At 34.3% G+C, this 72,089-nt stretch overlaps 1 long non-coding RNA gene across 1 annotated transcript; it reads left to right on the forward strand.

Annotated features, from left to right (window-relative positions):
- The first annotated feature begins 20,217 nt into the window (after positions 1-20,217).
- LOC128578996 (uncharacterized) lies at positions 20,218-56,536 on the forward strand. Its single transcript, XR_008378020.1, has 3 exons — positions 20,218-21,457; positions 40,898-41,111; positions 54,933-56,536. It is a non-coding gene; the product is annotated as an uncharacterized LOC128578996 (long non-coding RNA).
- The last annotated feature ends 15,553 nt before the right edge of the window (positions 56,537-72,089 follow it).

A 72,089-nucleotide genomic window follows, 5' to 3' on the forward strand; every position in this document is an offset into this window, starting at 1 on the left:
TTTTAAATATTACATAGGATTTCCTTGAGAACTTCACTGTTATTAAAAAATAAATCCTGGTAGCAGGCATTGTTACAAAATCACTTTGATGAGATGAGATCTTGTGGAAATAGAAGAGATGGGAAGTAAAGGTGCAAAATTTCCTCTTGTTTATGTCTTGCTACATCAAGTAATGAAAATTACGTTCCCTTGAAAGAAAGGATTAATATAGCATCTGAAAACTGATATTATCACGAGACATTGCAAAGCCTTAAAACTGTTTTATTTACCTATTTTTCTTTGTATAAAGTGATATCAATGAGATTAAAATGATTACACACACCAGGATTGGGTAAGGTAGAAGATAGGTTAATGGAGGTTAGACAGCAAAACTCAGATTTAATTTTATGTAAGTAAACAAAGGTTTTCTTCTTCTAAAGCCCTTTTACTTTAGAATAATGAACACAGCCGCAGAGATGGGTTATGAATGAAAATGTAATCAGCCTGCATTTGAGCTCAGGATATAATTATCTTACTTGTATAAACATGTTATGATGGTCCAATGTAAACCAGGCTCTGACTGGACAGGTAGTTTATCCAAAAGGAAATTTGGGATGATAATGTCATAACAATTATAACAATTTTTATGAGAACTGACATCTTGTAAAGAAAAATTTTCTAGAATATTATTTGAACTTATGATTGAATTCAAACATGGTATTTTGTTAAATTATTGATAATGAAAATGTATGTTCAATCTAAATGGGCTGCCTATAGCCATCTGGAATGGTACACTAGTAGAGTGCGGCAGCATCAATAAAACAGTAATCTTCCCGGCGGCACCTGTGGCTCAGTGAGTAGGGCGCCAGCCCCATATGTCGAGGGTGGAGGGTTCAAACCCAGCCCCAGCCAAACTGCAACCAAAAAATAGCCGGGCGTTGTGGCAGGCGCCTGTAGTCCCAGCTGCTCGGGAGGCTGAGGCAAGAGAATCGCGTAAGCCCAAGAGTTAGAGGTTGCTGTGAGCCGTGTGACACCACGGCACTCTACCCCAGGGCGGTACAGTGAGACTGTCTCTACAAAAAAAAAAAAAGTAATCTTCCTCCTTATACCTGTCATGAGTAGTACTTGTTTCAAGTCAGAGATAGAAAGTATCTATTTTATGCAAAATTTTAAGCATACTTGAAAGAAATAAATTTCTAGAAATGGTAATGTTAAAATGATTATTAATTGCTAATTAAGAACGTCTTCACCCTTTCATAAGTTATTGAGCAACCACTTTAAATCAATCCATGAGCTAATAGAAAGATACATAAGGTTAGGTAAAAGATTTAAGATTCAATCTCAAGGAATATATATTGTATAGTTTAGACAACTAAATCACAAATGAAAAATGCTTCCCTGAGTTAAAAACATCTGTAACACTAACGTGACTATTTTCACATCAAATCCTTTATTTTGATCATCTTCATTGTCAAGTAACATTTCTGCCCAGGACATATAATAAAATTTTAACATAAATTATTAAAATTTATAATTGAAACAATATACATATTCATGTGGCACTCTGTGATACTTCAGTGTATGTATATATTTGTATAATGATTAGATCAGGATAATTACCATATCCATAACTTTAAACATTTACCCTTTGTTGCTTGTAACATTCAAAATCATCTCTCCTTGCGATCTGGAAATATATACTACTTTGTTATTAGTTATAATAACCCTACTATGTAATAGAAGTCAAGAATTTATATTTTTTCCTGTTTAACTGTAACTTTGTACACATTTACCAACCTCTCCTGGAACCTCCTTCGTCTTATTCTGCCCAGCCTCTGGTAATCACTGTTTTACTATCTACTTCCATGAATCGACTTCTTTGATTCCATATGTGGGCAAGATTATGTGGTGTCTGTCTTTCCAGGCACAGCTTATTTAATTATTATATTCTCCTTAGCATTTCATTCAGTTTTATGGCCAAATGTATTGTGTATGTGTTTGTATAAAAGCATTTTCTTTATCCATTTATCTGTAAATGGGAATTTAGACTGATTCTTCACGTTGGCTATTGTGAGTAGTGCTTCAATAAACATGGAAGTGCAGACCTCTCTTCAATGTACTGATCATTGCCTTACTTGAGTTACTAGTCATATGATACTTTTTAATTTTTTGAGAAAATATCCTGCTATTTTCTATAATGGTTGTACTAATTTAAAATCCATCAACAATATGTAAGAGTTTCCCTTCCTTTTTCTACATCCCAATCAGCAATTGTTACTTTTTGTGGTTTTGAAAATGGCCAGACGAGGTTGAATTGATATTTCATTGGGGTTTTGATTTGTATTTACCTGATGATTAGTCTAGTTGAGCATGTTTTAATAACTATTTGCTCTTTGTACGTCTCCTTTCAAAATCTATCTACCTTGTGTCTATTGCCCATTTTCTAAAAAGTTTTTTGTTCTTTTTGACTATTGTTCTTTTTGACCATTCTGCATATTAATCCTTTATTTGATGCTTATTTTGCTAATACTTTCTCTCATTTTTCAGGTGGTATTTTTATTATACCAATTGTTTTCTGTGATGTACAGAAAGGTTTTGATTTTGATGTAATCTCATTTGTCTATTTTTGCCATTATTGCATTATTACTTTTGTCTTCTTCTTTTTATTTTTTTACTTCTCATTAAAAAATTCTTGCCTAACCCAGTGACCTGATGTGTTTCCCCTATGTTATCTTCAGTAGTTTTGCAGTTTCAGGTCTTATATTTACGTCTTTATTTCATTAAGAATCATTTTTAGTATGTGGTGAAGAGACACCATATTTTTAGTATGTGGTGAAGAGGCATGGGTCCACGTGTTTTTAAATTTTTTTCCTATAATATCTAGTTTTCCCTGCCCCATTTATTGAAGAGAATGTTCTTTCCCCAATACGCTTTTTTGCGTATCGAAAATCAGATGGGTATAAATGCATGGATTTATTTCTAAATTCTCTATTCTGTTTAATTTATGCATGTTATTTATTTTTATGCCAGTACCAAAGTATTAGGGTGATTATACATTTATACTATACTTTGAAGTCATAGAGTGTGATATCTCCAGCTTCTTTGTTTTCCTCAAGATAGATTTGGCTATCTGGGATTTTTTATCTTTACATATTTTTTTTTCTATTTCTGTGAAGAATGCTATTGGTATTTTGATAGGGATTGCATTAGATCTTACGTTGTTCAGAATACTAACATAGATATCCTAGAAATATTAATTATTCTAATCCACGAACACAACTTTCCATATATTTGTGTTCTCTTCAATTTCTTTGATCAATGCTTTCTAGTTGCATTGCAGAGATCTTTCACCCCCCAGATATTTATTCCTAGGTGTTTATTAACTATTATAAATGGAATTTCTTTCTTGACTTCTTTGTTTTAAATAGTTTGCAATTGTTATATACAAAGGTACTGATTTTTCTATGTTGACTTTTGTTTCCTACAGTTTTATTATATTTATTTATTAGTTCTCAGTTTATTTTTGATGGAGTCTTCAGACTTTTCTGTATATATGATCATGTTGTCTACAATCAAGAACAATTTGTATTCTCATTTCCATATGCATGTCCTTCTTTTCTTTTGTCTGATTGCTATAGCTAGAATGTCTAGAACTCTGTCAAATAAAAGTGGTTAAAGTCCACATACTTGTCCTATTCCAGATCTTAGAGGAGGTTAAAGCAAGAAGATGATTTTAACCCTCTAAGCAAACATAAAGCCAAGGAAAAGGAAAAGACAGGGTAAAGAGAAACTGAACAATGAATAAAAATATGTGACTTCAGGCCGGGCGTGGTGGCTCACACCTGTGGTCCCAGCGCTGTGGGAGGCCGAGGCGGGTGGACTGCCTGAGCTCAGAGGTTCGAGACCTGTATGAACAGCAGTGAGCCAGAGTAAGACCCCGTCTCTACTAACATCAAGAACATCACCAGAGGAAGACAAAAAAGAGTACTTCAAACGAAGAATGAACAAGGAAGTTGAAATAAAATATATATATATATATATATGTGCCTTCATAGAAGAAGCATATATTTTTCACACATCAGTAGGTTGAGCATAGTTCACAATAACTATTTGCACATTTTAAAATAGGTAGAAAATAATTAAAATTTCTCTAGTTGATAGAAAAGGCAAATATTGACGGTGATGAATATCTCAAGTACACTGATTTGATTTGTAAAAATTATGTGAATTCTTAAATTATAAATTCTGATGCCAAACTAGTACTATGTACTATTACATAACAATAAAAAAATTGGAAAACCAAAAGAGATGCACTAAAAATAATAGGAATTAAAGCATAGTACCAAAGAAAATTACGTAATCGCAAGGAAGATAATAAAGAGGAAATAAATGAAGAAAGAAGTTACAAAACAAATAGAAAACAAGCAACAGAATGGCAGCAGCAAGTCCTTGCCAATCAATCATAATATTGAATGGAAATGGACTAAATTCTCCAATTAAAAAATACATGCATAAACATTTATGTATGGCATACATAATAGATAATTATGTATTGTTGCTGCATAAATATAAAAAAAGACACATATGCTGCCTACAAGAAAGTCAGTTCATGTATAAAGACATGCATAGAATGAGTGTAAAGGAATGGGAAAAAATATTTTACAGAAATGGGCACTGAAAAAAGAACAGAAGTAGCTAGACTTACAAAGATAAAGCAGGCTTTTACTCAAAAGTGATTTTTAAAATTACAAATAAAATCAGTTTATAATAATAAGTGGTCAATAATCAACTATAAATACAGAGGCTGCACCAAAAATGTGTACACATTTTAAGGAAAGAAAAAACTGTCACATTTGACTTCTGCAAATATAAGAGGTGCTTTGTATGACTTGTATTAATCTTTTGTTATCAGTATATATTATTAGAATTTTAATACAGTTTCTTCCTTTCTTAAAATATGTATGCATGTATGCATTTTTTAGCACCTTCTGTATATATATGAACCCAACATTGGAGCAGTAATACGTAAAGAAAGTATTAACAGACTTATGGGGAAAGATCAGTTGCCAGACAATAATAGTAGTAGACTTCAACACCACAATTTCTTTTTTCTTTTTTTTTTTTTTATTGTTGGGGATTCATTGAGGGTACAATAAGCCAGTTACACTGATTGCAATTGTTAGGTAAAGTCCCTCTTGCAATCATGTCTTGCCCCCATAAAGTGTGACACACACTAAGGCCCCACCCTCCTCCCTCCATCCCTCTTTCTGCTTCCCCCCCATAACCTTAATTGTCATTAATTGTCCTCATATCAAGATTGAGTACATAGGATTAATGCTTCTCCATTTTTGTGATGCTTTACTAAGAATAATGTCTTCCACTTCCATCCAGGTTAATACGAAGGATGTAAAGTCTCCATTTCTTTTAATGGCTGAATAGTATTCCATGGTATACATATACCACAGCTTGTTAATCCATTCCTGGGTTGGTGGACATTTAGGCTGTTTCCACATTTTGGCGATTGTAAATTGAGCTGCAATAAACAGTCTAGTACAAGTGTCCTTATGATAAAAGGATTTTTTTCCTTCTCGGTAGATGCCCAGTAATGGGATTGCAGGATTGAATGGGAGATCTAGGTTGAGTGCTTTGAGGTTTTTCCATACTTCCTTCCAGAAAGGTTGTACTAGTTTGCAGTCCCACCAGCAGTGTAAAAGTGTTCCCTTCTCTCCACATCCACGCCAGCATCTGCAGTTTTGAGATTTTGTGATGTGGGCCATTCTCACTGGGGTTAGATGATATCTCAGGGATGTTTTGATTTGCATTTCTCTAATATATAGAGATGATGAACATTTTTTCATGTGTTTGTTAGCCATTCGTCTGTCATCTTTAGAGAAAGTTCTATTCATGTCTCTTGCCCATTGATATAAGGGATTGTTGGCTTTTTTCATGTGGATTAATTTGGGTTCTCTATAGATCCTGGTTATCAAGCTTTTGTCTGATTGAAAATATGCAAATATCCTTTCCCATTGTGTAGGTTGTCTCTTTGCTTTGGTTATTGTGTCCTTAGCTGTACAGAAGCTTTTCAGTTTAATGAAGTCCCATTTGTTTATTTTTGTTGTTGTTGCAATTGCCATGGCAGCCTTCTTCATGAAGTCTTCCCCCAGGCCAATATCTTCCAGTGTTTTTCCTATGCTTTCTTTGAGTATTTTTATTGTTTCATGCCTTAAATTTAAGTCCTTTATCCATCTTGAATCAATTTTTGTGAGTGGGGAAAGGTGTGGGTCCAGTTTCAGTCTTTACATGTAGACATCCAGTTCTCCCAACACCATTTATTGAATAGGGAGTCTTTCCACCAAGGTAAGTTCTTGTTTGGTTTATCAAAGATTAGGTGGTTGTAAGATGTTAGTTTCATTTCTTGGTGTTCAATTCGATTCCAAATGTCTATGTCTCTGTTTTTGTGCCAGTACCATGCTGTCTTGACCACTATGGCTTTGTAGTACAGACTAAAATCTGGTATGCTGATGCCCCCAGCTTTATTTTTGTTACAAAGAACTGCCTTAGCTATACGGGGTATTTTCCGGTTCCATACAAAACGCAGAATAATTTTTTCCAAATCTTGAAAGTACGATGTAGGTACTTTGATAGGAATGGCATTGAATAGGTAGATTGCTTTGGGAAGTATAGACATTTTAACAATGTTGATTCTTCCCATCCATGAGCGTGGTATGTTCTTCCATTTGTTAATATCCTCTGCTATTTCCTTTCTGAGGAGTTCATAGTTTTCTTTATAGAGGTCCTTCATCTCCTTCGTTAGGTATATTCCTAGGTATTTCATTTTCTTTGAAACTATGGTAAAGGGAGTTGTGTCCTTAATTAGCTTCTCATCTTGACTCTTATTTGTATACAAAGGCTACTGACTTGTGGACATTGATTTTATATCCTGAAACATTACTGTATTTTTTGATGACTTCTAGGAGTCTTGTGGTTGAGTCTTTGGGGTTCTCTAAGTATAAGATCATGTCATCAGCAAAGAGGGAGAGTTTGACCTCCTCTGCTCCCATTTGGATTCCCTTTATTTCCTTGTCTTGCCTAATTGTTTTGGCTAGAACTTGCAGCACTATGTTGAATAGTAAAGGTGACAGAGGACAACCTTGTCTGGTTCCAGTTCTAAGAGGAAAAGCTTTCAGTTTTACTCCATTCAGTAAAATATTAGCTGTGGGTTTGTCATAGATAGCTTCAATGAGTTTTAGAAATGTGCCACCTATGCGTATACTCTTCAGTGTTCTAATTAGAAAAGGATGCTGGATTTTATCAAATGCTTTTTCTGCATCTATTGAGAGGATCATATGATCTTTATTTTTGCCTCTGTTAATATGGTGGATAACGTTTATGGACTTGCATATGTTAAACCAGCCTTGCATCCCTGGGATGAAGCCTACTTGATCATGATGAATGACTTTTTTGATGATAAGCTGTAATCTATTGGCTAGGATTTTGTTGAGAATTTTTCCATCTATATTCATGAGTGAGATTGGTCTGAAATTCTCCTTTTTGTTTGGGTCTTTTCCTGGTTTTGGTATCAGGGTGATGTTTTCTTCATAGAATGTGTTGGGGAAGATTCCTTCTTCCTCAGTTTTTTGGAATAATTTCTGCAGTACGGGAATAAGCTTTTCCTTGAAGGTTTGATTGAATTCTGGAGTGAAACCATCTGGACCAGGGCATTTTTTAGTTGGAAGCTTTTTTATTGTTTCTTTGATCTCAGTGCTTGAAATTGGTCTGTTCAGGAGGTCTATTTCTTCCTGGCTAAGTCTAGGGAGAGGGTGTGATTCCAAATATTGATCCATTTCCTTCACATTGTCAAATTTCTGGGCATAGAGTTTCTGGTAGTAGTCAGAGATGATCTCTTGTATCTCTGTGGATCAGTTGTTATTTCCCCTTTATCGTTTCTGATTGAGGTTACTAGAGATTTTACTTTTCTATTTCTAGTTAGTCTGGCCAATGGTTTATCTATTTTATTTATTTTTTCAAAAAACCAACTCCTTGTTTCATTAATTTTCTGAATGATTCTTTTGTTTTCAATTTCATTGATCTCTGATTTAATTTTGGATATTTCTTTTCTTCTACTGAGTTTAGGTTTAGATTGTTCTTCTTTTTCCAATTCCATAAGATCTCTTGTGAGATTGTTGATGTGCTCTCTTTCTGTTTTTCGAATGTAGGCATCTAAAGCGATGAATTTTCCTCTCAAAACTGCTTTTGCAGTATCCCACAGGTTTTGGTAGCTTGTGTCTTCATTGTTGTTATGCTCAAGGAAGTTAATGATTTCCTGTTTTATTTCTTCCTTCACCCATCTGTTATTCAACAGAAGATTGTTTAATTTCCATGCCTTTGGGTGGGGTTGAGCATTTTTGTTAGAGTTGAGTTCCACCTTTAGTGCCTTATGGTCTGAGAAGATACAAGGTAAAATTTCAATTCTTTTGATTCTGTTGATATTTGTTTTGTGTCCCAGGATATGATCAATTTCGGAGAATGTTCCATGGGGTGATGAGAAGAATGTATATTCTTTATCTTTGGGGTGGAGTATTCTATATGCGTCTATCAAGCATAGTTGTTCTAGGGTCTCATTTAAATCTCTTACATCTTTGTTTAATTTCTGTTTAGAGGATCTGTCCACCTCTGTAAGAGGTGTGTTAAAGTCCCCTGTTATGATGGTATTATCAGATATCATATTGCTCAGACTGAGTAAGGTCTGCTTCAAGAATCTGGGAGCATTTAAATTGGATGCATAAATATTTAGAATTGAAATGTCTTCTTGTTGTAGTTTTCCCTTGACCAATATAAAGTGACCATCTTTGTCTCTTTTGACTTTAGTTGCTTTAAATCCACATGTATCTGAAAATAATATTGCAGCTCCTCTTTTCTTCTGAATTCCATTTGCCTGAAAAATTGTCTTCCAACCCTTGACTCGGAGCTTTAATTTGTCTTTTGAAGCCAGGTGTGTTTCTTGCAGACAGCAAATGGATGGCTTGTGTTTTTTAATCCAGTCAGCCAATCTATGTCTCTTCAGTGGGGAATTCAAGCCATTAACATTTATGGAGATAATTGATAAGTGTGGTAGTATTCTATTCGTCTTATTTGGTGAGAGTCCATTGCTTAGTTTTATCTTTTGCATCAGTGTGGAGGTTAGGTTCTGTCCTTCAATTTCTGAGTTCTTACTTTGCTTCTGATCCATTGTGGTGGTCAGTGTGCAGAACAGGTTGAAGTATTTCCTGTAGAGCTGGTCTTGTTGTGGCGAATTTCCTTAATGTTTGTATATCCGTAAATGATTTGATTTCTCCGTCAATTTTTAAGCTTAGCTTAGCAGGGTACAGAATTCTGTGCTGAAAATTGTTCTGTTTAAGTAGATTAAAGGTAGATGACCATTGTCTTCTTGCTTGGAAAGTTTCATTAGAGAAGTCTGCGGTCACTCTGATGGATTTGCCCCTGTAGGTCAACTGGCGCTTACTCCTGGCAGCTTGCAGAATCTTTTCTTTTGTCTTGACTTTGGACAGGTTCATCACAATGTGTCTTGGAGAAGCTCGGTTAGAGTTGAGGCGACCCGGGGTCCGATATCCCTCTGAAAGCAGTGTGTCAGAATCTTTGGTGATGTTTGGGAAATTTTCTTTTATAATATTCTCTAGTATGGCTTCCATTCCTCTGGGGCATTCTTCTTCCCCTTCTGTGATTCCTATAACTCGTATGTTGGAACGCTTCATAAAGTCCCATAATTCTGACAGTGAACGTTCTGCTTTCTCTCTCTTCTTTTCTGCCTCTTTTACTGTCTGAGTTATCTCAAGAACTTTGTCTTCTACCTCTGAAATTCTTTCTTCTGCATGGTCTAACCTGTTGCTGATACTTTCCATTGCATCTTTATGTTCCCTAATTGACTGTTTTAGTTCCTTCAGGTCTGCTATATCCTTTTTATATTCTTCTTATCGTTCATCTCTTATTTGATTCTGTTTTTGGATTTCCTTTTGGTTATTTTCCACTTTATTAGCAATTTCCTTCATTGTTTCCATCATTTCTTTCACTGTTTTCAACATGTGTATTCTAAATTCCCTTTCTGTCATTCCTAACATTTCTATACTGGTGGAATCATCTGCAGTAGCTACCTCATGGTCCCTTGGTGGGGTTGTTCTAGACTGGTTCTTCATGTTGCCTGGAGTTTTCTGCTGATTCTTCCTCATGAGTCATTTCTTTTATCTGTTTCCTTGCCCTAATTTTCCTTTCACTTCCTCTTGCTCTTTAAGTTCTTGTGCCTGTGGACTAAGCTTTACAGGACCAGAAGGGTGAGAAGGTTGGAGAGCAAAAAAAGGGGATGAAAGAAAGGAGGACCAAGTGATAAGAAAAAAAGAAAGATAGAGAAAGGAGAGGGGGTGGGTGTAAGGAATATTGACAAAAAGAAGAGAGGCACAGAAAGAGGGAGACAGGGCAATATAGGTGTACAGTAGGGTACTTTGACACAACCTTAAAAAACCCCACCTTCTGGGGGTGCCCAGTTGCGTGGTTCCCTTGAGGTCAGCAGCTCTTTGCTAACCCGATCAGACACAGTACCCCACCTCCACCAAGTAGAGAGGAAAGACAAAAATGCTATGAATCAAACCAAAACAAGCAAACAGAAAACTTTACGGGGATAAAATTGGGTGAAAAACCAAATGATATCGGTAGAAACACTAGCAAAAATGAAGTTGAAGTTATTAAAAAAGGCAGCAATGGGAAATTATAATTAAACTAGGAAAATTGAGAAAGAAAAAGGGATCTGTGTGGAAAAGATTGAAATTAAAAAAACAAAAGAACATCAGCAACGTCAAAATAAACAAACAAAAAAAACAACCAAACAAAAAAAAAAAATACACAACCAAAAATAAAGCAGTTGTATATGTTATTGAATATTGTCTGGGCAACATGTGGTCTTCTGGGGTATGAGATGTTAGTCACAGTTCTGATACGACTGGAGGCTGCTGATTTCTCAAACCCCAGCAGGTAGACACCCTAAATCTCTCTTCAGCCTACTTAAAAGGCACTTTGAACTTGTAAACTTGCTGAGCAGAAGCTTTCCCAGCTTTCTCGCTGGAATCGCTGTTGAAGTGGCTATCCACTTACCCAGTGTGCCAAAACATGTCTCACTCTGCCCCTGAGGGTTAGGGCTGCAAGGCGGCTCAGACCCCACCCTTAGCTTTACAGGACCAGAAGGGTGAGAAGGTTGGAGAGCAAAAAAAGGGGATGAAAGAAAGGAGGACCGAGTGATAAGAAAAAAAGAAAGATAGAGAAAGGAGAGGGGGTGGGTGTAAGGAATATTGACAAAAAGAAGAGAGGCACAGAAAGAGGGAGAGGCACAGAAAGAGGCTACTTGGTTGCTGGGTTACCAGCTCCCACCCTTTTCTAGCTCTGCAACCCTGAGGGCGGAGCTTGCCGGGGCAGATCACTGACAATGGATCCGGGTGACCTACCGCCAAACACTATTAGCTCCGTCTGGCTCAGCGGCTAGACAACGGCCTAGACAACGGCCAAAGTTCTCCGCACTTCCACTCAGGCCCTCTCCAAGGCAGTTCAACTCAGTGCCAAGTCCAAGGACATCAAAACAGTTCACAGGTAAGGCCTTTCTTGTTTGCAGCCTCGTTGCTACTGAACTTAAAGTTGTGGGCGGGTTTAGACGGATTGAACACACGCGACCACTTGCCGGTTTTCCACTGTTTTAGTCCTCCTCTTGGGGTCCAGAAGTCTCTCGCTGACTCCCTGTATCCTCCTAGGAGTGATGATAGGCAGTTCCCACCAGCCAGAGATGCCTGGAATCCTATCTCCCCAGACTCACGGTGCCCAGATGCAAGGAAGCTGTTACTCGGCTGCCATCTTGCTCCGCCTCTCGCCTCAACACCACAATTTCAACAGTACTGACATCATCCATGTAGAAAATCAGCCAGGAAACATAGGAGTTAAAGCCATTCTAAACCAAATGGATCTGACATATACTTACAAAACAATCCATCTAACAACTGAAACATACACATTCTTCTCAACAACCCATGAACTGTTCAGCCTAAACTATATGTTAGGCTACAACATATCTTAATAAATATTAAAAACTTAAATTATACCAAGTATTTTTTTTCTGACCAAAAGGAAATGAAACTGAAACCAACAGAAGGAGCTTTGGAAATGGAAAAAGTACATGGAAAGTAAACCAGATCTCATGACCAACCAAATGATCTAATGAAGAAATTCGAAATATAAAATTTCTTGATGTAATTGAAAATGAAAACACAACATACAAAATCTAGGGGATACATCCAAAGTTATTTAGAGACCCATTTCTATCTATAAATGTCTACATAAAAAAAGTAAAGGTGTCTCAAATAAACAATCTAGTCTCAAGGAACAATCTAGCTCGAGAAACTAGAAAAAAAGAAGAGTTTAAATCTTCATTTAGTAGAAAACAAGAAATAATAAATATTAGAGTAGAAATAAAATAGTGATTAAAGAACAATAAAAAAGATAAATGAAAGAGCTTGGTTTTTTAAGCACCATTTTATTAAAACATCAAAACAACTTGTAAAAATAGTATTTAAATAATATTTTTGACAAAGGAGCTAAATGTCTGGGAAATGTCTGCATTATGAATCAGTAAGTGATACATTACAAAACAGAGATTTGACTCAGTTTTTGTTCAAGTGTTCCTTCTTCTATAGAATACTACACACTTGTTAAAATATTAATGAAGTCTTATTGAGTTTCTATACTATCATCAAAATAAAAAATAATCTCACTTAAATATCAATTACTTATTTGCCCAAGATTAGGTATAGTTTAATGACTGAGGATCAAATCAATGATTTTGGATTAAGAAGGACATAGAGTAAGGCATTGTTTATTTATTTCTTTGTAATGTGATAAAGTCTCACTTAAACAGCCCTTTTATGAGAGTATATTTAAGGACTTTTTTTCATATTATGGAAATACTGACATAAAAATATCTTAGTTTGGGTGGATAGATGACTGAAATTCAAGTTCATATAGTTATACTATGGTCAAAAATAGATAGTTATTTTTATATTATTTAATATTTATCTCTAAATATGAGTTCTAATGACAAAAATTGAGATGGAATAATTCTGTTGTTACAGAATACAATATATTGTTGACGAACTCAAACAGTACCTTATATGTATTTGTACCCTTTGAATGGAAGCTATTTGTTTTACAGCATGTCAGAATGTTACAGATTCTTTTTCTCCTCTTCTTTATCAAGTCTATTTGATTTTTGTTAATTTTTAGGTTAATAAGAGGGTACATTAATATTATTTAATTTACTTTAAGTATAATCTTACTTAAAAGTGCTTGTTTTCTGTTCATAAAATTAGCTAAATCTAGTAGTTCACAAAATTATAAAGTTATGCAAGGATTATGAGGAAATAAATACATTTATTAGGGAACAATACAAATGTTTCAACTCTTTTTCTTATGATATTTCAAGAAGGGATTTTTATTTTATTAATATATAAGTATTTAACAGTAATGCAAAGAGACTGGACTTGTTAAAAAGCTTAAAGTTAGATTCCAAATCCTATGCTTTCATTTGTGTAAATGTAAAAAGTGCTCAAGTATTCAAAAGTGCTTTGAATCAAATTATGATAAGATTAGGAAAAATTAAAATTCATATCCTTGGTAAATACAGCAATTCAAGTCTAACCTTGTAATTAGAATGCTGAATTATTAGAAGGAGATGAGATGAGTTTTTCTTGGGTGAATGAATATTCACTATATATCCCAAGACACATTTCAATTTCATCAACATTCTAAACGTGCTCTTATCATTGTGCTCTCCTGATTTATAGTATTTTCCTCAATCACACTTCCTGTATTTTAACAAACTCTGTCTATCAGTGATGAATTAAGTTCATTTTTTTCTAGTTAATTTTAGTCCACACAACACCCCCTTGCTTCAACGACTGGGAAAAGAGTTGGTATCCGGATGTTTTAAATATATAAATATGTTCAGATGCTATTGAAATCACTATACGGTTACTTCCTTTCAAAATAGTTCAGAAGATTTACAACAAACTGTTCAGAATATTTAAACAGTAGAAGAGAATAATTTAACATAAAATTTAATTGAACAATACTATGATATAGTGAAAATATTTGGCAGATCTACACACTTGTGTATACATGCGATTAACACTTACTTAAAATCAAATAGATCTTATAATTTCCTAATTTCAAGTGGCAATATTGATTCATTTTAGTTTATGGATACTAAGCACCTTATGCAATTTAGACATCAATATTAGGAGAAAAGAAGAATATCTAGAAGGATCCAAAAAGAGGGCAATGTTTAAAACTTCCTTTTAAATTAGCAAGGTGACATCATTCTATTTTTTTATAATTTTACTGTAATCTCTATAAATATATATCCAGGCTAACTATAATTTCTGCTGTGTTTCTATGTTAGTGGTTTTTTGATGAATAAGTTGTAACATGAAATTGTCAGAATGCATAATTAATAATAAGGCATATCATACAGACTAGGTCAGGTAGCCTATATTGCAATCAACACTCACAGTTATATATGGACCTTGGTCAGGTCACTTAATGATTCTGTGCCACCATTATCTCACATGCTATAGAACAAGGATAATACTGGTAATTCTACTTCAGAAAGCTCTTGTGGGGATTCAGTAGGTCATCATGAAGAACTCAAAGCAGCACCTTATATATTTGTACCCTTCAAATGGAAGCTACTTGTTGTTTTACAGCATTTTGTGATTTTCAAATCATCCTTTTAAAGTTGTATATATTCCTGGAGGAGGAAATTTTTTTCCATTACTCTTTTATTGGGGAAGAATAAATGTTGGAAAAGCTTCCACTACACAAAGAAATAAATAATTTTAATCTCGGAAAAGATATTACTGGCACCTTCAGCAGGGGAGACTCAGAGCATGAGTTAAGTTCCACAGTGTTATATAGCAATGAAATTAATTCTAATACAATATTTTAAAATGTAAAATAAATATTAATGTTAAATATATCTAAAAGTAAAGAAATAAAAATGTTTATATCAGCTGGAGTCAATAATTTTGTACTACCGAAATATAGAAATATGTTGGTTGTAACAAAAAATTACACATAACTTTTTTTTTGACTAAACAAATATTTCATGGAATGGGTTTTATCACAAAGTCTGACAGATTTTTTTATATGTGAATTGAATTAGACATCACTTGCCCAACAAATGGATGTTCTAAGGGAAATTGGCAAACTTCCACAGACATAATTGGAAAAAATGCAAATAAGCATGCCTTTCTAGGGCGAAATTTGGAACAATGTATGCTTTTGAGAATCTATCAAGAGAAAATAAGAAATATCAAAAGTGTACTTAGGCAAAGCACTAATACAGAACAAGGAGCCAGCAATTCAATGCGGAAGGCCTCACTTTGGTCCCAGTACACATCAATTTCTAAGATTTAGTGGTTAAGTTACATAGCATCAATATCCTAATATGATTCAAATTTCAGCTTCCACAGTATATTATTTGAGCAGTTTCATGAAGTACAAACATTGCAGCCATCTTTTCAGTCCAAAATTCATTATGTAAAACCAGGTGTACATCATAATGAGCAAATATGTCACTTTTCTCAAAGTCTGCACATCTGTAATTCAGTTTATGCACAAAGAGTAATGCACATAGTTGTGTTATTTCCTTGCTCTCAGTAATAAACACAGGTGATGTTGAGTAAATAGTTGAGAAGAAAATGGTTAATAAAAGGGAAAGTGAACAAAGCAAAAAATAATAACCCTAGTAGTCAAATTTAAATCAAATATAAATGGAGTTATAGAAGAAATATATGACCATTTGTTCCTAGAATGTTAACATTGCTGCTGTCCAAGGGGTTATACATATGAAGGTAGAAAATATTATGAAGGCATCATTGCCATAATTACCAAAGAATTTATGGTAAAAAGAGATGATGATGTCTCAGAAGTGACTACAGGAAAAAAAAAAAAAAACCTTCACATTAAAACCACTCTTGGAAATATTACACAACCCTGAAACACAAAAATAAAATGATTCAAACTTAGGAAGAGTATGAAGGCATAGGCAAGGTGCTCATTCCGTACCTTATGAAATAGGAAGGCTAACATTGTTGAAATGATTCTTGAGCAGGTTTTTACAAAGAAATACAACAATTAGTTCTCAATTTGCTAATGATTTAAATAACAGTCTATAGAATGAATATTAGATTATCGTGTTTAAATTTCTCTCTGCATATAAAAGTAAAAATAAGAAAATTTAATGTTGTGATGAAAATGTTTGCAGGTAATAAAATAATCGTAATTTTTCTTTCTCATTATCAAGATCACTTTGCATGCTTTCAGCCTGCATGGCAATTTTACATTCCTGTAATATCTTGTAAAATGAGGTTCTTGTATTTAACACTGAGTATTTACAGCTTAGGGATTAATAAAAGTTTCATTTCTGGCAATGAACATACACTACTTTTATTAAATGTATGCACATTAATAAAATAATGGAAAGTACCTATATTAATATACATATGTAGATTGAGTTGTTTACTTTCCAGTTCAACTTTTCTGCCACCCACATACTCCCATCTCATTTATTTGGGGTGGGAAAGAGGTTGATGAATTATTTATAAATATTGTACAGTTTGAAAGAGAAAAACATAAATATGAACTTACTTGAGGATTTTATTATGAATTTTAGGTTACATAGAGTAATTAAAGTTTTTCTTTACTTTTTTTATAAACAAAGAAAATCATTCTGTCAGACACGATCTGAATTTACATTAAATAGAGTCTTTCCTGTTTCTCATTGATATCAATGATAAAAGTGTTAAGTCAATCTATACTTTTTAAATCATTAATACAAAGCAAACAAATGAGGCAAAATCTGATGGCAAAAACAATAAGCTAATGCATATCCAAAGAAAAGTTTCAATCATATCAGTGATTTATGAGAAAGTCAGATCCAAATACATCCCAATGATCATGCACCAAGTGTTGTTTCAAATCAGACATAAAATAGCCTTAAATTTATGTGATAATTTTCAATAATGTAGTTTCCTGTGACTCATTAAGGTTATGACAAATAACACGAAGAAATGTACATTTTTTTCTATTTCACTAAATGAATACTCCCCCATAGAATAAAAATAATAATAATTTAAAAAAACGCAGGTCAGCAAACTTTAGTACTACCACTGAAGAATTTTCCATATTATTTGCTGTTAGTTTACAGAAATAGAATTTATACTGATAAGATTTCAGGAAGACCACCATCTTGCTACATTTAGTTATCAATTCTAATTCTTATTTGTAGATTCCTTAGGAATTTCCTAGTTAATAATTATGTTTTCTGCAAAGTGGGTAGGTTTACTTTTTCCCGTTTCAATCTGTATTCCTTTTTTTGTATGTTTTATTTCAGCAGTGACTTGAAATGAAGCAGACCTTTGTATTGTTTTGAACTTCACATATTTTATGAATTTACTTCTTTAATAGATGAGGGTTTTAATTTTAACACAATTTTACAGAAAATGTATGCATATTTTTCTCTACTCAGTCCCAAGGAGAGAGAGATAGGTTTATTTCTTATCTTCTTCCATGCAACTAGATTAATTTACCCTTACATTGAATGTGTATTCTCAGGATTTCTAGGGTTTTGCAGTATTGTCTTATTAGTTTCTAGGGCGTGAGCATCTCGAGCTTTTATCCCCTTTCCAATATAATCATTTAACAGAAGCCTAATACAACCGAAGTTCAGTGAAGAGCCTCAGGCTGATAATCAGCTTTGGAATCTGTGTTTGCCTTCTAGGATTGCCATTTTCATTTCATTTGAGGGCAAGGTATGTTTATTGCTTTTATGCTAATTCTTTGATGTATTTAAAAAAGTTTAAAATCCCCTCTACACTGTACTATATACAGTTATAATGGTGAACCAGAGTTTTAATATGTACCCATAATAATTGACAATTTAAGTAACATCCAAACAAAACGAAAAACCAAAGAAACACAAGTGGCTAAAAAAAAAAACAAAACTTACTTTTTAAAAAATTGGGGAAGCATAATTGAACAGGTAAATATATTAAGAACAATATCTTGGACATAAAAAATTAAATATTGTTTTCTCACAATTTAGAATTTAGACATAGCATGGTATTACAGATAATTCATGCTAGAGAGAACTCCCATGCATGAACATAAAAGGATAATAGACAATACATTAATTGAATAAACCCATCTTATCAGAGAAGATATTTGCTAGAATATTTTCTTCTATGAAGCTAAATGAAAACATGGTATTTGAATAATGTGAATTTTAATAGTGGATAAAAATGAGAAGAAATACACATCATCAAGGAAGCTGAGTCAAGAGCTTCAGTGAATTGAGTGATGAGGGAACCCCCATATTCCCTGAGTGCTTAGTATGTGCAGAACACAGCTTTATGAGCTCCTAAAAAATTTTATGTAATCTGAAAGCTAATCCTGAATATAAGAGTTGATATAAATATTGTTAGATGAGGTCTAACCTATCTATAGTTAGGAATAATTAAATGTCCAAACTAAAATAGCTTATAGAGAGTGAAGCTGTATTTTGAAATGAAGGGTTTTTTTTTTAATTAATAATCACAGTGTTTTATCATTTTAACACAAAATGAAGTGTGATAAATTCAGTGTGTTTTTTTTTTAAGCCAGGTGGGATCAATAACACATCTATTATGTTACTAATTTTTTACTATTTTATTAATTTAATAAAAATAAAGTGTTCATTGTTATATCAAAGCAGTCTCATGTTTTCATGTACTAACTGGGCAATTGTCAACTAGGTTAAATGGTTAAAACTAAGGTAGTTGTCACAAATAATTAAAATTGTATAAAACCATATAACTACATTAAAAAGTGCACGTGATTCATAAACATGCTTTTTTTTAATATAGACAAATGGCAAAAAATATGCGAAAAAATACTCAACATCTCCAATAATCAAGGAAATGCAAGTAAACTCCTAATCAACTACCACCTTGTCCCTGACAGGACGACCATTAGTAATAAGGCAAAAAATGGTGGATGCTGGTGTGATAGCAGAGAGAAGGGAGTTCTTATACATTGTAAGTGGGACTATAAATTTGTACAGCCTCTATGAAAAACAGTATAGCAATTTCTCAAAGAAATAAATGTAGACTTACCATTTGACCCAGCAATCCCACTCCTGTGTATCTACACACGTACATACACACACACACACACACACACAAAGTTATTTTATCAGTAAGAACCCTCCACTTGCGTATTTATTGCAGTGCAAGTCATACTATCTAAGATGTGGAATGAACCTAAGTGTGCATCATTTCATGAGTGGATTAACAAATATGGTATATATATTATGGGGATAGATAGATAGACGGATGGATGGATAGACAGATAATAGATACATAGGCTACTACAGAAATTTTGAGAGAAACTGTTATGATCCATCATTTCACTTCCAAGAAACACAGTTGGCAGTGCCCTTTCAAACCGTGCAAGTTTCAACCTCCTCGACTTATTTGTGCTGCTGACAGGGCTTCATTTGTTTTTGTGTGGATTTTACATTTCTTGATTTTTGTATATCTCAAAGCCTTGTAACGACCCATGTGTGTGTGTATATATCCACCACGCAAGCTGCTCATCCAGAAGAAGAAATAATTAATGTCCTTTGCAGCACTTTGTATGGAAATGGAAACCATTTTTCTAAGTGAAGTGTCCCAGGAAGGGAAAGACAAACATCAGGTGTGCTCTCCAATAATTTGGAAATGATCGCCGGACACACACAGGCATGGAGAGAAGTAAAAGTCCTTGGAACTCAAAAAGGGGGTAGGAGAGGGAAGGAGGGGTAAAATCTTATGTATCAGGTACAATCAACACTATTTGAGTGATAGGAACAGTAATAGTCCCAACTTCAGATTCCATTAACAAATGCTATCCATGTATAGAAGCATTCATACCCCTTAATTATTTGAAGGGAAAAAAATAATAATTACCTATTGTTTTAGTGCATATTATTCTGGTGATAGTTACTTAAAGCCCCGACTTCAGCATTATATAATTCATCCACGTAAGAAAAACACTTTTACTCTCTAAATCAATTGAAATTAAATTAATTAATCAATTACTTTTTAAAACTAATTATAATAACATTGACCATTGTTCATATACTTTACATCATATACTAATAATTCTCACAAAATCCATATGTATTGAAGTAATCATTTTAAATTAGATGAATTTGTGGCACACAAAGGTTAAAGTAAAAATTACTGGGGTAATTTAATTACTGGGGTCCAAGATATAAAGAGACTTTTTTTTCATTCAGTTTATATCTGCATCTACTTCTATGTCTATATCCATATTTATGTCTATGTATTTTTAGGAGAAGGGTCTTTGCCTGTAGTCCTAATTATTCTTCTATGGCTAATATCCAGAATCTATAAAGAACTCAAACAAGAAAAATAACCCTCAATAAAAAGTGGATAAAAGACATAAACAACTTTTCAAAATAAGATAGACAAATGGCCAAAAATCACATGAAAAAATGCTCAAAGTCACTAATCATCAAGAAAGTGCAAAGTAAAATCACAATGAGATATCACTTTTCTCAATGACCTTTAAAGTCCAAAACAAGATTCTTACCTGGCTGCAGAGAGAAAGGACTGCTTATACACTGTTGGTGGGACTGCAAAATAGTACAAACCATACGGAGACTCCTCAAAGAACTACAAGTAAACCTACCATTTGATCCATCAATCCCACTACTGGATATCTACTCCAGGCACAGACTGACAAATATTGAATGATCTCTCTTATGCTTGGTATCTAAAAAAAAGTGGAATTCAGGGAAGCAGAGAACAGAGTGGTGTTTGCCTGGACTGAGGAATGAGGGATTAAGGAAATGTGGCTCAAAAAGTACTGTTTCAAATAAATAGAATTAATAAATTTGAGAGATGTATTGTACAGCATGGTGACTATAGTTAATAACCCTATATACTTGAGAATTGCTAAGAGAATACACTTTAAATGCTCTCAGCAGAAAAAAAAATAAGCATGTTTGTTGATGGATGATGTTTGCTAAACATATGTACAGCAATCATAATGTTTTAGTCTCTTTGTGGGTTGCTATTAATGAATACCTGAAGCTGGGCATCTGGAAAGAAAAGAGGTTTGTTTCGATTTTTGAAGAGACGGGGGAGCGGAGGGCTCGTCTCATCCAGGGGCCCTGAACCAAGGAGCGCGGAGTTTGAAAAGCCAGCAGCTCGGGGTTCGGTGGCACCCGCCCCATCGGCCGAAGTTGGGGGGGGTGGGGCGCCAAGCGCGCGGGGTGGGGGAGGTCCTGGTCTTTGGCTTCTCTACTCCGTCCTGTTTTAACAGCGAACATGTCGCGGCCTGTCAGGTCAGTGCGGAGTCCGAGGCCTGGAGCGGGTTGGAGGGGGTTGGGGGGTGAGTGGTGGGGGACAGAAGCCTAGAGTAGGCCCTCCTGAGTGCCACGCGCGGCCTCCTCCCTTTCGGGGCCCGGCGCGCCCTTGAGCGTGGGGGGCCTTGCTGGCGCGCGGGGGTGGCGGCTGCGCGCCCGTGCGCGCTTCCCTCCCCGCCCCGAGCTGCTGCAGGCTCCGGTCAGTTCTGCTGCCTCCCCCACCCGCCTCACTTGGAGCCGGCGGGGTGTCCCTGAACACCCTGGTCGCCGGAGGGGGAGGGGTGTGAAGTCAGCTCCCCCAAGCAGGCCCCACCTCCTCGGGCCGGCCCTCGGAGCCCACAGGAGAGACGCCGACTGCTGCTCCCTACCTTCCGCGGGGAGGGGCGGCAGCATTCGTACTGTCCCTTCCCCCGCGACTTGCGTGGCGGTGGGAGAACTCAGCCGTCTTTCTCGGGCCGATCGCGGTGTTACATGCGAGGGGGGAGGGGCGGTTTTGCCACCCGGCCCGCCTCTATCCTCCCGGGTCTCTGCAGGCCCCGCCTCCCGGATCGGGCCGGGCGTGGGCGGGACCCGTTCTTTTCCCCTTGGGCTAAAGTGAGAGTTCGGGCTGGATCCTGGAAAATTAAGGACTGCTGCCTCTCCCTTACCTCGGAGTTTTGAGAGAATTAACCCCAAAGTTCGCTTTTTCTCTCCTGACTAGAAAATGTCCTTCTTCGGGGAAATGCCCGTACTCAGGGAGGCGCGGGTTAACAGCATGGCCCAAATCCCGTGTAGTCCTCCTTCCACTCTTACCGTGTACAGGTTTCGGGATATTTTTGTAACCCTCTCCTTCCCCGAGTGACTTTAATAATAAAGAGACTAGGTTCTGTTGTTAAAAAAAAAAAAAAAAAAAAAAAAAGAAAGAAAGAAAAGAAGTTTGTTTCATTCCTTGTTCTCCAAGCTATTTAAGAGGCATGGAGCCAGCACCTGCTTTGGGTAAGGGCTTCAGATTTCGTCCACTCATGGCAGAAAATGATGGGGAGCTGGAGTATGCAGATATCACACGGAAAGACAGGAGGCAAGAGAGTGATGGTGCCAGACTCTGTTCATAAGCAGATGTCATGGGAGCCACTATGGTGAGAACTCACTACTGGAGAGAATGGCACCCGGCCATTCATGAGAAATCTGTCCCTATGACCCAAATACCACCCTTGCAGCCCCACCTTCTACACTGAGAATCAAATTTCGACATGAGATTTGGAGTGTCAAATATCCAAACCATAGCAATTGTACAATATAAAGGATAAAATTATTTGTAAATTATGCCTCCACTCAATAGTAGGCTAAGTTAGGAAGTATATCTTCAAAAGTCAGATGGGAAAGGAGGTAATTGGGAAGAAAGTTTAAGTCTTGCTAAAAATCTATACTTTCTCATGCAATGATTATTAGGTGTTGAGAGATTTTTATTACATGAAAGAGTAATTGTATGCGTGTATATGTTATGAAAAGAATTTTCATTGTGGAGAACAAAGTATAGAAGAAAATATTTAAAGTCAGGGAATTTGATGACAAATACATCCTAGTAGTTTAAACCAGAGCCTTAAGAGACTGAATTTGGTGGTACTGTGAAGATTGAGAAAGACCAAAAAATTGGAAATATTTCAGAGATAAGATAGAGAAGATGTGAAAATTTATTAAATAAAGGAAAGAAGAGTTACAATCTGGAATATAAATTTTACAAATAAAGATGTCTCCACTTAAATACAATAATCAATACAGTGCATCTCAAAGTAACTGCAGTTATTTCCCAAGTATTAGGAAAATAAGTCAAAATAACTACAAAAGGACAGGTTGCAATAGCGTATGAATAAAATGAAAGAGTGCCCTGATTCCTATTGGCTTCGATTAGGTCCTTGTTCTTGGTGTAGTTGATAAAGTTACAGAAAAAAATACATTGACCCAGGAATTTTATTAATGACATAGTACTGAGCACAGCATAGCATTATCCATTCTATAGATTAAATGAATGGAACAGGGCCTATAAATCTATGTCACCTTAAAATCCTGGGCCTGCTCTGATGTACAACTATGTCATCATGTACAATTCAATAGATATCATTTGAGAGGATTTTGTTCATCTGGGATATGGAATTAGCTGGGAGAAAAATTTTTGTTGAAACTTTTTCAGTTGCTTTGGTCAGTCTCTTTGACAGTTTATTGAAAAATGTAGGTGTTATTGTCTAAATGTTGCTGTGAATATATGTTGTTGACATGATTAGCATTTATAATCATCTTGCTTTAAATAAAATAGATTACCCTTCACAGTGTGGGTGAGCTTCATCCAATCAGTTGAAGGCCTTAAAGAGCAAAAATTAAAGTTTACTAGAGCAGAAGGAATTCTGCTTCTGTCTCAGACAGGCTGCTGTCTGCCTGCCATTATTGGACTTGCCTATAGCTTCCACAATCCTATGAGCCAGTACTTTAAAATTAAGCAATCTCTCTCTGTCTCCCGCCCACCCCACACACACATACAGGCACAGTTTGTTGTGGCTCTGTGGAGAATGCTGATATAATCATATGAAGATACTTTCTATATAAAATCTGTATGCAAAATAATATTATGTAACTTTCCTTGATAGGACAAATAATACTAATAAATAAATACAAAAAGATTTAAAAATATAAATATGGATTATTAAACTTTTTGTATCTGACATAAAATGATCATACCCTTTTTAATGTATTTTCTCATTTACATGGTTTAATATAATAAATTGATATAAGCAATAAGCTCATTTCTTTTCTTCATTCTTTTCTGTAAAGTTACAGGGACACCCAACGGAAATAACAGTAGCTCTATGGCTTTTAAATATAATTCATCATTTAAGCACTATGTTCTTTTCATCTTTAAAATGAGAGAGTGTATACTGGATGAGTCCTACTTTCTGTTAATTTTTCACTTATTCATATTGAGCTCTGCCACTGAAGTTGAATATATATGAATTCTTACTTCATGTATACCTGAAAAAATGTATTTAATTCCCCAGAGAAATAACTTTCATAGAGTAAGCAATTAAATTTTCCTTTGAAGTCAAGGTAGAAATATTTTAAAAATAATATATGAATATCAATTCATAAATCTCCAGTAACATGTTTCCCTTTATTCCATTTTCATTACTTGAATGAAATGAGTTTCATTTCTTGAATGGAAAGGAAACCATGGGAAGTTATTTAAGAAATCTTCATTCATACTTATTCTGTATCAAGAAAGATAAATTCAATAAAAGTAGCCAGAATTAATTTTTAATTTTGTTTCTAATTGAGAATCAAATATCAATGCTATGTTCTTTAAATGTAACATTTTTTCTTTTTTGTTTTATTTTAAGCAACATTATTAAACCTTTCATGTCTAAGTGCTATATATGTTTAGAATAAAAGATCCTAAAATATTAATAAGATAAAAATGAAAATGATAATCCATTTACGTTATCAAAGATTCACATAGTTTTATTACAAGTTACTAATTGGAGAAAACAGTACTGCGTGTTAAAAGAAGCATTATATTTTGAATCTGCTTTTAATGGCCATTATACCAATGGTCTATCATATTTTCATTATAAACCCAATAAGTGACATGCGTATGATTGATTTTAACCATCTCCTTTGAAGCTGATTAAACCGGTAAAAAGCTATCACCAGATGCATGCAAAATCTTTTCTTCCCCTTCAGGAACATTAGTTGAAGACCAAAAAAAAAAAAAAAAAAACGAAAAAAAAATATTCACTATTATGAGTTAGTGATTTTCTAGAGATTTAAAAATAAAAATAGAAAATGTTCTTAAAAGCATGACTTTCCTGATGTTTGTTAAGTTCGGTGACCTCGTTATAAAATGCCATTGAGAATAAACTGTGCCCGGTTCCAGAAAGGTTCTCTCTGTACAGACTTTGTCCTGTAGACAGGTCACAAACAGAAGACTGTGCTTCTCTGTCTTGAGAAGTTATAGAATCATTGAAACTATGCAATTATATTGTCAGTCAAAAAATAAATAAATAAACATTCAAAACTCTAACTGTAAAAGGCATAATAAAGACTGTTGTTTTGATAGAAGTGTTATTTAAGAAAAAGGAGAAAAACTTGAAAAATATTCTAAAGTCTTGTACTTTGAAATAAAAGTCTCTTTTAAGGAAGGTATATATTTATTTTCATAGATTCTATTTTTTAAAAAGTAACTATGTGCTGCACTAGATCTTCAAATATACTGAATATTGAAGTCTCCTTTTATAAATTATCATAAATTATATAGCATTTATGATTATTATTTTATTTAATATAAATTATTCTGAAGTCAATAGTACAAAACATGAAAAATATCAGCTATTAAGGAATGGCAGTGAAATATTTATAATGTCAAGTCCAAGTGAATACTCAGGGAGATTGAATTCACTAAAAATTATCTTCTGCATACTTATTAGGGATTGTCATATTTTTAAGTAACCTGTTTGAGTTATTTTCCACCAATAGATGAAGTAGAATTTTAGTCTATTATTTTCTATGTAAAGTATCATTAATATTTTCATCAAATAAATAATTATATGATGACAGTGATGGATCTAACAAGTGAAGTTTCAAACCAAGAGGCTCAAGAAACATTAAGAAGGACAGCCACACTGAACGGGTGCATAGTACACATTGAGAACCACACCTTTGTTGAGACTTTTGTAAGAGACAAAAGACGGGGCAACTCAAATGAGACTCTATTTCTTTAAATTATAGTTTTACCATTTATTGGATATTTGACATTGGGAAATTACAAAATTTTTGAAATAGTAATATTTTCACCAGCAGTGAATTTGCTAAATACACTATTATAATTAGAGGGTAATGAAATAATTCTGTTATCAAATTTTAGTTCCATTCTGGAAACTTAATACATATTCAGTAAACGCTAGCTGTAATTAAAACTCGTGAAATTTTTAAACGTCCATTCTTTGCATTTGTAGTGCTAACATTTGTCCCATTTTATAGATGTGAACAAGGAGAGGATAAGTAATTTGTAGGAAATCATGACGTAGGAGAGCTTTTAGGAATCTGATCAGGAATGGGAGAAATGTTTTAAAAGAGAACAATAGAATGTCAAACATCTTATAAGCCAGAAACATATAACTACAAAATATAAAACAATCTGACTTACAATCATTTTTGGGTGATACTTAAGCCAAGAAACAAATGGCAATAACCTTAACACAGTTTTGTAAGGTCAACATAAAAGGGACACAACATTTAACTACATGAAAATAAATAATTGGATTTTGTTCTACAATATGAACTAGATTATGTTTAAAAACTTGAAAAAACACAATAAAAATATGAATGAGAAAATTAAATAATCACTTCTTTCATCAAAGATTAAAACTACTAATATCTTCTTATACATACCAATCCTGTGTTTGCTTTATTTTTCCTTTTTTTGCTAAATAATGTATTACAAACATTGCTGGACAATGATTTTCTTATTTCTCGGACCACATTCTAAGAAGCTTAGTATTATTATAAATATTTTAAAACTCACAACAATAACAATCATATAGCAAAGGAATTATACTTAATGTTAATGATTCTATGGGTTAAATGGAATTATACTTAATGTCAATGATTCCATGGGTTAAATGGTAGCTCATTGTTATTTAATCTAATTTTGTGCTTCTTAGATTATTAGCAAGACTGGACATTTTTCTTATTTATTAGCCATTGATGTCCCTTATCTTGTGGATAGCCTGTCCAGATGTTTTAGTTCCAATGAAATTCAAATAATTACCTGTTACACTCTCAATTTCCAAGGAAATAAATATAGCTATATGTTTGAACAAACTTAATTTAAAATGGGTTGCATTTTCTTATTATAAAAATAACTGATTTTCTCTGTAGAAATTAAAAGATATAAAACAGAGTAAAAGACAGTAAAAAAAAGAGACATATCATCTATCATTGTATGGTTTTGATAAAGTAAAAGATGTATAATGGTTAAAATGTTGTTATAAACACCTTTTTTGTGTTTTACATATACACATATAAATGCACATTTCTGTTTCTCTGAGAAAAAAGTACACCAACAGATTAAAGAAATACAAATAATCTCTTATACATTCCACACACAAATTCTTCAAAGCAAACTTTTAAAATTAGGTTATAGTACTTAATCTATTAAACTCTTCCAAATGTTGAATTAACCTCCTGTATGGTCATACCACATTTTGTTTATCACATACATACATGTTAATGGAAAATTGGTCCTGACTTTTGAAATCTATAATTTCAATTTTGAAATGTATCTTAAGAAAAATAATAGATATGGAGATAAAGTTTTGTAAGTACAGGCATCGAAAAGACTTTTAACAGGTTTCTATTGTCTACTGTGTGCCAAGGGCTGTTAGCCACTAAATTGCAACAGTTAATGACACTGACAAAATTTCTAACTCTACCAAGACTACCCTCTAGTGGGAATGACCATCAATAACAACAAAAAAATGTAAACATACACACATATATGCATATATACTTATGTTGATTACTGCTTTGCACATGACATCTATATTACATATGCAAATATATAAATATGTTCTCTAAGTTACAATGAATCAATAACGTGGATGAATCTCAAGATTATTATGCCAAGTGAAGAAAGCCTTGAAAGAAAAGCCTGAAATGAAAATGTTCAGTATGGTACCATTCTTGTAAAATTATGCACAATATAATTTAATTTATAGAGATACAGAATAAATTTTAAGTTGCCTTCAGCTGGAAGCAAAAGAATAGACGAATTTCTAAGTTATACAAGGAAACTCTACAATTGTTGTTTCCCAGTACAGTAATGGACACCTTCTGGGTAATTTTCATTATTTTAATTTTTGTTTCTAATGGCTATTGATGAGACAGAAAATATTGTCTGTTTTTTGCGCATTATCCATAAGTTATCTTTTACCACTTGTTTTTTCATTTTTTCCAGTAGAGTGTTTTCTTTTCCTTATTGATTTGTAAAGACATCCTCGGATTAAAAAATATATATACTACACATACACATATATATCTGTAAAGTATATTATAAATATTTTCTAAATTATTTTTTACTGTTTAATTATTTTAAGTCTTATTAATATAAAGATATTTTACATTTATAAGTAATTCAATTTAATTTATTCATACTTTCAGTAAATTATTTATGAAATACTTGTTAATACTGAATGAATACATCATTACATTTATTTTAGAATATGAATTTCAAATGTGATTACTTAGACACTTAGAAAAGAACAGTGATTCTAATTATAGGATATGTTCTATTTTTGTTCTTTTTTTTATACACAAAATTTCTATAGTGTTATATTTGAGGGGTGTTAGAAAAAAACATGAAGTTTATCATACATTTCAAATTTCAAGCACTGAAATTAATCACAGTAGTTGTCAATCATTTTATAATTTTTAAACAAGCATTTTTATTATTGCACCTTTTGTTAAAGTAACAGTTGTAATCATCCTATTGTCTTGCCTAAGAATTTTCACATTTATCTTTAAAATTGCACTAAGACTTTTATAAACCATGAAAATATATAATGGAATCCCAGCAGTCAGTAGCTTCAGAGACCATTTTGAATTATTTTGGAAATGTCAGAGTGTACCCAGAATTGTGAGTAGTTGCATTGCCTTTGGAATGCTCACTTGCCTATGAATGAGAAAATTTGTAAGTAATTGAACGATCATCTCTCCCTAAATTACCACCATGTTCCACCAGCTGAGTTACCAGGCACAATCAATTTGTAGCTGAGATATTGTTCTTGGATTTCCAGCAAATACAGATGGCAATGTTTGAACAAATTCACCAAATTATAAAGAGAACATCTTATAATTTCATTCTCCACTTGTCAATCAATGGCAATTATATACTCATTCAAATTTCAAATTTTATCATTATTTTATGATGTTAAAAGAAAACAAATGAATTGCAGTTTAGGATGTTAAGTCAAAGATAGGAAGAATGAGGTCAAGTTTGGCTAGATGTCAAATTAGACACCATTGCAAATGAGAGCTAGATGCAAAAATACCATGGGCACAATAATCAATAATGGCCCAGTCTAAAATAATTAATGTGAATCAGTTGTGCCTTCTTGATTAACTCTCATTATTTTTCTTTTTATAGCTTAAAAAATGTGTTCACTTTTCCATATCTATAAATTATTGTAGCATGTGGTACTAAACTGTTACAGGTATAAATAACCTTCAATTTGAAAAAAACATACTTTTTATTCAAACATGAAGCTATATTTTCTTGTGTAACAGGTTAATTCTACAACTTACTCCCCATGGTACATTCCACCTATTTAGCTTTTTTTCTGAAGACGTTATCATGTACTTCCCAACACACACACACATGCACACACACAAAAACATAGAAAATGTTAGTGGAGAATGTTGTTTCCATCTATTAAAAATGATGAGTTAACTTATGGACAGAGTCAGATCTATAATCGATAAGAAGCTATTTTTATATGGACACTTTGGTGAAGGATTGACAGATGGAGCATCGAAAATCAGATGAGGTAAAATTGTTATTCCTCATAAAATATTGGTATCAATAGCTTACATAAAAGTACACAAATATAGATTCTAATTTTATTTATTTATTTATTTTTTGGTTTTTGGCTGGGGCTGGGTTTGAACCTGCCACCTCCGGTATATGGGACTGGCGCCCTACTCCTTGAGCCACAGGCACCGCTGATTCTAATTTTATTAAATGACAGACATGTTTTAAAAAGTTGTATATTCATTTATTCATTCAGAACATGTATTTTTAAAATCTGGTTGCTCTTAACGTGTTAGCTCATATGTCTGCACTTTACAGTATATGACAGCTGCTAGCCACATGAGGAAGCATTTAAAATACACCCCAAACACAGTTATATTTAATTTCAAGTAATTATTTAAATGATTATAATATTTTATTGGAAAGCTTATAAGTATGTTTGTGATACCATGAGTATATAAGTCTAATTTTTGAATTAAATTTTGCGAAGTCTAAATGAAGGTCAATTGTTCCTTTATGAGAATTTAACATCTTTATTGAGATGTGCTGTTAAGTGTAAAATGCACACTGTATCTCAAAGATTAAGTTCAAAAAATAATGAAAACATTTCAATAATAATTTTATAATGATTATGTACTATGTATTAAATCATAATTTAGATTTAAAGTTTAGCATGCTTAAAATTAGTTTTCTTGTTTTCCTTTTGCATTTTAATATAGATATGAAAAATTGTAAAAGTAAAGTATTAAGAGTTAATGTTGGTAAAGTACTAACAATTCCAATCGTATAGTTAAATCATTAATATTCATGAATTTCATAAGTATCCATTATTCTGACCTAACCTGGGGTCTGGATTTATTTTTTATAAAGCCTTTAAATAAGAGTAAGAATCTTCTATCAAAATGTATATCCAGAACTAACATAGTGGTGTTTGGAAACTCAGTTAAGGGAGTGGTGCTAAGTGTATTTCATGCATTGTTTTACTCAATTCTTACAACTCCATGAGCTGTATGTCATTACTGTACTTTAATACTCAGAGAAAGCAATTATCGTGTCCAAGAGGCACAGGTGTAGGCATTCAACAAATATCTTTTAAGTATCTCCCTTGTGCTTGGGCTGTCAAAAGCACATAAAAATTGCCAATGAACAAATATCACGAAGGTCTCTATCCTTCTGAAGTTTTATTTTACAGATAAGAATTAAGAATCTGAGAGGGAGGGAGTGGGGTGGGGCCTTAGTGTGTGTCACACTTTATGGGGGCAAGACATGATTGCAAGAGGGACTTTACCTAACAATTGCAATCAGTGTAACTGGCTTATTGTACCCTCAATGAATCCCCAACAATAAAAAAAAAAGAAAAAAAAAAAAAAAAAAAAAAGACCCTTCAAAAAAAAAAAAATAATTCCCAACTTTTTTCATTATCTCGAGACATTTTTGCTCATACAGTAGTGATTTGGCATTATAAAGGTTATTTGGTTATCAAAAAAAAAAAAAAAAAAAAAGAATTAAGAATCTAAAGCTAGTTGTGACTTATAATTTTCTGCCTTCCCTGAATAATGCTACTCATGATAGTTTTGTGTTTGGGGATTAGTTATTTAATCTCCATGACCTTTATCAACTTAACCTCTAAATAAGGATTAAGAACAAACGTAATATTGAAACCAATATATTAATGCAGAATTTGGATTTCGAGTAAAATAACACATGTAAACATTGCTTTATTAGCCTATCACTCACATGTTTACATTTTTAAGTATTCATGTTATTTGAGAACAATTGCCAAAGCATAGTTTATTATATACTGACATTCAACTAGTCTGATATTATTTTACTACAAAGCATATTATGTGGTGTTGTTAAGTTAGTTCAATAAGTTTCTTTGAATGGATTCTCTTTCATTTTGTAACTTTGACATTAAGTATTGTTTTAATTTTGTCCCAAATGTATTTGTTCAAGGCGCAGAGGTCTTGAGGCCTTTCACTTAAGACATAAAATTTTCCTAAATAAAATTTTATGGTATTGCAGGATGTCAGAATTAGACCACCATGAACATTATATAAATAATGCTACAAAGTAATATTCATTTAATTTAAAACTTTTAAAGTAAAAATTCAACAAATTTATTCAAATTATATTTTAATTTTTTACATTATTTTACAATTTGAAAATTGTAAACATTACCAAAGTTTGATGTATTTAAACACTTATTCCAGTGTATAAGGATAGTCGCATCAAAACAGATGGACTTGTAAGAACACTTCCATAATATAAACCGTCAAGTTTTCATTTTGTGAAGTGTGAGGATACAGAACAAACCATAAATTTTTCCTATGAAAAATAATATGAAAAGTAGCATAAATTTTAATGGCTTAATGTATGAAAATTTTATCAGAAATGTCTAAGATTTTTTATTTTCATTAGGCACGTCAAAAGTATTTTAATTGATTTGCTCTCACATATAATGAATGCAAAAAAGTCCTTTGGATTTCTACTAAATCAGACATCAAACAAAAGTATGTTGATATCTTCAAAAGCCTGAGGCAGTCTAATTAATTTTTAAAATCTGCTTCATTTTTAAAAATATACATTTGTCCTACTCAAATACATGCATATTCAAAGTTATAAAATTGAATTTTCTGCCTTTAGCCCTATTTTAAGAAGTAATAATACTCATGAATACCAAGAACAAATATTCTTAGGGAATTTTAAATTAATAATACTTAGAATAACTGTTTAATAAAATGATTGTATTCTTCCAAAGGACTTCATGTTTTTTTGTTTGTTTGTTTGCAGTTTTTGGCTGAGGCTGGATTTGAACCCATCACCTCCTGCATATGGGGCCTGCACCCTACTCCTTTGAGCTACAGGCACTGCCCCAAGACTTCATGTTTTTAACCAAACAGCTCATAATGGGCTTAACATTAAGTATAAAATGACTTCTCAGGAAGTTCACAACTAAAAACTAATAACGGCATTTAAATTTGGAAAATCAACTCGACATTTAAAAAACAAATTTTTGAAGAACTTGCCAACATAATTTGAATATGTGATGAATGTTTTCTTAATTAAAAAAATTAGTTATGGCCTACTTATTTATTTAAACATTATGTAATGATGAGAATTCAGCTATTCTAATGAAGTAGAAAATAAACTTGGGTAAATGGATTCATAAAACATTCCATAAATGATATTATAAAAGAAACAATTCAAAAGCTAAAGACATTTGTTTTTCTATTAATTGAGTTCCCTCTTTGATTTAGCCTAATGCTACTTGACCAAAAGAAACAAATGAGTGTTTGGTTGTGGGGAATTGAAGTTAGGGGCTACTGAGAAATCTTATCACTTCAGAAATGACATGTGATAACCTTATTAAATATGAAGAAATAAGTCAAAAAGAATGTCTTTAAGGGCTTTGATATTTTATTGAAACTGATGGTTTTTCTTAAGAAAAAAATGGGTTATAGCAGTGAGTCACTGAAAATTGTTGCACATTATTTTTTATTTTAACTTCCATAAAGGCTTATTTTTCATAAAATTTTGTCCTGATATTGAAAAATTTTGTTAACATATTCATAATTTTTTTAATACAATAATATTATGTGTCTATAAGCTTCTTTTTATATATTGCTGTGAGGTGTACTCTGGGTATTCATGCAGTTCATCGTATGTACTAAGCCTTAGTACACAAGCTAATATGATAAATAAAATATTGAAAAGGCTAAGGAAAAAAAGAATAAAAGGAAAACTTTCTTGTGTTCTAGAGCGAGTCATTTGCTTTCATTCAAAACATATCAGAAACTACTACCTATAAAATTCACATGATTGTATTACAAATGAAAGCTGATTTTCTTAGAAGAAAATTGATTGTCTTAGTAGCTCCTAAAATCAGTGTCTAACTCTGATAAACGCATACTGAATGGTGAAAATAGGCATTTGAGGGTAGCATGCTCACATAATTTCTACAACAACTGGATTAATTTTTATGAGTTTAAATATTATTCCTTTAAAGTTTTCCCTTATGACAAAGACAAAACATAAGTGGAGATACTCATTTGTTGACCAGAATGATGTTAAATTGTAGCCAAAATTCTCTGAGATATGATATTAAATTGCCTTTCTTTGTGTAAAGATAAATATTCAATGAATCACAGAATTAGAGATGTTTCACAAAGAGTTCTGAATTATTCCCAGTCCATATAGAAAAATCATTAAAACAAACCATAGCATGACCCTGTGTGCATCTCTGATAGATGCTATAATTAATAATAAAAATGTAATAATATTCGTATTATATGGATTATATGAATGGATTCCAGGAAAAATGAAATAAAAAGCAAAACATTGTATTCGTGAATATTTGGGTAGGCATGAGACAAAAAAAACTGAGAACAGAAGAAAAAATAATAAGAATTAAATGCAACATAAATTCCAAGCGATAATGAGATGTTTATTAGGATTCAAAAGTTTACTTACAAATGGACCACATTGGTATGCAAGAAAATTAAAGGGGGTCACCGGTAATATGATCACTTCTAAATGAGGAAGAAGCCTAGGGGTTAAATGAGTTGCAGAGCTGACTATCCATGAGTCTGAGTCGGGGAGCAGCACGGACAGAAGTAACCAGTCTTTCCTCATCAAGCACTAGCATGTTAACAGGAAGAGACCTTAACATCCTTCCTGTTAGCATGCCAGTACTTGAGTCTAGAGGGTACTCTAGATGCTGTAAAGATCTCTTAAAGCTTTGAGCTTCCTTTGCCTGGTGAGAACACTGAGGAAGTGTTTTGACCCATAGAGCCTGTGAAACTTTTGCTTCATAAAATAGAATATACCATATGTTACAGTGTTGTTATGTAGCAATAGAGCCCTAGGCATGACCATACAACATACTGCATTCAGGCTGTGTCTGAAGGAAGCAAGCAAATAAGTAAATAAATCAGTTATCAGGTTTCTGCTTTTATTTTATTTAACCAAAATTTTTTAAAGCTTTCTTTTTCTTTTCTTTTTTTTTCTATTTTAGTGGAGGATGAGTTGGCCAAACATAGTGCCTCATGTCTGTTATCCTAGAGCTCTGGGAGTCAGAGGCAGTGGATTGCTTGAGCTCAGGAGTGCAAGACCAGCCTGAGCAAGAGCAAGATCCCTAAAAATAGCCACGCATTGTTGTGGGCACCTGTAGTCCCAGCTACTCAGGCAGTTGAGGCAAGAGGATCACTTGAGCCCAAGAGTTGGAGGTTGCCGTGAGCTATGATGTCATGCACTGTACACTCTACCCAGGGCAACAGAGTGAGACTTCATCCCCAAAACATAACAAAACAAAACAAAATAAAATAAGTAATAAGACTTTACTTATCTATTCATAGTCAACCTAAAACTTATGTTAGTTTTAAAAGGGGAACAAATAAAGATACCTAGGAGGTGAAGTCTTATTTATCATTCCAGATCCATTTAAAATCTTTGTAATTTAAGAAAAAAATGGATTACAGTATATATGAAAATTGAAAAAAGGTCTTAAATTTTTTAGTTAATATTATTAGGAAATAAACTCATCAACTTTCAGCTAAATGAAATTTTTTAATTTCAATTCTTTGTGTTGATAAAAGGAAAACAATGTATTCAAAACCGACAAGGAAAGAAAAAGGCACTCTGATTTAGAGTTACTACATTATGAGTATAATTCAGAAATTGATCAGAAATCATGTACTTAAAAATGGATAAAATAGGTCTGATAAAGCTTATAGACAATGCCTTTTTTTAAGGAGCTGAATAACTGAATTTGAGTATGTTCCCCCCAAATTCTTCAAAGCAAACTCTTAAGATTAGGTTTTATTACTTAATCTATTTAAACTCTTGCAAATGTTATGTAAACCTCCTGTATGGGGGTAAGGGTCACAGTGTATGGCACAGCTCTTGAGGGAGAGACACAATTATAAGTGGAACTTTATAATCAGTGTAATCTTTTTTGTACCCTTGATGAATCACAAACAATAAAACACAAATATGAAAAAAAAATGATTGAGTACTAAATTCTAATAAACAATAAAATAAAAGTTGACTTGTAATTGAAAGTTGACCATAAAAAGAATTTATCTTTACAGTTTCCAGAACCATCTTTGAAATGTAAACATTAATATCATTAATACATAATGGTCTTTAGTAACCGTTTCTTTGTTCTGGAAGAATTTATAGAAAAACATTTAATGTATTCTATCCAAAACCTTGAACTGTCGAGAAGTATGGTCTCCAATATGTCATACTTGGTCTGAAATCTTTGAGCCTATTTTTCTTTGTTATTTGCTTCTTTTTATATATATTTGTGTGCTTCTTCTTTAGGAGTATTTTATTTTACCTTATTCCTAATATTTTTCCATCCTACATATTGCTAGCAAAAGATAAACAATAGCATTTATAGTAATGATAATTAGAAAGTCCAGGATCAAAATATTGGTTAAAAAATATAATTCTATCAAAAGATATAACCGTTTCCTCTGCACCAAGAAACAAAGTAATTTCTGTGTTGAAAATAGAAATATTAAATATTTTGAGTATTTGAGTATTAAATATTTTGAATATTGACTATTTGAATATTTTGAGCCTTTTCAATTTTACCTACTTTTGTTGACATCTTGTTAATACCTATTAAATAGAAACTACTTTAAGTATAGAACATATTTCTTAATACCCTTTACATTACTATTGCTGACGACAATATAATTTATTGCCTCTGGGAATCAACAGTATTTGAAAATGCCAAATGTAAAATGGGTTTTGACTGCCCCTCTCTGGTTATTGTCTCTTCTGTCATTTCTAAATCAAGATCTATCTGTTAGTTTGCATTTAATATGCATTAGAATTCAGGTTGGCATTTGGGACCTTCCTGGAAGCACTGACTGTTCTCTCTCTTCATTCTATCTTATGTCTTTACAGCTAAGATGTTTACTGATTTGGAGGCACCCTAGGTTCAATAAAAATGTTATGAATTTCTCTTTCACTGTCATTGAATCAAATTACTTCCTGTACCTTAGATGTTTGAGATATATTTTTGAGAATAAAAATTCTCACTTTCCTATACAGTGAACAGCACTGTAATTTTAAAGGGAGCAATTTCTTTTCTTACAGTTTCATAGTTCTCTTTATAGATATCTTTCACGTCCTTTGTTAGGTAAATTCCCAAATATTTCATCTTCTTTGGCACTACTGTGAATGGGATAGAGTCCTTAACTGCTTTTTCAACTTGACTGTTGTTGGTGTCAAATGGTCTATGAAGTGAGTGTATGATGCCCCATGATCATATCAATGTATACAGTTATGATTTAATAAAAAAATAAATAAATAAAAAATAAAGGGAGCAAGAACAAAGATAAAATGCTCAGATAAATATTAAATAGGCAATTAATTTTAATATTAATTATTTAATATAAATAAAAAGCTTTTTTAAAACTTTATCAGAATGCCTTCTCTACAGTGGTGATGATATAGTGTCAAAAACAGTAATCCTAACCAGAAAAAGTTAATTCTGTCATGGATGTAGACATAAAAAATTATCACAGAGTAAAGTAAATTTTACTTTAGAGATCGAGTGTGTAATTGGTAATGGGAAATTCAAAGAAGAAATTCCTAATTTGATCTGAACAGGTTAGAGAAAACTTCCCAGAAAGGGTGACACCTGGGCCTCTGAACTAGGAGTATGAGTTTGACTGGAATACAATATATTGGAGGTTAGAAATGCCAAGTAGAATTTCATTGTCATTTCCAAGATTAGGTGGTACAAAAATGCCTAGTTTGTTTATAAGTATAAGCGACTCCACTCAATTTGATTATCACCTCTTTTGTGTAGCCTTTCCTGCTCAGCTCAGCCACAATACATGTTTCCTCTGAGGACCCATTGTCAAATGTTTCATGTCCTACAGTTAGATTTCTGCCTCATGATTGTCTAGGAAATGTGTCTTTTGAAGATATAGATTAAGGTAACTGAGTTAGAACTTGTAAATTTATAAAGCAGTCATTTATTTTGATTGGCAAAAAACAATGGAAAAAAAAGAATCTTTTAAGGCTGGTGACTGTATAAAAGGAAGCGATCACTCATATTCTTAATGCAAAGTAAGAATATAATACCATGTGATATTCTTAATGTGCACAATGAATAAACTACAATTTTTATTATTGTGAAAAGTCACATAAAACGTTTTACATATTTTTTTCTAAATCTTCTCATATGTTGTAATTTTCTTTTTTTAATATTAATTTATTTATTTTTATTAAACCATAGCTGTGTACATTAGTATGATTGTGGGGCACCATACACTTCATTCATAGATCGTTTGACACATTTTCATCACATTAGTTAACATAGCTTTTGTAGCATTTTCTTAGTTATTTTGCTAAGACCTTTACATTTCACATTTACTAGGATTCACATATACCCTTGTAAGATGCACCACAGGTGTAATCCTATTGATCCCCCTCCTTCCCCCTCCCTCCCCCCTCCCTCCCCCCTCCCTCCCCTCCCTTTCCCCTTTCTCCCTATTCTTAGGTTGTAACTGGGTTGTAGCTTTCATGTGAAGGTCCTACATTAGTTTCAAAATAAGGGCGAGTACATTGTGTACTTTTTCTTCCATTCTTGAGACACTTTACTAAGAAGAATATGTTCCAGCTCCATCCATATAAACATGAAAGAGGTAAAGTCTCCATCTTTCTTTAAGGCTGCATAATATTCCATGCTGTACATATACCACAATTTATTAATCCATTCGTGGATCGATGGGCACTTGGGCTTTTTCCATGACTTAGCAATTATGAATAGGGCTGCAATAAATATTCTGATACAAATATCTTTGTTATGGTGTGATTTTTGGTCTTCTGGGTACATGCCCAATAGGGGGATTACAGGATTGAATGGCAGATCTATTTTTAGATCTCTAAATGTTCTCCATATCTCTTTCCAAAAGGAATGTATTAATTTGCATTCCCACCAGCAGTGCAAAAGTGTTCCCTTTTCTCCACATCCACGCCAACATCTCTGGTCTTGAGATTTTGTGATATAGGCTAGTCTCACCGGAGTTAGATGATATCTCAAAGTAGTTTTGATTTGCATTTCTCTGATGATTAAAGATGATGAGCATTTTTTCATATGTCTGAAGGCCATGCGCCTGTCTTCTTCAGAGAAGTTTCTCTTCAAGTCCCTTGCCCAGCCTGCGATGGGATCCCTTGTTCTTTTCTTGCTAATGCGTTTGAGTTCTCTGTGGATTCTGGTTATGAAACCTTTGTCGGAGACATAACCTGCAAATATCTTCTCCCATTCTGAGGGCTGTTTGCTTGCTTTACTTACTGTGTTCTTGGCTGTGCAGAAGCTTTTTAGTTTGATCAAGTCCCAATAGTGTATTTTTGAAGCAGCTTCAATTGCCCGGGGGGTCCTTCTCATAAAAAACTCACCCAACCCAATTTCTTCAAGGATTTTCCCTACACTCTCTTCTAGTATTTTTATAGTTTCATGTCTTAGGTTTAAATCTTTAATCCAGTGAGAGTCTATCTTGGTTAATGATGAGAGCTGTGGGTCCAGTTTCAGTCTTCTACAGGTTGCCAGCCAGTTCACCCAGCACCATTTGTTAAATAGGGAATCTTTTCCCCACTGAATGTTTTTAATTGGCTTGTCAAAGATTAAATAACGGTAAGTAGCTGGATTCATCTCTTGGTTCTCTATTCTGTTCCAAACATCTACTTCTCTGTTTTTGTGCCAATACCATGCTGTTTTGATCACTATTGATTTGTACTATAGTCTGAGGTCTGGTAGTGTAATTCCTCCTGCTTTGTTTTTATTTCTGAGTAATGTCTTGGCTATTCAAGGTTTTTTCTGATTCCATATAAAACGAATTATTGTTTTTTCAAGATCTTTAAAGTATGACAGTGGAGCTTTAATAGGGATTGCATTGAAATTATATATTGCTTAGCCGGGCATTGTGGCAGGCGCCTGTCGTCCCAGATACTCGGGAGGCTGAGGCAAGATAATCACTTAAGCCCAGGAGTTGGAGGTTGCTGTGAGCTGTGTGAGGCCATGGCACTATACTGAGGGCCATAAAGTGAGACCCTGTCTCTACAAAAAAAAAAAGAAAAAGAAATTATATATTGCTTTAGGTAGTATAGACATTTTAACAATATTGATTCTTCCCAGCCATGAGCATGGTATGTTTTTCCATTTGTTAATATTTTCAGCTATTTCTTTCCTTAGAGTTTCATAGTTCTCTTTATAGAGATCTGTCACGTCCTTTGTTAGATAAATTCCCAAATATTTCATCTTCTTTGGCACTACTGTGAATGGGATAGAGTCCTTAACTGTTTTTTCAACTTGACTGTTGTTGGTATATATAAAGGCTACCGATTTATGAATGTTGATTTTGTAACCTGAGACGCTGCTGTATTCCTTGATCACTTCTAAAAGTTTTGAAGTAGAGTCCCTAGTGTTTTCCAGGTATACTATCATATCATCCGCAAAGAGCGAAAGTTTGATCTCTTCTGACCCTTTATGGATACCCTTGATCGCCTTTTCTTCCCTAATTGCGGTGGCTAAAACTTCCATTACAATGTTAAAAAGCAATGGAGACAATGGGCAGCCTTGTCTGGTTCCTGATCTGAGTGGAAATGATTCCAATTTAACTCCGTTCAATATGATATTGGCTGTGGGTTTGCTGTAGATGGCCTCTATCGGTTTAAGAAATTTACCTTCTATACCAATTTTTTTAAGTGTTCTGATCATGAAGGGATGCTGGATATTATCAAAAGCGTTTTCTGCATTGATTGAGAGAATCATATGGTCTTTGTTTTTTAATTTGTCTATGTGCTGGATTACATTTATATATTTACGTATGCTGAACCAGCCTTGAGATTCTGGGATAAAACCGACATTCCGGGGAGGAGACAACATGGCTGATTGAAGCCAGCTTTCCACAGAGGCTCCTGTCCAGAAGGAGACTTAAAGGACAAAAATTCAGCAAGTAACCTGGTGGATTTGAGCTGCACTAAGAGAGAAGGTTGTAGAACGCACGTCAACCCCGCTGAGGTGAGCTGCGACCACAAGGATACAAACAAAAGGTACAAAATCCATCACCAAGTGGACGGGAGTCCCCTCCCCCATGAGAACGGCTCAGAATGCCCCATAAACAACCGGGCAGAGTTCAAAAGTCCTCCCACTACACTCTATGGGAGAGACCCTCTAAAAACTGGACCTATCTCCCCTACTAGGGTGCCATGGCATCCTCCTGCCAGGCGTAAAACTGTATAAACTGTATATAGTCTCTACCTGGAATTCTGAGCTCCCAGCGCTCCCCTTCGCTCACACTGGGGTCTGGAGGCCAGTCCCAGTCGGTAGGCGGAGAGGGGACTGCACTGGAGTGGCAGTTCCCTGAAGCACAGTGCAACAGCCGTCTTTTGGTGACAGTACGGCCAAGCATAAAACTGTATAAAGCTCTGTGTGTTCTCTGCCCACAACTCCAGGCTCCCAGCGCTCCCCTGCACTCCCCTCTGCTCTCGCTCCAAGGTCTGGAGGCCTGTCCCCCAGGGGTCCAGACTCTTGGGTGATTGCTTGAGGGGTGTAGACAGTGCTGGGCTGCAGCCTGTCTGTGCAGACTCTGGGGTACAGGAGCAGAGAGAGGACCGTTGGAGGGGAGCTATACCAGAGCAGCCGTTGCCTGAGCCATAAATCAGCAGCCCTCTTTTGCTAGCAATACGGCTCACTACCGAATATTCTGAAGCCACACCACCTGTCTCCCTGGGCAACCAGAGACTCTGAGTTTGCCTGAGGCAACTCCAACTTGCAAACCAGGGAAACTCCCAGGGCGGGGCTGACCCAGAGGTCCGCTTTACTAAACCTAAGACGCACCTGGCCCTCAGGGGATCGTCAGCCTATAGACAGTACAAGAGCAAAGACAAGCTGATTTGGAGCTCAATTCAGCTTCTCTTCTGCAAGGGAACCGCAGACTTGTTCTGTTCTGTTTTGTCAGTAACATTAATCAGGGGCGAGACTGGACCTGAGTGAAAACCCCTCAACCTTCATCAAGTGCCCGAGGTTTTGTTTTTTTTTTTTTTAATTAACAAAAGGATAAGGGAGAAATAGCTTAAAGATATTTACCTTCAAAATGGGTGTCTTTTCATTATTGGATTATTTTGCATTGATAATGCCATTTATTTTACTCTAATTGCTGGTGAAAGATAATCTTCATTCAGGATCCAGTGCGTTCATCATATACTACTAGATTATTTTGAAATAACTAGAGCTCCAGAGCATGTTTAAAACATTGTGAATAGGGCGGCGCCTGTGGCTCAGTGAGTGGGGCGCCGGCCCCATATGCCGAGGGTGGCGGGTTCAAACCCAGCCCCGGCCAAACTGCAACAAAAAAATAGCCGGGCGTTGTGGCGGGCGCCTGTAGTCCCAGCTGCTCGGGAGGCTGAGGCAAGAGATTCACGTAAGCCCAAGAGTGAGAGGTTGCTGTGAGCCGTGTGACGCCACGGCACTCTACCCGAGGGCGGTACAGTGAGACTCTGTCTCTACAAAAAAAAAAAAAATTGTGAATATAGTTTTATTGCTTTAGTTTATCTAGCCTGCTTAGTACATTCTTTTCATTATAGAAATGTTTTGTACAATAATTTTTTTTAATTTTTAATTAAAATCATAACTGTATACATTTATGGGGAACAATGTGTGATGATTTGATATGCAATGTAGAAGGCTTAAATCAGACTGATTAACCAAGGAGAAGGGAGGGGAGGGCAGGGAGTAGGATGGGCGGAGGGAGAGTGATTGGTGGGATTACACCTGCGGTGCATCTTACAAGGGTACATGTGAAACTTACTTAAATGTAGAATATAAATGTCTGAACACAATAACTAATGCCAGGAAGGCTATGTTAACCAGTGTGATGAAAATATGTCAAATAGTATATAAAACCAGTATATGGTGCCCCATGATTGCATTAATGTACACAGCTATGGTTTAATTAAAAAAAAGAAAGAAAAAAAGAAAGAAAACCCCTTTGACCCCCCCCAAAAAAAATCACCATTACTTCACTCACTTATTTTTTGTGTTAAGAAGTTTTAAATTTTGTACAGTAAATTTTTATTAGAAATTATACTTCTGAAATTTTGTAGTTATAAAATTTTATATGCATGTTAAATTCTAATGAAGTCAATTTTTCTATGATTATAAGGGATGATCCATTATTACAGAATTTTGAAAGATTAAAAAGAAACCCGTATTTGTAAGCTTGCCAGCAAAATCTAAAATTATAGTTTTTTAGTCATTTATCAAATTTTACATATGCTGGTATACATTTTGATGTGCAAAAAAAGATCATGTAAGTGTGTTATATTTATTTAATTATACTCCTGTTGTAGATTATTTTACTTTTTTCACTATGATTACTCAGCAACAAGCATATTTCTTCTTATAAACTCACTCCCCATACCCACCATATTTTTAACTATTTACTTGGAAATGATTCTTTGAGGTAAATTTTGATGGGTGTTGCTATATGGGAAGATATAATTGCAACATTGAAGAAGAGGCTGTCAGTTATTATTACCTATTAATCATGATCCTATGTATTGATACAGCTGTGAGGACATTTGATTTATTATATTTTTTCTATTTATCCATTTATCTTGCCTATCTCATTGTTCTTATCAAGCACAATATCTGAAATGTAGCAGATTCTCAATTTCTTTAATAGTGTCACAGAAGTCAACCAATCTTTACAGTTTTTGTCTGATAAGTGAAAAATGGCTATTTGTGATTATAGAACAAATTGGCTATTGTTAAATATCCCTTAAACTTAATAATTGTTCATTTGAATAAAATTCATGAGTCAATTTAATTTTTAAAAGTACTTTAAAGTCTATGTATCTGGGGTCATAGTAAGTAGGTAGAGACGAAACTGTTCCTACCATAGGCAATTTCCATTACATTTCTTCAAATAAATTGTCACATTCCATTTTTATTAAAATAAATAGCTTTATATGTAGTGTTGCTTATGAGTTGAATTCTATTCCCTTAAAAGAAATATTGAAGTTCCAATTTTTGGTACTTCATGATGTGAACTTATTTGGAAATAGAGTCATTACACATAGATAACTCCTTCAGAGTGGGTTAGACTAAAGTGATGTGCTTACAAGAGGTGAGATCAAGGTAAGCATGCAGGTTCTGGGCACCATGTCACAACAAGGGCAGAGACTGAAACGCTGCAGTTAACAGTCAGGCGATGCCTACCGTACCTTGCAAAACCCAGAAGCTAGAAAGGGAAAACATTGGAGATTTCAAAGGGAGCATGGTGCTATTGACGCCTCTATTGTAGACGTCTAGCCTCCAAAACTGTGAAACAATAAATTTCTGTTGTTTTAAGACACCAGTCTGCAATAATTTGTTATGGTACCCCTAGGAAAATAAATTAACAAAGACTACAAAATCTTGCAGATTGTAAGTACTGGCAAGATGTTATAGGGAATATTGATGTGTAGCAGATGAATAATGTGAGAAGCTAAAAACGTGCTTTATTCTCCTTCCCGACTCTCTCTCCACATCCCTTTAAGGATTAATGAACAATAATTCAAATTCTTACCTGTCATGTTACAAAGCACCTAGCACAGATATGAAAGTAATGTGAGCCAAAGGACTCACCAGCAACAGTAAGATTCTTTACTTTGATTTTATATTTTTGAAATGATTTTTTTTTAATTCAAGTTATCATCGGATAACAATTTAAACATCTTGCATTTACATTTAGATGGCCTGGTTGATGTTAGGCACGATGATTGGCCTTGGAAGCATTTACTCCCGCGGGAGCGTGTATAACAACAAGCTGACACAGATCATTTAGCCTGGTGACGGTATTTGTAAAAGCAGCATCTTATGTGTGATGCTTTTTGCCATGCATACGTCTGATGCAGTTGAGGAGCGCGTGAACATGACTCATGAGCTGGCCAAGTCGCTTGTGTTTACAGAGTAGTGAAGCGTGACAATCCACGTGCTATCTTAGCCTTTTTCTGTTATCTTTAATGACAGCATCACGCAGCTTGTCTAGGTTCAACCGTTCCCCTGAAGAAGGGCTGAGTGGTCATGGATGCCTTTCCAAGTTTCCACCAACCAATTCTTTGGTAACTTGAGTTTACTTTTATTAATCTAAAGGTTTCTCCATTTGTTTAATTCTCCCAAACTGTGTCCAACTTTCTGAATTCAGCAAAATTGATGGAATGCTGTCCTGTACATAGTACAACACACTTTGTAAGATATCCTTAAAAGCTTCTTCACCACTTAAGGAAAATCAATACTGCTTGATGTGGTTTTGTGGTTTTCAGTCTTTTAAACAATAAATTTAACTTGATCCATTGCTATCAGTAGTTTAGAGTTGTGGTTCAGCCATCTAACTTGGTCCATCACCTGTCATAAATTCACCCACATCGACAAGGTGAATGTGTTTTAAATTCATATAGTTCTTTTACAAATAAATAATAGATATCCAAAACAATGTTCCATTTTATGTAGCCATGATATTACAAGGTGGAAAGCTAGTGTATTTATTAATAAAGCCTGCATTATAAGAGTTTTCCGAAGACACATGAAGGGGTTTGGGATCACCAGATAAGGAGGTCTTGGTGCCAGAAATGCAGAGGCTTGCCACAAAGTCTATGTCCAGAGACTGAGGAACTCTGGGGGGAACCTTCCCAAGCTAGTTAAACTTGGGTTGTATTTATTACCATAAGTAGGAAAAAATAGTTATAAGGTACTTATCAGACATCAGCATTAAAAAGGGGGAACATGGAAAATGTAGAAAAGAATGTCTCCAATTTGTTTTTGCAAAATCTCAGACCTTAAGCAAGACCATGCCTCTATCCTCAAGAGAACTTGGAATCTAGAGCGTCTTTACCATAACCGATAGGCCTGCTATTGCCACACCTCGCATGTACATTCTCCCTTGGAGGCCAGTGTTCTGATCTGCATGCACACAACTCACATGCCATTCTCATGCTTCTCCAGGTCTCTCAAGCAGGAAGCGAGTCTCATGCTAAAAGTCAGGGCTCAGTTTCCCCTACAGAAACATAACCAATAGGATGTGTATATATGGAGATAAAGATTTACTTGTAAAGAATTTGTTCACCCTGTAGCCCAAGTTCCAATCCCGATTGAAGAGCAGTCAGGTGCAGAACCCGTGAGAGCCTATGCTGCAGAGGCAGCCCAGATGCAGTCTGTGGAGGCTTCTCCTTTACTCTGGGATGCTCATTCTCTTTCTTCTACTCCGACTTTCAACTGACTGGATGAAGCCCGCCCACATGATGGAGGACACTCTTCTTTATTCAAAGTCCACTGATTTAGATATTAGTCCTTTACAAAAGCAACCTCACCTAAACACCCCTAATAAAGTGTTGCCAAATATCTGAGGACTCTGTGGTTCAGCCAACTTTACACAGAAAGTTAACCATGGCTGAGACCATCTATGGGGAATCAAAATTAACACACATAGTTAATTGTGGCTTGGGCCTGGTCACTAGTGAAATGTTTACAATGTAGACTCTCATGAAAGGGAAATCACCTTGCGTCTCTGATGCTCCAGACATTTGTAGACATACACTCTGTGACTCAGGCTAGGAAAGTCAACTGGCAAGAAACCAACAGGCTGTCTGATTATGCAAAAAATAAAACATTTATTCAAAGTGATAAAAAATTAAAGACCATTGCTATAATTCACAAATAACCCCTTAATATTTTGTATGAGAAAGAATAAGGCTTCTGAGTAGAATGAGCTGGATATACTCCTTCGTTGAGTGAAAGGTTTATTTTTAGGAAACTATGGCACAAAAATACAGTCTCATCTAATGTTCTCAACGCTGTAAAAGATTGAAGTAAAGAACTGATATCTCAGTAGCATTGCTGGGGATAAAGACATTGAAATCCACTAAAATAATTTCTCACACAGGGATTTCTGAAAGGTGGACTGGCGGAGCCCAGAGACGACACCTGCAGTGGAGATGTTTGGGTGAGGTTTATTGAAAAGGACTTCCACTGGCTGCCTGGGCAGGGCAAAGATGGCATCTGTCCCTGGGGGCAGTCAGAGACCTCTTTTATATGGGGCACAAGGGGTGGGAAAATTCCACAGCTTGCTCTGATGGCTTTGGTGGGTTAGGGTCCTTTAGTGCGAACTTTGAGGTGAGGCTAGGTAGGTCTTTATGTTCTATGTCTTAGGAGAAGAGGAGGAGGAAGAGAGGGAGGGGTTTGTGTGGGCCACATTAGGCCAGCAACATATTCTTTAAAAGGAAAAATTCTGTCTAGACTTCTCATGATTAAGAAACTATAAGTTTACTGAAAACATCACTGCTTTGGGCTCTTTTTAGCTGAGACTTACATGAAGGCAATAACAATATTCTTTCCAAGTTGATCACTAAGTCTCCGTGAGAGCCCAGGGTCCAGTTCTCAGTGCGGAATGGATAGATAGGCAGAGGTAGGCAGAATGGCAGTGGAACTTGCCTGGAGAACATTTGTTCATCAACTACAGGATGCAGCAGGATTGAACTCATTAATGATTGCATCTTACCTTTGGGTATGTTACTCAAACACTCAAATCTAAAGCATGGACACATATAATAAAGTACTAAAATTTTAATTATGTATTAATATAATGGAATACTTTATAACTACTAACATGCAACAAAATATATGTACATATTTATATATGACATGAAACCATCTCCAAGACATATTGGTTACCTGAGTAAAAATGGAGAAGTGAATATCAATCTGATCCCACCTATATTCAAAAAGTCAAAGACTACTAAAGTCTGGGGAAATTCAAGTTATACATTAAAGCTAGTTTATGTACTTTGACTCTCAGTTTTTAGCTAACTATATTATATTTGGAGCTTGGAAGAAAAGTAGTATATGGACAAACCTAAAAATTATAAAGACAGAAATGATAATAATTTAAAATGTATGCTTTGGCTTGAGGAATTACAATTATAAAATCCTAAAGAAGACATGATTCAAAATCATTTTGATACAAATTTTATGAGATATAATCTTGCAGAAACAAATATATAAACAATTAGTGCTACATGATTTAGGTTTTGAAAGGCAGATTTCAAAATATTTAGCACATCAAGATACCATTAATTAATTAATTAATCTGCTGGACAGTTTTATTTTATCAAAATAAGAAGTAAATACACTTTACTTAAACAGTTCATGAACACTTGATAGATTTATGAATAAACAGATATAAAAGTTTAATTTCTAAAACTTTTGTAGGTATTTCTAAATTTAAAACATCTACTTTTAATAGGTTGAACTTTCATTTAGAAATTTAATATGAATTATGTTAAAATTTTTAGACATAGAGAACATTAAATAGCACTTACTATTTACTCAAGTTTACACAGTCATTTCTATCAATTCCCAGATATGCACAATATGCCCTTAATCTTCATTATTGAACTCATGGAATAGAACATAGAATCTGTATTTTTAAGCTTTTGTGTTTCTTATGATGTGTATAACTGAGTATCTTGCCTAGCTGCTTTAACTGCCAATCAACTAATCTTTAAAAATAAGAAAAATATCTTTCGTGTGTATCTCTGGATTTTGTACTTTAAATAATGAAAGTGAAAGGGTTTGAGATAATTGTGAAGAGTTACAGCAATAAAAACCTTTCTTCTTAGTAAGAACTGAAAATTAAAAAAGTTTGTGGACTCTAATATGCATTATATACTATAATGCGTTATATGCATTATGAACTACACATATACACACACAGAGAAAGAGAGAGAGAGAGAGAGAGAGAGAGAGAGACAGAGAAACATTTCTTAACTGCCGTTCTGTGCCAAGCTTTAGATCTATCAACTCATTTAATCCTCCCAAGAATCTCATTTTGTAAATATAATTATTCTTTCAGATTATAGATTAGAAAACTAACCTGAAACAGGATGCAGAATAAACAAATGCCTAGTCTATTACTTTGAAGAAACAGTGACACCAAGATTCAATTACACTTATTTCACAAAAGTCAGTGAAGGAGGACTTCTCAGTAGCACCCTTTTAAATATATAACTTGGAAATACTCTAAAGACATTTTGGGAGTTTATTTCTTTAACCAATTCTTAAATTATATGAGAACTACTGTTGTTTAAGAAGATGTAATTTTTAAATATGTTTACTGAAAACCCACTAGGAAGACACGATGGAAGATATGAGATAAATGGTTTATAATTTCCACTTACAAAAGTTCCTGCTTTACAACTTCTAATCATTACTTTCACTAAAGGCAGTTGTTACCATCTCAAAATCCTTAGAGTAAGCTTTATACTTGCTTATATTATTATTTTGTTATTGTTTTGGAGGTTTTATTAGAAAAGTACTTATCTAATCTTTTTAAGCAATATTCTTAATTTAATTTTACCATGTATTTGTTATATAGTATCTTACTTATCAGAAAGTCCCAGGTAAAAATAATTATGATTCTCTTTTAATTATTTAAAACACTTTCTCTATAACATAATACATGGGAGCATTAATAAATATGTTATTTTGAAAAAGTAATACTACTTGAGTCATAAACATAAATATAAGAAAAATTAACACAAATATGAGGATATCTTTTTGTCTTCACTCTTTTAAGTTAGGTACAAGAATGAATATCAACTTGTATTTCTTCATGTGCCCCAGTTTTGATGCATTAAAAAAAGAAACTGAAGAAAAAATGGAAAGGACATAAGCAATGGTTGTTTCATTTATAAGGTTGATTGAGATCCCTCAGGATATTGATCAATATTAGGCAATCTGTATTTTAATCCAGGACTACAAAGCATCATCAAATCCAGAATATTTTGTCCCTATGTATATTTGTTTTCTTTATACAAATATGGTTTTCTGTTTAATAAATTATTTTCAGATTTGTGTATTCACTTAATCTGATCATCTATATAGCTATTGTAGAAATTTCAAGGTGTCACTTTGCTTGTTGTTATGAGAAATAACATAACAGTGTTACTGAGCAAGGGAAGGAGGACACAGCACATAACACTGTGCTCAGTGTCTGCCTCGCTGTACTGGTGCGTTACTGTAGTTACTGTGTTACAGCACTTTATTCTCTGTACTCTCCAATTTTTCTTAACTTACCATTTTCTTAATTCCCTTTTTGACACACCTCTCTTTCTACCTTCATATTAATGTATATCCTATGAGTCTATTTGGTTTGACTACTGCTTCACATAGTCTATATAATATTGATAATCCCTACAAGTACAGATTTAAAGAATCTAATATTTATTTTATTGCTTAAATATAAATCAAAGTTATCTTCTCCTTATAAGTATACTATTTTAAATCTTAATCTTTATCCATAAATGCCACTGTTTGGTTTATGCTAATCAGAGAAGGACAGATCAATGTATTCAAATAAATCTTACAACATGGTGACATACTTTGAGAAAAACTCTTCATTAACAAGACCACAATAATTAAACAATATGTTTTCAACTTAGATATTTAATATTACCATATTGAAGAAATTTTATTCATTTTATTGTTAGGCCTTATACAGTAATACAGAATCGCATTGATGAATGTATTCTCACATTTTGGTAAACATGTATATTTTTACTGATCCATAAATTTAAGAATGAAAATAAAGCAGAAGAATATAGATCGAAAATAACTACAAAACAGTAGGAAAGTTTGTTAGTAATCAGCTCACTTATCCTCTATACAAATGTCCATAACTACTGTGATGGCAATAGTCAAGAATGACTTGTCTGTGGAAGAATGACAGTGTTTTCCATTCATCCCCTAAACTTGGAAAGCAAATTAAGTCAAATATTCACAGGTGCCAACTTCAAAGCAAATTTTCCATGGTAACTGTACCTCAAAAGCCCATGCTTGCAGATTTTTGCCAATTAGCAACTCCAAAGGGTGCTATTAGTTCCCTCAAAAACATAAGGGACGTGGTTTTCATCTGTGGTTGCTATTCCTTTTTTTTTCTTTTTTTATTTATTTATTTTTTTATTAAATCATAACTGTATACATTGATATGATCATGGGGCATCACACACTCGCTTCATAAACCATTTGACACATTTTTTCCTTTTTTTATAGCATGCTGTGACAAAAGATGGAATACACAGCAGAATAGCATTTAGTTCTTGTTCATAATCGAATAAGTTCATATAAAGAACAACACATATTATGTAGGAGTATTTTTCTGTAAAGAATAATTGCCCCTGTTAAATCATTAGCCCCAACGCAGAAGATTCTGCTCTACCAACATCCAAAACCTAAATCACAGTTAGCTTCTAGTTTATGCACTTACAGCGTCTATCATCTAGGCTGTGAGCTAAGAATAACTGACACATTCATAAAGGAATTCTTTACTACAATGACCATGGCAACTTGGGATAGTATAAAAATTATTCTTCACAATTAAACATTGAATGTATATTTAGATTGCAATTACATGAATATTCAATTTACATTTTTAAATTTCTTTTACTTTCTGAGAAATCTCTGAGACACTCTCTCCTACCAATGTTGTCCTATATTGTTTAGAAAGCCAGCTGGAATTATAAAAGTATTATTATCTTAATGTCTTAGCTGAAGATTTTATGAAGCTACATCAAACAATAAAAATCAATTTGTTCTTCTATGATTAGAAAAAAAATAGTCCAATCCAGTCAAATTAGAAAAAAGTGACACTGATACAGGGATAGCAATTGTTCATTTCTGAATATACTTTGAGTGGTTTGGACAAGTTTAGCTCAACAGCGACTAAGTATAGAGAATATTATTGTTATTAGAATGATGGCTCATATGATGCAGTTCTAAAACTGAGGAGTAAATAATTCTCATGCAATACTACCTACTGTAGTGATTTCTCCAAAATCACTCCAGGAGAAAAAAAATCCCCAAATAAGACTGTTTAAAATCTCTTTCAAAAAGTGGACCACTAATCCTTAATAAAAAGTATTTCTCTGCTTCAAAAAATAACAATTCTGCTAAACTGCTTCAAAAAATAACATTAACACTAATTATGAGGGAGCTCTCAACATGAGATTGCAACCCAATAAAATGTCACACATAAAAAACTTGGGTAAGCCTGTGAGTTTTCAAGTTCCACTTTAATTAATAAAAAAGAAGAATTTTAATCACATACAAGATCAATGAAATTCAGGAGTGGCTTTAAAAAAAATGTTGCCACTTTTAAAATTTAGAATTAATTCTGTTACCAGGATAGCATTTATATTGCTCCAGTCAGGGTTATCCATGTGCCCATCACCAAAATAGTGTTCACTGTACCCAAACAGCTAGGTTTTTACCACTCCTCTCCTTAATTTCCGATCATGTTTACATCTCTTTGTGTCCATAATGTCCATCAATTAGTTCTCAACTATGACAGAGTTCATGTGATGTTTATTATCTTAGCATTTTGTACTATAATGGATGCATATAAATATGGAGTACTGATCATTTCTATTTTCTAAGTATTATATACTTCCAAGTATGTAATCATATAAATTGCTCTTAAAATTTTTCTTAGATTACTGCTCCATTACATGTGTAACAGAGGTCTGTCAAGAAAAAATAAAAGATACCAAAAGATAAGAGAAAAATCTGTAAAAAATAAAATTTCTTATTTTTTTTATTAAATCATAACTGTATACATTGATATGATCATGGGGCATCATACACTCACTTCATAGACCATTTGACACATTTTTATCACAGTGGTTAACATAGCCTTTCCGGCATTATCTGTTACTGTGCCAAAACCTTTACATTCTACATTTACCAAGTTTCGCAAATACCCCTGTAAGATGCACCACAGGTGTGATCCCACCGATCCCCCTCCCTGTACTCACCCCCCCTTTCCCACTTCCCCCTATTGTTAAGTTGTAACTGGGTTATAGCTTTCATGTGAGAGCCCCAAATTAGTTTCATAGTAGGGCTGAGTACATTGGGTACTTTTTCTTCCATTCTTGAGATACTTTACTAAGAAGAATATGTTGTTGGCGTGGATGCGGAGAAAAGGAAACACTTCTGCACTGCTGGTGGGAATGCAAATTAATACATTCCTTTTGGAAAGATATATGGAGAACACTCAGAGATCTTAAAATAGATCTGCCATTCAATCCTGTAATTCCTCTGCTGGGCATATACCCAGAAGACCAAAAATCACAACATAACAAAGATATTTGTACCAGAATGTTTATTGCAGCCCAATTCATAATAGCTAAGTCATGGAAAAAGCCCAAGTGCCCATCGATCAACGAATGGATTAATAAATTGTGGTATATGTATACCATGGAATACTATGCAGCCTTAAAGAAAGATGGAGACTTTACCTCTTTCATGTTTACATGGATGGAGCTGGAACATATTCTTCTTAGTAAAAAATAAAATTTCTAAGAAATATTACATGTCAAAAGTAAAACTGAATAATGGTTGTTGAAGCTGTAAAATACAAAATATGCTATTTTGTTTTTTTAAAAATAGTTTATTTAATTAATTTTGATCATTTAAAATTTTTCTTTGCTTTATCTAACAATTTTCAAGGGAAAGAACATAGTTTTTATTATATTGACAAGTAAAAAGTGTATATGTTTGAGGCAAAAAAATGATACTGAAATATATACACACACACACACATACACATATTGCGGAATGGTTAAATCAATATATCTAACACACATACTACCACATACACCTATTTTTTGACAGCATTTAAAATCTAGTCTATTAGCCATTATACATTATATTGTTCTTAACTGTAGCTCCCGTTATGTACACTAGATCTCTTCAACTTGTTCCTCTGATATAACTAAAATTTTATGTCCTTTGACCAACGTCTCATCAATCTTGAAAGAGCATGGTTTTAAGAAGAGTGCCTCCCTACAAAGATGATAAAATTTTGTATGGATTACAAAATGTATAGCAACGTACCCCTAGGAGATCCATGTCTACTTGACTTTAAAAAGAAAAAGAAATATATTTTTATAGCCGGGCGTTGTGGCGGGCGCCTGTAGTCCCAGCTACTCGGGAGGCTGAGGCGTGAGAATCGCTTAAGCCCAGGAGTTGGAGGTTGCTGTGAGCTGTGTGAGGCCACGGCACTCTACCGAGGGCCATAAAGTGAGACACTGTCTCTACAAAAAAAAAAAAAAAGAAAAGAAGAAATATATTTTCAGTGATGGGCCTTATTCGTGCCAAATATTTGGATTGTTTGGTACATTGATCTCCACCAATCATAAAAATATTCAGATCAAATCTCATATCTTATTAGATTTACTTCTGTTATGTTATTTCTAGTGGCATTTCCTGCTAAAAAGAGATTTTTTTACAAAAAGGAAACAGTAAATTTTGGAAGAAATACGTTTTGTCCGGTTAAAATAAAGGGAATAAAAATTTAAAAACCTCATTTGAAAACTTATTGGAAATATTAGCTAACCAAAAACATTATTTTATTTTCAAAAAGTCCTGGTTTTTTAATGAAAGTTTCCTTTACTCTTATGTCATTTAACTTAGCCTTTCAAATACGGTAAATTTATTTGTCTTCGTCTTCCTCAGTCTCCAGTCACCATACAATGAATATTTAGAACTCACTTATTTATTTAATTTCCCCCATATGTCCTTCCTACTTTAAAATGTTTAAAAATATTTTATTTTGCAAATATAATCTTAAGAACCTCTGGCTGAAAAATAATGTAGAAAACCTCCAAGGGGAAAACCCCACCGACACTTCTGCGGCTGTTTTATTTTCCCTTTTCTGGTTATGACTAAATGTTTTCCTTGATACTGTGTAGTAGTAATAATTTTTTTTTCCTTGTTATTAATGACAATGGTGATAAAATTGAATTTGATGATAATTGGCCATTTTATTTACTTTACAGACAATTGTGTATACCCGGAGTCTGCTAAAGACTACGCCAGATGCTTGAGACACGGCTCGGGACTTGACAGATGTGATCATGCTCCTTGTGGAATTATCAAGGCAAAGAACAAGATTTAAACACGTAATTGCAAGTATTAAAAAGGAAGTGCAGAACATCGTAAGAGCATTTAGAGATAGAAGTTAAACAAACCTGCTGGGTCAGGGAAGGTCTCTCTTAGGCAAAGATGTTTCAGTTAAACCTAGAAGGAAAAAGAGAATTTAGCATAAAGTACAAGGAAAGGGAATATTGGCAGAAAGAAAAGCAGTTGACCTTTAGGTGGCCGAGAAGAGATCTTGTTGCCAGTCGATTCCTCAAAACAAGGATAGATGTACGGTTATTTCCGGGGCACTGAGTAATGAAGGAATTAATGGGGTAAGAGTAGAAGTAGATTGCCAATCACATGGGAACTTACAAGTCAGGAAAAGTTTTCAGAATTAATCCTAAGCCTAATGGTAATAAAAGAAATAATAGGAAAAATCACTTCAGTGTCCATTTTACTACCGTGTCCAGAATGACCAGGTAAGTGTGAGTGGAAGGCACCAATTCAAACAGACAATCCATTTAGGTGAATATTAGCATCAATTAGGTGGTGGTGTCTCAGTAAGGGACCACCATACATTTGACTAAATACGTGACATTATGGAAGGAGATAAAGTGATAAATGTGAGAGAGGTTTATGTGATGGTTAATTTTAAGTGTCAAATTGACTGGGAGATATTTCTGAGTTTTTTTGGAGGTGTTTCCATAAAAAACAAACAAATAAACAAACAAAAAACCTAGCCTTTGCGTCAGTAGACTGAAGACCTATCATTTCCATTATGAGAAGGTATCATCCACTCCATGAGCCAGGATAGAGCAAAAAGGCAGAAGAAACAATCTGTTCTCTCCAATCTTACGATGAAATATATACCTTCTCATGCCTTTTGACATTGAAGCTCCTGTTTCTTGGACCTCCAGACTGTGGGACATAAACCAGTGGGGCCCCTCTACTAGTCCCTGAGCCTTCAAACTCAGATGGAATAAAGCCAGCTGATTCCCTGGTTCTCCAGCTCGCAAAGAGCTGATGGTGGGACTTCTCAGCCCCCATGATCTTGGCAACCAATTCTCATAATAAATATACATATACAAACATACATGTATATGTCTGTATAAATAAATATATACATGTGTACATACGTATATGCATTTATTAATCTGATTGATTTGGTTTCTCTGGAGAATTTTAAAACAGTCTGTGAATTAGATACAATAGAATTGAATATTAATTAAATTAGGAGGTAAAAATGAGAGGACAAGCCAATTGTATGATCCTAGTTACCTATCAATTAAAAGTAGGTGGTTCTGCTATTTACTATGATAAACATTTGCAGAGATCAGGGAATGAAGGAAAAAAAGAAATTTTTGTTTGCACCCACTGAATTTAAGTTTCTTATGAGTCATCCCAATGGAAATATAAATCACAATCAAAACATAAATTTGGAATTTTTGTGTGACTTATGAGCTGGGTGTGAGTTGAGCTGGAAGTACATTTTGCTAATAAAGCGAATGGAAGATATTATTTTGTGAAGAAAGTTTCTTTTTTGTTGTTATTGTTGCAGTTTGGCCTGGGCCCAGTTTGAACCTGCTACACTTGGTATATGGGGCCGGCGCCCTACTCACTGAGAGTGAAGAAAGTTTCTACAGAAGATGCATAAAATCGTGTTAATAAGCCAACAAAACTGTTCTTACTGAAACTAGTCCCTCTGATTAAGTAACAGAGAATATGTTGTAGATCATTTCTCAGTCAAGTTAGCAAAAGCCATAATGAAATACGATGAGGCATAAATAATGAAAATGGAATAAAGATATTGCCAATAACTGTAAGGGAACTTGGAATATGCATGTATTTTGGCCTTTGTTTGCTTTGTTGTAACAAGTGGAAACCTATAATGCCTGGTACAACATTCATAAACCTTGGACACGGTATGTCAATGAAAGAAGCTGCACGCACCAAGAAACTCATATGCATGATTCCATTCACATGAAATGTCCAGAGGAGGGAACTCTAGAGTGACCAAGATAGCTTGGTTATTATGCGCGGCTGGGGCAAAGGTACTGAATGGGAGTGATGCAACTGGGTAAAGACATTTTCTGGGATGAGGAAAATATTGTAAATTTAGCTTGTGGTGATGGTGGTGCAATTCTGAATGTACTAAACAATTGATTTAGGCCCTTTAAATGAGTAATTTTTATGGCATATGCATAGTATCACAATATAAATGTCTTAAAATGTGAATAAATTAGAAAAGGAGGAACAGAAAAGGGAAGATGAGGCAGGAGTTTAGGACAGACCAGTAGAGTAGGCTCTGATCTATTTTGTACATTGAGCAAGTTTATTTACTTTCCTCTGATACTCTTTTGAAAAAATTAAGACAATAGTATATATTTCGTAGTGTCCCCCGCAAGAATTGAGAGCACTTTCTACTGCTTTTAATGTACAGTAACTGATAAACATTTTTATTGGAATCACAGATCAACCTCTCAAAACATTGACTCTCAAGTCTTCTTTCTTATTTCCTCATGTGAACCCCAGGAATAATATCTGACTAATTGAACTGTTAGCAGATTAATTAAATTCAATCTCAAATTCATTTTGAAGTGGGCAAAATATGAGTCCACTACCACACCCATTCAGGGAATCATACTCAAATTTATTAAAAGTTTAGGAGATGCAGGTATCTGTGTTAAATACTTCACAAGGGATCATCACCCAGGTTTATAGGCAGAATACTGTTAGCTACCATGAAAGATGCATGCTTCTGGAGAAACAAAGATTAAACAAAAAAAAACACTAACTTTTTATTTTTTTATTTTTTATTTTTATTTATTTATTTATTTTTTATTAAATCATAACTGTATACATTTTTAGTCACATGAATAATCATATGTGGGCGGATGTAAGGAGTCAAAAACACTAGAGGAAAACATTTTCTTTTACTCAGAAAAATCATTCATAAATTACAACTAACTTACCACTAAAAATGATTTAGGAATATGTGTTGAAAGTAGCCCAGGATTTAAAGACAAAATTCTGAATTCATGTTCTCCTTTTGTCTCTTGGTGAAGTTATTCTTTGAGCTTTAGTTAGCTCATTTCTAAACTGAATCTGATAATAAGAATATTGACCATATTAAATGATGGTTATGAAACTTTAATGAAATTATGTATATGACTACTCTGCATCTGACAAGTCACTGTCTATGATAGTTGTATTATAGTAGTTCTTTTGTACTAACATGGTAGTGACAGATATAGTTTACATAAGTCTTGAAATAGAAATGTAAAATAAACTCCAAACCTATACAACTCTAAAGATAATGAAATAAAAGCTAATATTAGATTTAGTTATTAGTTTAGTTTAGTTTAGTCCCTGGTAACCACATTAAAAAACAACAACAACAACATTTCATTCTCAATAATAGCACTCAATACAGGAAAGTATTTTCAGACACTAGACTCGGTGTTTTTTGTGGGTTTTTAAACTGGAGGTAATAATAATGCAACATAAAAAACTATGTCTTCAACTATAGTTTTTCAAAAGATGCCAAAGTCTAATGAATTAATAAAAATACATGTCTAAACATGAAAATGCAGCTTCATGAAACCATTTCTCTGGGACTAAACTACTGAGATTTAAGAATGTACTCTTCTGGTGATGAAACTTAACTTTGTTTTACTGAGCTCCTCTGGTGCATGAGAATTGGGGTCAGGAGCTGCATGCATTATCTCTAATCTTCACGATAGCTTGCAAGTAGATTTATTATTCCCTTTACTAAAGTTAGTAGATGCAATGAAAAAATCACATCCTTTTCATTGAACCAGACAATCTCTAACTTGATACACGGATTAGCTTTACATGAGTGACCATGATGATCCTTAGCCTGTTTTTAAATATCTTTGATTTTAATCAGCCTTGGGAGAAAAGTTACAGAAAAGAAAATGTGATGTTCAGCATCCTGGTGAGAATCCAAGGCTTAGATACTCTCCTCTAATTGAAAAGAAATTCTACAGCTTCTTTTTATCTTCAGTCTTACTTAACTTTTTCATAGCCTGAGAAGACCCTATACTTGGTCTGATGTTCTGCTATTGTTGTCTTAACATTCTCAATTTTTGAACAAAAGGTCTCTCATTTCCATTTTTCTCTTGGATTTGCTGATGCTAAACTCTAAAATATTAAAAACTACTGTACAGTTCTACATATGGAGCAAATCAAGATATCAACTGAGAGTTAGCAGTATTGAAAGTTTCCTTTTTAACTCAGTTGATATTAGAGAAAATGAAGAGTTCGAAACAGAAAGTACCCATAGAGAGAAAGTTAAACCACAGACCTAAACATCAAACCATGCATAGTGTCCTGTCAGGCTATAAGCCTAGGCAGGAAGACCCACTGTCTTTCGTAGACCGTGTTTCCTAAAAGCAGACTGTGAGACTGGGAATCAGATTCAAATGATTTAACAGGAGAGTTGGTCCTTGGGGAAAGGTGTTTGAGGGAAACAATGTGGTCTCATTTGAATTCTACATTCTAACTGATCTCATGCGGAAAGACTTGCATCACAAATAACGTATTTTCAGAGTTGCTCACATTTTGGAGAAAGAAAGCCAGACTTCTAGCCACATGTACCTGATTATGAGTATTATTCAGAAAAGGGAGTAACACTCACATCAGCTGAGGATAGGGTGGACAAGTTGGTAAATGGGATCTGGGGCAACATCTTTCACTCGAGTCCCTCCCTCTAATTCCACGGTACTCACAAGTCTGCTCTATCAGCGTGTCTCCAGCAGACTAAAGCACGGTGCAGCAAGAAATGTCATACCATCTTCTAGTGGGACTAGTCTAGGTCAGAGTTTTTCAGCCTTTTTTGTCTCACATCACACTTAAACCTGTTGTTTTAACCTGTAGTTAAATAACCACAGCAAACTTACACACACAAGCAAAGAATAAAAAAAAAAAAAAAAGAAAGAATATACTTATTGTGCTTTGAACTTCTTTTGAAAATAATTTAATTAATGATCTTCAATCATTTTTTGGCACACCTAAGATCCTCCAGGTGCTCACCCCAATTCATTTTATTGTAGAGTAGTTTTAAAAATTGTGTCTCCCAATTCTTCCTCTTCTTTCCTAGCAATTCTCTCTGGAATTCAAATGATTTAAACTCTTCAGTAAATTAACAAGTTTGCATTTGACTTTTTGTTTGATTATAAAACACCTGAATCTAAAGATAGATTGGTGTTATCTATCATGCTTTATCAAAGTGAGACTCATCGCAGTCTGCTGGTATTTCTGAAATCACATATTGCTTCTGAGAATCCATCTCCTCTCTGCACATTAGCTTTATTATAGGATTACAGCCCTTGTTTTAAGGTAAATTGCCTCTAATTCAAGCGTGGGCTTTTAAGCAGCCATTGTGGCAGTTGTGTGCTGTAAAAGGATTCATTGAAATTTCAGAAGGACATATAAATATGGAGTAGATATGAGTATCAATCCATCAGAGTGTGAAGAATGTAGCTCTTGTTACCTTCCAAAGATGAAATGTGGTTTCTATTTGCAGCTCCAGTTCCGTTGAATGGCCATAATAATTTTAGTCAATTCAAGATAACTTCTGTCAAAGAAGCCTTCTCTTCCTCAACCAACTCTCCTGACAAGGAGGGGAGAAGACAAGTGACTTTTGCTTAATTTGTGTCTACATGATCAACTAATGAGAAATCCTTGCTTATAGAAAATCTCAACAACCAGTTTCAAGTAAATCATGTTCCAGGCACCTCTTCTCAAAGACAAAACTTCATGCAGACAACAACTACATTATACGTCTCCAGCTCCACTTTTCTCCAAACTCCATTTTAGCACATATGCCCACACCACATTGTTTTGACCTGCACTTGTCTGATTACAAACAAGATATGCATCTTCCAACTTCCCTTCCAATTTCTGACTGTAAACATTTAGCCCCTCCTCTCTTCCTTCTCCACTAACCTGTCTTGGCCATTTCCCAAAGCCCTGAGCTTGCACAACCCAAGAGACAGAAATCCATGCACACTTAATTTTCCAGGGGGCAATAATCGAGAAATTATTATTAAAGAAGTAATATCTGTAATTAAGCAAGTGTCGGTGTATAAATGACACAGTCTCTCACCTTTCAGAAGGGCAATTCTGAGGTGCATTCTACACGATTTCTCAGGGCTTTTCTAGCTCTCAGTGCCAAAGTCATAACCAAATCAGTAATGCAGCCTTTATTATTTTTTCTACTTACCTTCTCTCACTCTTTCCACTAACTCGCCCCTGCTTCTTAGAATCTCTTCCCAAAGAAGATGCTTATAGTCAAGTCTTTGTCTCAGGCTTTACTTTAGGGAAACCCAGATAAAGACAGTTTCTACCAGGAATGGCTCTAGAAAACAGACCCCTCAGAAGGGGATACTCTTACCGGAAAACTCATTTGATGTTACGAGGACCCTGCTGCTGAGGGCAAGGCAGGGAAGAAGTGAAATAATATGTGGGATGCCAACATGTGGTTAAACTGTCTTGAGCCCTCCAGCCAGGGTGAGGTTAAAGTAGCCTTTACTCTTCTAAAGAAGGCTATGCTTTGCTAGAGTTCATGCTGAAGTGCCAACAGTGTCAAATGCATTGCAAAATAAGATGGCATCTCCTATTATTGGCTCCAAAGATAACTTAGATCAGTGGCACAGTTCAAGCAGAAAATTGTGGTCTCTGATTTTATTTAAAAAAAAAAAGAACTAATAATAATAATGCAGTAGAACCTCCATAGTTGACCACCTCCTTAAATTGACCTAATTTCATAGATTGGACGTGCACCACATGCACGTATCAGTACACAAGTCCTAGTTCCTTATGTTGACGGGTTTCTTACAGTCCCTCGGGTGGTCAACTTACAGAGGTTCTACTGTATTTTCTTTACTAAAAGGATGCCAGAATGTGGCCCACATTCTGTACATTTTTCCAGTAGGGAAAACATAATCATCAAAGGATCTTAAAGATGTAGAATAAATAGAGAACAGTACAGCAGAGAATGTTATTTGCTTAGAAGCATTATTTCACAGGTTAGTATTACACATTCTAAAAATCCTATCAATGCCACTTATCAGTGGGCCCAAAGATGATGCTCTTTATCGTCATGGGATGAGTTCTTGAAGATTGGACAAGAGGATGGCTGCAGCTTGGTAGACAGCTTCTGTGCATGCTGCCTGTATATCACCTCCAGTACTCCCGTCTCTAGCATTTTTCTATTTCAGGTGTTTTTTTGTTTGTTTGTTTTATTTTTTGCCATGTGAACTGACTCACACCAGGCAACGTTAAGCATCTAATGTGTCTAAATGTGAGTGAATTTCTGCAACTAGGGCCAATACTTGACTAATATGAGAAGATTCATAGGTGCCTAAATGTTCCCTTTTCCTACATTTCTATTTCCTGAAGCACATTATGCAGGGTTTTCAGAGAGCTCTACCCTCACATAGAACATCTAATTCACCAACAAAACTTTCCTAGCTTTACCTCATTTCCTTTTCAGTTTTTCTTTGGGCTATGATTATTCAAAGAAGCAATCTTTGCTCAGGTCCTTGAATTTGGTTCTGCATTGGTAGAAATTAAATAGCTCAGAAATATTATATACCTCAATGTAAGTGATCTTTACAAAAGCAATGTCAGCAATAGTGCATTCTATCACATGTATCTTTTCAAACCTTCAGTATGAACTGATTTGTCCCCAAGTAGTCAGAAGCAAATATGTGGTCAAAAGTAGAATGGTTTTGAAGGATCTACTGGAGTAACAAAATTGTCTGCAGTTGTTTAGGGTAATGGCCGTGCAACTCATAAAATACTAATAATCATTGAATTGTGGATGAATGGTAAGGAACGGAAATTAGATTCCAGTACAATAGTTAATGACCAAACAAAAGCCCTTAAAAGGAGAGCAAAAGAGGAAAGCTTGCCAGATGTACCATCAGAATAAGAAGTCTCCCTGATTTTCCCCTCCAGGGTCCTTGTTATATTAGAGCAGTTTTCTAAACTGAGATCAGAGGACCTCACTGGGTTTTCACCATATTCTTGTTCCAAGGCCAGTGTAATTAAAGTTCGGGAGATTTTCTTCATCATCTCTGCTGTTCAACCTAGGGAAAAAATAAAAGAAAAATATCTCTATTTTGGAGATAGGAGGCAGACACAATATAATGTAGAAGCTCAACTATAGAACCCCAGCACACCTTCGGTGCATCTTACAAGGATATATGTGAAACTTAGTAAATGTAGAATGTAAATGTCTTAGCACAATAACTAAAAAAACACCAGGAAGGCTGTATCAACCAGTGTGATGAAAATGTGTCAAACGGTTTATGAAGCTAATGTATGATGCCCCATGATCATATCAATGTACACAGCTATGATTTAATAATAAAAAAAAGAACCCCAGCAACCTTCATTCCCTGAGTTATGAGAACAATCCAGATCCCAGCCCAACAGCAAATGCAAGGTTCCAGGTTCAGAGAGGGGACTCAGGGCAGAACCACTCAGAGTCAGGTGTGGTTTGTGAACTAGAATAACCCTTGTGAGAGTTCTAAATTTTAGTTATTAGACATTTCTATCTCATTGTGATTAAAAACACCAAATAGGCTGGTTTCCAGAGAGAAAAGTTATCCTAAATCTAAGGCAAATATCATAGGGGCATTTATGTACACTGTAATTTTATTGTATATAGTTATTAAATTTAAGCTTCTTTAATTTTGTGAAGGCAAAAAACAGAAACCTAATAAACACATGTATATGTGAAAATAACAAAAATTAAAAATAAATAAAGTTTAATACATTTGTTTCATAATTGTATAATATTTGGAAACAAAATGAAATTAGCTAGTTCAATAAAAAAAAAAAAAAACACACCTCTTCTCTTTAGGATAAATAACTCAAAAGTTATTTCATTACGTAACCTAAGTCTGAAAAACACTGCACGACTACGTACATCTTGGTATTCATGTGCCCGGGTAATTAACACTGTAGCAAATCTCCATGACTCAGTGACTTTTGCAGTGAAAGTTTAAGTTTTAATTGTGCAGACAAAAAGCTAATGTACTATTCATGCCCAGTGACTTTGACCAAGTGATTACCTAGAGATAACTATTCCTTTCATGCCATCTTTGAATACTGAATACATGGCTTTAGGATTCCCTTGGGATCATAATGCTATCCCAAGAAGGGGGAGGGAAATTAAGGAGGATCATATAGGATGTTTAAATAATAAGACCTGGAAGTGACAAACATCTTTATAATGCAAATTTCATTGATCTAAATTTAATCAGAGAGCTGTACCTAACTGCAGAATAGGCAAAAAAACAGCTGAGCTGTGTACTCAGCAGGAAAATGAAACAGATTTGGTGATCACATATACTTTTCTCTACCACAGTCCAGCTATTCTGGGTTCACTGCCCTACCCAGAGAAATCCGCAAGGTGAAAATCCTAGAAATGCATGTTCAGAAGAGCATGGCATATTTTTCCACCCAGCTGAAGGTTATTGGAGATGACGCAGGGTCTCCTGCTATCGAAATTCCTAGAACTGCCTTAAATCTGCAATGGCCTCTGGTAATTGCTCTGGAAGGTCCTGTTAGAATTTTCTTAGGTGTCCATTTGAATGTGTGTCTTTATGTAAAAAGCACACAATTTGAAGTCATTTAAACAAGACCCCATTCTTTATTAACAAAATTTCTAATTTGAACATTCTGCATCAGTCCTCATCTCTCCTCTGGACTATTCAACTGGAATTATCATAAACATGTTAAACACAATACATATAAACTAAAAGCACATATTTTTTTATCACCTAAATTAACTCTCTTTTAGGTTTTACTGTTTTTTTTTTTGTTGTTGTTTTGTTTTTGTTTTTTTTCATGAAGACAGAGTCTCACTCTGTTGCCCTGTAGAGTGCTATGGTATCATAGTTCACACCAACCTCAAACTCCAAGACTAAAGAGATCGTCTTGCTTCAGCATCCTTACAGCAGGGACTATAGGCACCTGCCACGACAGTGGGGTTGATTTTTCTTTTCTTTTCTTTCTTTCTTTCTTTTTTTTTTTTAAGTAGAGATGGGATCTTGCTCTGGCTCAAGCTTGTCATGAACTCCTGAGCTTAAGCAATATACCTGCTGCGGCTTGTCAAACTGGTAGGTGACACTTTGCCCAGTTTTAAATAATTTTCAATAGCAAAATCTTCTAAACTACGTGTACCAGATACCAAACTCAACTGATTCACCCTCTTTTGAGATGACTGCCCACATCATACATCTGCTTGTCTGCCTTTGTTTCTAATCCCTAATCATTTGCTTCCATTTCACAATTATATCTTCAGCGCTTACTTGATGAAAATTGTCCTTCCCATTGAATCTTTTCCCTACCCCGTATAGATTCATTCTATACACTGCTGAAAATGTGTAAACTGTTATGTAAGTGTCCGGCTAAAAATACCAATACTCATTTTCTAGGAATTAATAACCTTTCACGATAAAGTCGGATATCACTTCTATTGTCTTTTGTTCTCTTAAGTTAATTCTATATTTCTCTTAAATCAATATAGACTTCTGTTTATTGACATCCTCATGTTATGTTTTCATTTGCTTGGAATTAGTGCGTCACCTCTAAAATTCAGGTGTTGCCAATGTGATTGCATCAAAAGATGTATTTAAGATTTGATTAGTCTCTCCCTCATGAAGGGAATTAAACCTTTAGAAAAGAGGCTTCTGGCAGTGTTCTTCTATCTTGCCCTTTTGCATGTGAGGAGGACATGGGGCTTCTTCCTTTTGGAGAAGGGTGAAAAAGTGAGACTCCACCTAGAAAGCAGAGAAGCTCTTTTCATACAACCAAAGTGGCCAGCATATTGATCTTGGACTTCCCAGCCTCCAGAATTATAAGAAAACAAATTCTGACATTTATAAATCCCTCAACTCAGGTATTTTATTATAGCAGCACAGAATATGGTGTCCACTTCATGTCACAATTTTACATGGCTTTATTTTTTGATTTTTATTTTTTATTGTTGGGGATTCATTGAGGGTATAAAGAACCAGGTTACATTGATCGCATTTGTTAGGTAAAATCCCTCTTATAATTGTGTCCCATACCCAAAAGGTGTGTCACACACTGTCACTGCCCACCCATTGCCTCCTTCCTTCTCTCTGCTCTCCCCTTTTCCCACCCCCACTGTGAACTAGGTTATCAACTGTCCTCATATGAGAATTGAGTACGTAGGATATTTGCTTCTCCATTCTTGTGATGCTTCACTAAGAATAATATCTTCCACTTCCATCCAGGTTATTGCAAATGATGTAAAGTCTCCATCTTCTTTAATGGCTGAATAGTATTCCATGGTGCACATATACCACAGCTTGTTAATCCATTCCTGGGTTGGTGGGCATTTAGGCTGTTTCCACAAGTGTCCTTATGGTAAAAGGATTTTTTTTTTCCCCCTTCTGGATAGATGCCCAGTAATGGGATTGCATGATCAAATGGGAGGACTAGCTTGAGTTCCTTGAAGTTTCTCCACACTTCCTTGTAAAAAGGTTGTATTAGTTTGCAGTCCCACCAGCAGTGTAAAAGTGTTCCCCTCTCCACGTCCACGCCAGCATCTGCAATTTCGAGATTTTGTGATGTGAACCATTCTCACAGGGGTTAGATGATATCTCAGGGTGGTTTTGATTTGCATTTCTCTAATAATTAGGGATGCTGAGCATTTTATCATGTGTTTGTTAGCCATTCATCTGTCTTCTTTAGAGAAGGTTCTAGTCATGTGTCTTGCCCATTGATATATGGGATTATTGGCTTTTTTCATGTGGATTAATTTGAGTTCTCTATAGATCCTAGTTATCAAGCTTTAGTCTGATTCAAAATATGCAAATATCCTTTCCCATTGTGTAGGTTGTCTATTTGCTTTGGTTGTTGTCTCCTTAGCTGTACAGAAGTTTTTCAGTTTAATTAAGTCCCATTTGTTTATTTTTGTTGTTGTTGCAATTGCCATGGAAGTCTTCTTCATGAAGTCTTTATGAAGACTTGATGAAGTCAAGATATCAAAAACACTGATATCTTCCAGTGTTTTTCTTATGCTTTCTTTTACATTGTTTCATGCCTTATATTTAGGTCTTTTATCCATCTTGCATCAATTTTTGAGAGTGGAGAAAGGTGCAGTTTCAGTTTCAGTCTTTTTTTCTTTTTATTGTTGGGGATTCATTGAGGGTACAATAAGCCAGGTTACACTGATTGCAATTGTTAGGTAAAGTCCCTCTTGCAATCATGTCTTACCCCCATAGAGTGTGACACACACCAAGGCCCCACCCTCCTCCCTCCGTCCCTCACATGTGGATATTCAGCTCTCCCAGCACCATTGATTGAATAGGGAATCTTTCCCCCAATGTATGTTCCTGTTTGGTTTATCAAAGATTAGGTGGCTGTAAGATGTTAGTTTCATTTCCTGGTTTTCTATTCAATTCCAAATGTCTATGTCTCTATTTTGGTGCCAGTACCATGCTGTTTTGACCACTATAGCTTTGTAGTACAGCCTAAATTCTGGTATGCTGATGCTTCCCAGCTTTGTTTTTCTTAGTAAGAACTGCCTTAGCTATAAGGCTTTTTTTTCTGGTTCCATACAAAACGAAGAATTATTTTTTCTAAGTCTTGAAATTATGATGTTGGCATTTTAATAGGGATGGCATTGAATCGGTAGATTGCTTTGGGCAGTATAGACATTTTAACAACGTTGATTCTTCCCAGCCATGAGCATGGTATGTTCTTCCATTTGTTAATATCCTCTGCTATTTCTTTTCTTAGGGTTTCATAATTTTCTTTATATTGCTTTTTTTTTCTTTCTTTCTTTTTTTTTTTTTTGGTCTCACAATTCTTTTCTTTTTTTTCTTTTTTTTATTATTGAAACATAGCTGTGTACATTAATGCGATCATGGGGCACCATACACTGGTTTTATAGACCGTTTGACACATTTTCATGGTGTCATAGTGGTTAGTGGTTAACATAGCCTTCTTGGCATTTTCTTAGTTATTGTGTTAAGACATTTACATTCTACATTTACTAAGTTTCACTTATTCCCTTGTAAGATGCACCACAGGTGTAATCCCACCAATGACCCTCCCTCTGCTTTTTAATTATGTTTCTTTATTCAGCTTCAGCCATGTTTTAAAATCTTTCTCTTCTGAAATGTGATTTATTTTTGATTTTCCAAAAATATTGGTGTGTGTTATTGCTTTGGAGGTATTTTTGTCCATAGTTAACTTTCCTTCCATTTAGGACTAATAACATTCTATTTAATGGTGACTTAAAACCGAAAGACATTTTTAAAAAACTGCTGCATATTACTTAATGTGTATAAAGTGAATAAGTGGCCTCACTGGGCTGATAGATGATTTCACAAAGAAAAAATTAATATAGTTTCAATTAATATTTGATGGAAGATGCAATTCTCTGTTAAGTATACCTTGATTAACATCACTTTATATACTTGCTGCATCTTGACATGACATTTATTCCGCTTTCCTTTAAATATATCAATCAGATCCTTTCTGCTCTAACTTTTTATTTATAACACAAATTAAACTAAAATACCTCAACTATGGCTTGCATTTAAAAGAAGTAATCCAGGATATCAAATGTAAACAAGAAATAAGAAGGAAATAATGCATAGTAGAGATTCAGGGTCATCAATATATATATCACTTAAACGTTTTTAAGAATTCTTTTCAAAAATTTCACAAATATCACATTTCCTAATTATGTTCTCTTTCTTCAGAATATAAGTATTCACTTGATATTATCACTTTTTCCATTAAATTATATTTATTTTGCTTGATTATGTTTTGTGATAGTAGTTTCTCACTTTGTTTCATTAAGAATATGAATTACTTTGGAGGCATTATAAACTAAGTAGAGTTTGACAGGTGAATCTGAAAAGGTGGTTATCAAATCTGATTTTCTTTTTGGGAAAAATGCATTATAAATTTGAAATAATTTATTTGTAAACATTGAGAATAAAATACTTTTTGTGAGCAGAAATCATTAATATTTTCTCTGCCTTATTAAAATGATAATTTTATAATATTTAGATATATACTGTACATATTAATCTTTCTGTGATCTTTACTTATACATCAAGAATAACACAAGAATGTATGTGAATTTATTTCATCATTGTTAAGTGTTTTAGTCTCTGTGAAAATAGCTACTGTATTATTATGAGATATGTTAATAGAAAGTAAGTTTATTTATTCATAATTCTCCTGTAGAAATTTAAGACACCAACACTTTCAACAAATACAAAACAAGTTGTCATAAATTAATAAATAATTACTTTGTATTCATAGATGCTTATAATATTGTTTAATTAAATCTTCAATGAAATAGTATATGTATTCCTTCTTCAACATAGATAGAAAAGTGCTTAAAAATGAAAATACAAATGGTTTGTCTAACTATACAATAGTAATATGAAACAATCTTAAAATTTTAAGGTTAAGTTATTTTTGTAGCCAGACACCGTGGCTCACGGCTGTAATCTCAGCACCTTTGGAGGCCGAGGCAGGTAGTTTGCTTGAGACCAGCCTGAGCAAGAGCAAGACCCTGTCTCTACTAAAAATAGAAAAACTAGCAGGGCCTGTTGCAGCGCCCTCAGCTACTTGGGAGGCAAGAAGATCACTCAAGCCCAAGAGTTCAAGGTTGCTGTGAGGTATGATGCCACAGATCCCCACCCAGGGTGATTGAGACTCCATCTCAAAATAAATAAATAAATAAATACATAAATAAATAAATAAATAAGTAAATAAAGTCATTTCCCAATTTATGGTTTTGATAATGTAGTATAAATATGTGAAATTTTACTATTGGAGGAAATGGGATAAGTGGGATGGTATTTACCCAGTACCTCCTTATACTATTTTTGCCACTTTCTGTAAGTCTAATGTTATTTCAAAATATTTTTTAGTGTTATTTATAAGACTATTGTGTTTTCTCTCCAATTCTATTGTAAATCAATTGTTGTGAAATGAGTCTTTATATTTAAACTTACAAACAAAAATTCACGATTTGGAGAGTATTCTAAAATGAGGGGCCCATATTTCAGTAAAAGAGAAAGAAATGATCAGTTGATAGGTACGCTTTTTAGCATGGACTTATTTCCCTGTATTGTCTCCCTCATTTTCCAAAGCTGTTTATGCAGATATCCTTTTTTGACCGACCTGATGATTTGTTAAGAGTGTTATGCTAGGTGTGAGGGCAGGAATGCCGTTTTCGTTCACCCTATTTTTCCTAGCCATGCTGCAAATCATTCTTCTCCCTCCCATGCAGCAGAGGTTGCATGCTGTGTAAGTGATGGGGAAAGGCCCTGCTGGGTGAATCACACCACACGTGCTATCTCGAGATGCCTTGGTACTCTGCTAAGAGAACTCACCTGCAGGTAGGAAGTGATGTATTTGCTGCTTTATCTCAAATCCTACTAACACTCTATGAATCCTTTTTTCACATTTTGGGGAACAGACATACTGTTAACATTTTATTCACCCATTCAACAGTCACATGGGTGAATAAAACTGAATATAAAATTGATTTGTAGAATGTAAGGCACCCTGTTGATCATGGCAGCATTAATCATGTGTGACTTCCACAGGCCTCCTGGCAAGGGACTTAATTTCTTACTGCCATTGTTTCTAACTGATGCTCAGAGTCAAATCACCACATATAATAAAAAATGTTAAAACAAGTGTTTGAAAATATGAAAAGTAAAAACAATAGAAACGCAAACTCACTTTAAATTGGTGAGGTTTTAATCTGAAACAAAAGACATATCCTGTTTATTTCATAGTTTTTGTTTCTATTTGGTGCCCATTACATAAGAAATAATTGTATTTCCATACAAAAGCATTTACTTGTTAGTTATCCTAATAATCTCATAAATATATCCCATTTAAAGTGAATGCCATCTTCTGAAGTCTGTTGCTCATTACAATATTGTATTAATAAAAAATGTTTAATACTTTGCCTGAAGATCTTGACTCTGCGTATACTCTTGTCAGGAATTCTAATGAATGATAATTTTATTGAATTCCCAGCAGCCATGAAGATACACTTACACAGAGATGATGCTAATTTACAGTAAGTGTGTTAGCACGTTGGGATCCTTATCCCTAAAATATGTAGAACTGACCAGGAAGAAGATTCTGACGTAAAATGTTAGCTATTAAACTCTCTATATTTGAAATTTTGAAATTATGAAATTTTCTCCCTCTCTTTCCATCTCTTTACCTGTTCTCTCACCTTTATTTCTTTTCTTTCTTAGATATCATGAATAACTGAGATTTATGCTTTAAATTTAACAATATTAAAGCTTTTTTTTTTTTTTTGAATATAGCAAATTCACCTGCCCTATGGGCCTTAGGGAATATGGTCTCAAAAACTATGCAAATCTTCTAGAAAGAGAAGAATCAATTAAAAAACTTATAGATACTCTCTACAGACTTGTAACTGGTTGTATTAGTACTTACTGATATACCCAGGAAACAGAAAATTGTCAAAATTTTCTTCTTTAAGATAGTAAATGAATAAAGTCTGACTATCTTCATAACAAGCTTATGAAAATCATTATTTGCAGAAAATCCAGTGTGTACTCAACATCATGATCATAGAATTATGTGTGTGTGTCTGTGTATATGCGTGTGAATTTCTATTTTACAGGCATTGCCTTGGGGACCAAGACCCAGTTGTTATTTATGAGTATTGACTCAATGTTTTCTCTTAATCCAGTATCTAATGAAATATTAGTATAATGTCTCTGCATGGTAATTGTGTTTCAACAGTTTAAAGCCTAATTATCATATTGGAGTTGTTCATTGAATAAACACCTACTTTTAATTGCTAATTTTAACTAAAATTATTCATAGATATCAGTGTAAATATCATTAATGCAAGATACATATTAGATTATACTATATCCTATCTTTTACGTACTTCAGTTTTGATCATAAGAGCTAATAAGTTAGTATTTACCATTTTTAGGCACTATCTGAGCATCATCTATATGCTGTCTGTCTTAGAA

Source organism: Nycticebus coucang, chromosome Y (genome assembly GCF_027406575.1).
Source record: "Nycticebus coucang isolate mNycCou1 chromosome Y, mNycCou1.pri, whole genome shotgun sequence".
Classification (NCBI taxonomy): Eukaryota; Metazoa; Chordata; class Mammalia; order Primates; family Lorisidae; genus Nycticebus; species Nycticebus coucang.